General features: G+C 43.9%; 5 protein-coding genes and 1 long non-coding RNA gene across 8 annotated transcripts in view; 4 read left to right on the forward strand and 2 right to left on the reverse strand.

Moving 5' to 3' along the window:
• The first annotated feature begins 20,805 nt into the window (after positions 1–20,805).
• On the forward strand, positions 20,806–24,464 carry LOC135550564 (NF-kappa-B inhibitor alpha-like). Its single transcript, XM_064981495.1, has 6 exons — positions 20,806–21,694; positions 21,784–21,901; positions 22,126–22,327; positions 22,472–22,560; positions 22,735–22,965; positions 23,154–24,464. Exons 1-6 carry the CDS (start codon positions 21,216–21,218, stop codon positions 23,193–23,195), a joined length of 1,161 nt encoding a protein of 386 aa, XP_064837567.1. The 5' UTR covers positions 20,806–21,215; the 3' UTR covers positions 23,196–24,464.
• An 82-nt stretch (positions 24,465–24,546) lies between these two features.
• LOC135550568 (uncharacterized) lies at positions 24,547–27,704 on the reverse strand. Its single transcript, XR_010457121.1, has 3 exons — positions 27,616–27,704; positions 26,737–27,279; positions 24,547–26,627 (listed from the first exon to the last, which is right to left on the reverse strand). It is a non-coding gene; the product is annotated as an uncharacterized LOC135550568 (long non-coding RNA).
• A 60-nt stretch (positions 27,705–27,764) lies between these two features.
• LOC135550562 (zinc finger and SCAN domain-containing protein 21-like) lies at positions 27,765–34,264 on the forward strand. Of its 2 annotated transcripts, none has more exons than XM_064981493.1 (3): positions 27,765–27,853; positions 28,098–28,777; positions 28,959–34,264. In XM_064981493.1, exons 2-3 carry the CDS (start codon positions 28,113–28,115, stop codon positions 29,839–29,841), a joined length of 1,548 nt encoding a protein of 515 aa, XP_064837565.1. In that variant the 5' UTR covers positions 27,765–27,853; positions 28,098–28,112; the 3' UTR covers positions 29,842–34,264. The 2 variants fall into 2 exon arrangements, with proteins under 2 accessions (XP_064837565.1, XP_064837566.1); XM_064981494.1 differs by having other exon boundaries at positions 29,058–34,264.
• LOC135550561 (tripartite motif-containing protein 16-like) lies at positions 33,913–37,082 on the reverse strand. Its single transcript, XM_064981492.1, has 7 exons — positions 36,425–37,082; positions 36,183–36,278; positions 35,704–35,937; positions 35,340–35,496; positions 35,183–35,239; positions 35,019–35,072; positions 33,913–34,932 (listed from the first exon to the last, which is right to left on the reverse strand). Exons 1-7 carry the CDS (start codon positions 36,983–36,985, stop codon positions 34,382–34,384), a joined length of 1,710 nt encoding a protein of 569 aa, XP_064837564.1. The 5' UTR covers positions 36,986–37,082; the 3' UTR covers positions 33,913–34,381.
• A 3,005-nt stretch (positions 37,083–40,087) lies between these two features.
• Positions 40,088–43,865, forward strand: LOC135550567 (tubulin polymerization-promoting protein family member 3-like). 2 transcript variants are annotated; one of them, XM_064981499.1, is made up of 4 exons: positions 40,088–40,215; positions 41,859–42,055; positions 42,160–42,313; positions 42,473–43,865. In XM_064981499.1, the coding sequence occupies exons 2-4, from the start codon at positions 41,865–41,867 to the stop codon at positions 42,662–42,664; spliced, it is 537 nt and encodes a 178-aa protein (XP_064837571.1). In that variant the 5' UTR covers positions 40,088–40,215; positions 41,859–41,864; the 3' UTR covers positions 42,665–43,865. The 2 variants fall into 2 exon arrangements, with proteins under 2 accessions (XP_064837571.1, XP_064837572.1); XM_064981500.1 differs by having other exon boundaries at positions 41,864–42,055.
• A 22,007-nt stretch (positions 43,866–65,872) lies between these two features.
• LOC135550566 (transgelin-2-like) overlaps positions 65,873–70,815 on the forward strand; it is an 11,659-nt gene continuing 6,716 nt past the window's right edge. Inside the window, exon 1 of the mRNA XM_064981498.1 lies at positions 65,873–66,060. The gene's annotated coding sequence lies outside the window, so the exon portion shown is untranslated. The remainder of the gene's footprint in view (positions 66,061–70,815) is intronic.

Raw genomic sequence — 70,815 nt, forward strand, 5'->3', positions numbered from 1 at the left:
CCCTCGACCAGCACAAAAACATCCTGTGGCGGACTGCAATAGCATCGAACAGTCCCCGCGATATGCAACTGTTCAGGGAAGTCCGGAACCAATACACGCAGTCAGTCAGGAAAGCTAAGGCCAGCTTCTTCAGGCAGAAGTTTGCATCCTGTAGCTCCAACTCCAAAAAGTTCTGGGACACTGTGAAGTCCATGGAGAACAAGAGCACCTCCTCCCAGCTGCCCACTGCACTGAGGCTAGGGAACACGGTCACCACCGACAAATCCATGATTATTGAAAACTTCAACAAGCATTTCTCAACGGCTGGCCATGCCTTCCGCCTGGCTACTCCAACCTCGACCAACAGCTCCGGCCCCCCGCAGCTCCTCGCCCAAGCCTCTCCAGGTTCTCCTTTACCCAAATCCAGATAGCAGATGTTCTGAAAGAGCTGCAAAACCTGGACCCGTATAAATCAGCTGGGCTTGACAATCTGGACCCTCTATTTCTGAAACTATCCGCCGCCATTGTCGCAACCCCTATTACCAGCCTGTTCAACCTCTCTTTCATATCGTCTGAGATCCCCAAGGATTGGAAAGCTGCCGCAGTCATCCCCCTCTTCAAAGGGGGAGACACCCTGGACCCAAACTGTTACAGACCTATATCCATTCTGCCTTGCCTATCTAAGGTCTTCGAAAGCCAAGTCAACAAACAGGTCACTGACCATCTCGAATCCCACCGTACCTTCTCCGCTATGCAATCTGGTTTCCGAGCCGGTCACGGGTGCACCTCAGCCACACTCAAGGTACTAAACGACATCATAACCGCCATCGATAAAAGACAGTACTGTGCAGCCGTCTTCATCGACCTTGCCAAGGCTTTCGACTCTGTCAATCACCATATTCTTATCGGCAGACTGAGTAGCCTCGGTTTTTCGGATGACTGCCTTGCCTGGTTCACCAATTACTTTGCAGACAGAGTTCAGTGTGTCAAATCAGAGGGCATGCTGTCTGGTCCTCTGGCAGTCTCTATGGGGGTGCCACAGGGTTCAATTCTCGGGCCGACTCTTTTCTCTGTATATATCAATGATGTTGCTCTTGCTGCGGGCGATTCCCTGATCCACCTCTACGCAGACGACACCATTCTATATACTTTCGGCCCGTCATTGGACACTGTGCTATCTAACCTCCAAACGAGCTTCAATGCCATACAACACTCCTTCCGTGGCCTCCAACTGCTCTTAAACGCTAGTAAAACCAAATGCATGCTTTTCAACCGATCGCTGCCTGCACCCGCTTGCCCGACTAGCATCACCACACTGGATGGTTCCGACCTTGAATATGTGGACACCTATAAGTACCTAGGTGTCTGGCTAGACTGCAAACTCTCCTTCCAGACCCATATCAAACATCTCCAATCGAAAATCAAATCAAGAGTCGGCTTTCTATTCCGTAACAAAGCCTCCTTCACTCACGCTGCCAAGCTTACCCTAGTAAAACTGACTATCCTACCGATCCTCGACTTCGGCGATGTCATCTACAAAATTGCTTCCAACACTCTTCTCAGCAAACTGGATGCAGTTTATCACAGTGCCATCCGTTTTGTCACTAAAGCACCTTATACTACCCACCACTGCGACTTGTATGCTCTAGTCGGCTGGCCCTCGCTACATATTCGTCGCAAGACCCACTGGCTCCAGGTCGTCTACAAGGCCATGTTAGGTAAAGCTCTGCCTTATCTCAGTTCACTGGTCACGATGGCAACACCCATCCGTAGCACGCGCTCCAGCAGGTGTATCTCACTGATCATCCCTAAAGCCAACACCTCATTCGGCCGCCTTTCGTTCCAGTAATCTGCTGCCTGTGACTGGAACGAATTGCAAAAATCGCTGAAGTTGGAGACCTTTATCTCCCTCACCAACTTCAAACATCAGCTATCTGAGCTGCTAACCGATCGCTGCAGCTGTACATAATCTATTGGAAAATAGCCCACCCATTTTCACCTACCTCATCCCCACAGTTTTTATTTATTTACTTTTCTGCTCTTTTGCACACCAATATCTCTACCTGTACATGATCATTTATCAATCCAGTGTTAATCTGCAATATTGTAATTATTCGCCTACCTCCTCATGCCTTTTGCACACATTGTATATAGACTCCCCTTTTTTTTCTACTGTGTTATTGACTTGTTTATTGTTTACTCCATGTGTAACTCTGTGTTGTCTGTTCACACTGCTATGCTTTATCTCGGCCAGGTCGCAGTTGTAAATGAGAACTTGTTCTCAACTAGCCTACCTGGTTAAATAAAGGTGGAAAAAAAAACCACACACACACACACACACACACACACACAAATACATACACAACAAACACATAACAGTGTACCTTAGACATCCATATTACTACTAGCTTAATCATGCATTAAAGCATGTAAGTCAATTATTTATCCCGGTGTGCAGCCAATCACAGGAGCGAGCGGTTTGGGCTCTGTGTGTTTATGCAACTGAAATGAAGGGAGGTAAATCAAAAGAGGGAAATGACAGGGAAGCCGCCTCAGCCAGGGAAATGACAGGGAAGCCGCCTCAGCCAGGGAAATGACAGGGAAGCCGCCTCAGCCAGGGAGATGACAGGGAAGCCGCCTCAGCCAGGGAGATGACAGGGAAGCCGCCTCAGCCAGGGAGATGACAGGGAAGCTGCCTCAGCCAGGGAGATGAAAACTTTGTTCATGTTCATGAGGTAGCTCTTGACTTTCATCAATCAGAAGATCAATAAAGGGAGAGCAGATGACAAATATGTAATGTATTTTCTGTGACTGTAATCTCGGAATGCTTCACAGTCTATGGAATAACTAATTAAATCACTTTCAGCCATTGTTATCCCTTCTTGGTAAGGGTGCTATCGTGTTACAAAGAGACGGGCTTTGGGGTCTCGATTTTCCAGTTCAAGTTTAAGTGTCAGGACAATCTAATCATATTTTTACACTCATGAAATTACAGTACAAAATTAACATTGTGTCTGGGGTATTGGCAGGAAATGGGATACCTAGTCAGTTGCACACCTGAACGCATTCAACCGAAATGTCTCTGAATCAGAGAGGTGCGGTGGGCTGCCTTAATCCATGTCCATGTCATCGGCACCCGAGGAGCAGTTGTTGTGAGGGTAAACTGCCTTGCTCAAGGGCAGAACAGCTGATTTTTTCACCTTGTCGGCTCACAGATTCAAACAAGCAACCTTCGGTCCCTAGCCAACACTTTTGGCACTAGTGATCCCTTGAGGGGAGGAGCAGAAGTAAAGAAGAAGTAAAGTGGGAGGAGGCAAGAACAAACACATCAGAAGAGGAGAGGAAACGGACAGAGTGCTGGAGGAGGGAGAAACAAAGCAGCAGAGCAGACGGTCTGTTTAACTGCTCATGTTGCCTCCACATGAGAAGCAGCAGCTCAGCCCAGAGAGAGTAGGCTATAGGTCAGTCTGTGTCTTACACTACATTACTACAGGTCAGTCTGTGTCTTACACTACATTACTACAGGTCAGTTTGTGTCTTACACTACATTACTATAGGTCAGTCTATGTCTTACACTACATTACTACAGGTCAGTCTGTGTCTTACACTACATTACTACAGGTCAGTCTGTGTCTTACACTACATTACTACAGGTCAGTCTGTGTCTTACACTACATTAATACAGGTCAGTCTGTGTCTTACACTACATTACTACAGGTCAGTCGGTGTCTTACACTACATTACTATAGGTCAGTCTGTGTCTTACACTACATTACTACAGGTCAATCTGTGTCTTACACTACATTACTAAAGGTCAGTCTGTGTCTTACACTACATTACTACAGGTCAATCTGTCTTACACTACATTACTACAGGTCAGTCTGTGTCTTACACTATATTACTAAAGGTCAGTCTGTGTCTTACACTACATTACTACAGGTCAGTCTGTGTCTTACACTACATTACTACAGGTCAGTATGTGTCTTACACTATATTACTAAAGGTCAGCCTGTGTCTTACACTATATTACTAAAGGTCAGTCTGTGTCTTACACTACATTACTACAGGTCAGTCTGTGTCTTACACTACATTACTACAGGTCAGTCTGTGTCTTACACTACATTACGACAGGTCAGTCTGTGTCTTACACTATATTACTAAAGGTCAGTCTGTGTTTTACACTACATTACTGCAGGTCAGTCTGTGTCTTACACTACATTACTACAGGTCAGTCTGTGTCTTACACTACATTACTACAGGTCAGTCTGTGGCTTACACTACATTACTACAGGTCAGTCTGTGTTCTACACTACATTACTACAGGTCAGTCTGTGTCTTACACTACATTAATACAGGTCAGTCTGTGTCTTACACTACATTACTACAGGTCAGTCGGTGTCTTACACTACATTACTACAGGTCACTCTGTGTCTTACACTACATTACTACAGGTCAGTCTGTGTCTTACACTACATTAATACAGGTCAGTCTGTGTCTTACACTACATTACTACAGGTCAGTCTGTGTCTTACACTACATTACTACAGGTCAGTCTGTGTCTTACACTACATTACTACAGGTCAGGCTGTGTCTTACACTACATTACTACAGGTCAGTCTGTGTCTTACACTACATTACTACAGGTCAGTCTGTGTCTTACACTACATTACTACAGGTCAGTCTGTGTCTTACACTACATTAATACAGGTCAGTCTGTGTCTTACACTACATAACTACAGGTCAGTCTGTGTCTTACACTACATTACTACAGGTCAGTCTGTGTCACACACTCATTACATTACTTGCTACAGGTCAGCCATAGAGTCTGTAATGTTGCACACTATAGATCTACAATCAAATGGCATTTGGCATCAGTGGAGGGTCCTCAGAGAAGGAAGGGGAGGAAAATCCTCCTCAGTGAATTTCATTTCATTTTTAAATAGTGAAACATTAAAAATGTATCCTTTTGGGTGAAACTATACTAAATATATTCCCATGTCACCAAATAATTGATTAAAATACATTGTTTTGCAATTAAGGTCTACATTAGCGTGAAAAGCACTCTGTAGGATAACATCATGGTGTAGCCGGAGGACAGCTAGTTTCCGTTCTCCTCTGCGTACATTGACTTCAATACAAACCCTTGGTGGCTCATTGTTCTCACCACGGTCCATAGACTTACAGAGTAATTATGACTTCCGGAGGACATCCTCCAACCTATCAGAGCTCTTGTAGCATGAACTGACATGTTGTCCACCCAATCAAAGCATCAAAGAATGAATCTAGTACTGAAAGCATAAGCTACATCTAGCTAGCACTGTGGTGCATAAAGTATGGTGAGTAGTTGGCTCAAAGAGCAAGACAATAGTTGAACAGTTTTGAACATATTCATATCTTTAAAAATTAAGGATGAGCAAGAGAGAGAAAAAGAGAGAGAAAGAGAGAGCGAGAGCTTGCTAGTATATATATATTTTTACTTTCACTTTTACTTAGCTAGTGAATGCAGCTACTCAAACACCCGGCTCAAACAGAGAGGGATGCTAGGTTAGCTAGCTGGCTATGGTATCCAACACTAGAATTCTTTCAAGTCAAGGTAAGCTTTCATTTATTGCCACCGGGGACCCGCTGGTGTAACTGCTAAACTGCTTGCTGACTTTACACTCTACTGCATGATTGTAGTGGGTTTGGTAACACGTTAGTTCTAGGAGCTATGCTGACTATGACGTTAGCTATTATAGTGACAACGATGTAGGCTGGGTGTAGCCGTTAGCGGTTATGATATGAAGGTTTGGCTTAGAAAGTTATTTTCTGGTCACAGACAGCTGATTTGTTGTGCACTGAAGTCCACACGCGATGGGGAAAGGTGAGAGGAGGAAAGCACGTAGTTGCGAGAAGGAATTATGTGATCATGCTGTTTGTACATGGCTGCTATGAAAGTGAACTGTGTTTGCATGTGTACAGGACCTTGGGACTAAACACCTCCCTCTGCAACTCCATCTGCGACGCTGATCCTCAACATGGGGGCCATTCAGGGGTGCATGCTTAGTCCCTCCTGTATTCCCTGTTCACCCACGACTGCGTGGCCAAGCACGACTCCAACAGCATCATTAAGTTTGCTGACGACACAACGTGGTAGGCCTGCTCACCGACAACAATGAGACAGCCTATAAGGAGGAGGTCAGAGACCTGGCAGTGTAGTGCCAGGACAAGAACCTCTCCCTCAAAGTGAGCAAGATAAAGGAGCTGATCATGGACTACAGGAAAAGGAGGGCTGAACATGCCCCCATTAACATCCTCAGGGTTGTAAGTGGAGCGGATCGAGAGCTTCAAGTTCCTTGGTGTCTACATCACCAACAAACTATCATGGTCCAAACACACCAAGCGAGTCGTGAAGAGGGCACGACAATGCCTATTCCCTCTCAGGAGACTGAAAATATTTGGCATGGGTCCCCAGATCCTCAAAACGTTCTACAGCTGCAACATCAAGAGCATCCTGACTGATTGCATCACCGCCTGGTATGGTACTGCTCGGCATCTGACCATAAGGTGCTATAGAGGGTAATGTGTACGGCCCAGTTCATCATTAGGGCCAAGCTTCCTGCCATCGAGGACCTCTATACTAGGCGGTGTCAGAGGAAGGGCCCAATGTTTTTTACAGACTTCAGCCACCCAAGTCATAAACTGTTCTTTCTGCTACAGCACGGCAACTGGTACCCGAGTACCAAGTCTAGGTCCAAAAGGCTCCTTAACAGCTTCTACCGAAAGCCATAAGACTGCAAATAGTTAAATGTCTCCCCGGACTATTTGCATTGACCGCCCTCCCCCCTTTTTTCTGTTACTGCTACTCGCTGTTTATTATCTACGCATAGTCACTTTACCCCTACCTACATGTACATATTGCTTCAATTACCTCGACTAACCTGTACCCCCGCACATTGACTTGGTACCGGTACCCCTGTATATAGCCTCGTTATTGTTATTTTATCTTGTTACTTTTATTCTTTCCTTTATTTTGGAAATATTTTATTAACTTTTATTTTTCTTAAAACTGTTTGGTTAAGGGCTTGTAAGTAAGGATTTCACAGTATGAGATAAATAATATTGAATTTGATATTCATTCCTCTGTTTCTGTTGAAAAAAAAATCTTAAACGGAAGCAAACGGGGATAAACATACCTGAATTTGTCCAACAGAAACTCTTGTTCACAACTGTTGGACTAATGATTACACCCATTGGGCTCCCGAGTGGCGTAGCAGTCCAAGGCACTGGATCTCAGTGCTTGAGGCCTCACAACAGACACCCTGGTTCGAATCAAGGCTGTATCACAACTGGCTGTGATTGGGAGTCCCATAGGGCAGCGTACAATTGGCCCAGCGGTGTCCGGTGTAGGCTGTCATTGTAAATAAGAATTGGTTCTTAACTGACTTGCCTAGTTAAATAAAGGTTTCACTGTTACTTTTTTAAACAGCAAGATGCAGGAAAGAGTGTGCATGGCGGTATTGAATGTGTCACTGTCACCAAATTTTCTCTCGATCCTGTGCACCTACTTTGTAAACTTTCATTCATAGGCTAGGTTCTAGCAACCTCGTGATAGGTATAGGGAAAATTCAAGTATCATATAGTAGCCTAAACCTATTGATGCTACATTGAACTGGGTGAATGGAATATGAATGACAGTCATCTAATGTGCTGTGATAGAAATAAGGCCATAATCATAAAAAAGGATCATCCTCCCTCATAGGGCTGTGGTGGTCACAAACTTTCTTCAGCCGGTGATTATCAAGCAAATAACTGTCGTTCTTACGGTAATTTACCGTTAATTAACATAAACACATTTAGCACCTCCACATATAGCCTACAAGACACTGATGCAGACCTTTGGAACATCTACATTTTAAAAAGTCTAATAAATCCGTGTAATATAGCCTACACTTTCACAATAAATCCATTATTTATTTTAGACGGGTCTAAAGAAGCATGATATGAAGAAAATGTAGTCTATTTCAGAAGAACAGAAGAACATACTCTGCTACACTAGTTCATTTAGCAGACAAGATTTGCTTAGAATTCCGTGACATTATTTTATAGTATGAAGAATACAAATGAACGAAGCTGAATAAAATAGAAAGGATATTTTCTCTAAAAGATTTGAGGGAGTGAGCACATGGGGCTCTTCTTTGTTGAGCAGTTAATAAAGGAATAGGTACTCCTATATGCTTAATTTAGAGTTATTAATGTAACTAAAAAAATCAGCTTGAAAAGCATGAGCTCTGCTTTGTTTTTTTGTGCAGGATGTACACACTACATCAGTCTCTCATTCAGAATTCGACAATCCCTTAAACTTCAATTTCACGCTGGCATCCCCTTTGTGTGGCCGTAATGCACCCCCCAAAAAATCCATGCCTTTTGTGGCCAGTGGCCACTGTGTCTTTGGCCCGGAATGCTGCATTGTGCCCTTTTCCCTGAGTGCTGCGCGCTCCGTAGCATGGACCATTATCTTGCACCTGTCTCAAAACAGGGTCAGGGGAATAAATACATGTCATCTCTGCACTTCAATAGCAAATGGAGGACGCTTTTCCCGTGGTTCATTTTCATGCCAGCCAGGTAGGCTGTACTCCTGTTGTAAAGATAAGCAATGTGCTTAATATTAGTTGAGAAATAAATATAGTAGGTCTGTTATTATCTATGCATAGCCACTTTAATAACCCTACCTGCATGTACATGATTACCTGTATATAGCTTCGCTATTGTTAGTTACTGCTGCTCCTAAATTATTCGTTTTTCTTATCTCTTACTTTTTTAGGTATTTTATTCAAACTGCTTTGTGGTTTAAGGGCTTGTATGTAAGCATTTCACTGTAAGGTCGACACCTGTTGTATTTGACGCATGTGACAAATAACATTTGATTTGATTTGTTTGAGTCAATGCCAAAAAAATGACACATTACATATTTTAATGTATCATTAATAACATAATTATTTACATATTGTAACAAAGTGGTAACTATCCCAACATTGGGATTTGCATAGGTTTTTAAGGAACTCTTACATATTTGTAAACTTCATTAAAGCTACTAAACTGTCAGTGTTCCACCTTAACATAAACCGGCTGTATTTCTGTATTCTGAAAGGTACATATCTTGAACACTTGATTGCTGACAAACTAAACATTTTGGGACATTTTGGGACTATCAACTACTTTTTGGATGGAATTTTCCTTTAACAATATAACAGAACAGATGAACCACAATGACATTTACTCTCATGGTTAGCCAAAAATAACAATCTGAATGCCACGCCCCTACTTTAGCCACACTCCCAGTCTTCTGTTCTGAACTGCTGGGTCATATCTCAATAACTCAGCATTAATAACCCAGCCTCAACAACCAAACCATTCTCTTTTTAAAGAAAACAACCCAACTACTGTAAGTGATCCAACGCCTGCAACCCACCAGCTGGGTCATCAAAACAAGCCAGCATGTTTTGGGGTGTATCCAACTATAAGGATATTGGGAAGCCATTTTACTTGACTTGAACATGGAATATGAAATCTGATTTACAGTGAACGGATTACACAAAAAAAAAACACACACCATCTTGCCTTGCAAAGTCTCCATTATGAAACAGGCTGGCGCACGGCATGCTGTCTGATAGAATATGCATGGGCAGGCGATGGAGAAATACAACTGAGGAACCATATGTTGGCTTCAGCTCAGATGATTTCCACTGGGGTGGATTACTTAGTGGAGACCTTTATTAGCTCCAAGAGGCCATAGGAGGGCACACACACCACCACCACCACCACCACCACCACCACCACCACCACCACCATTGTCCACAATCAACAGAAATGAATACTGACTCACTGTTCACTGCTCCATACAGTGTTTCCTGCTGCACTGATACAGATGACAATGTTTCAAAGTCTTCATTAGGTTTAGTGCTGACCGCAGATACCTGTGTACATGGAATACATACAGTACATGCAATGTAGCCCACATTTCATCAGTGCTTTGTACAAGAGTACAGGTGCGATGGCATTGACTGATTGCAGAATTCCATTCCTGTTAGGAAATTAAATGTATGCCATAACTTCTTAAAGAAAATAAGCATCGTATGTTTTCACACAACTGAGTGCACCATACCATGTACATCACACCATGACTTACCATTTTTTATAGACCGTTTACGAGGACTAATAAGTCACAAATAACAGACAATACAATATTCAAAACCAAACATACCAAGACAAAACAACTAAAGATACTCAGACATAGTCACAGGTTGTTTAATTACCAGGGTTGGGGTAAACACAAGACAGGACAGGAAGGAACAGGACAGGACCGGACTAAACAAGACTGGTGGATAAGCTGCTGGTTAGCATAGGGCTGTGAACTAGGTAGGAGGTGCCATACTTGACGTTGTCTGGGGTTTCTGAGAGCAATGTAGGATAGGAATGTTTCCCAGATTGGGTTAAAGTCCTTCAGTTTGTTAGCTGAAGGTAGATCTCTCCAGGGAGGCCAGGTTCAGACAGTAGGTTAAGCCAGTGTTTGGTTGAAACATTCAATCTGCTTTTCCAGTTTAGCCTAATCACTTTTTTTTACAGATTGGGAAATATAAGGCACGTCTTAAGTGGTTTTAGATAGGAATCTTCTATTTGAGACATTTGGCTATGGTAGTAATTTGAAAGGTCAAATAATATTTTTGAAATCTGGTGCTCCTTCAACCTTTGAGTTTACCGTGTTGCAATTTCGAAAGTTTAATCCTGGCCTTTTCCTGTCTCCAATAAAATCTTGAGATAGAACGGTTAATGGTATCAAACCATTTCTGTGGTTCAAATGCTAATTTAACCATGATCATCTTATCTAATCATCGGTTTTAGGGCGTGGTCCTAATAAAGGGATATTTTATAACATCCCCCACGGTGTCCATATTCTATTACCCCATTAAGTGGACATCCTTATGTCAGAGAGAATGTAGAAAGAGTGATGGTCGGGGTTGTCATTCATATTTTAGAGTAGACCATGAAGTGTTATTATTAGCCAAGATGTGTGACATTTTAAATTAGTAACGTTTGATATCTGAAATGGTACTTCTTCACAAGAGGATCAGTCAGCTTTTGCTCAACTTGGAGGATAATTGGACTATAAAGTCAGCCAAAGATTGCATATGAAACATTAAAATCTAGTGAGAGAATGAGAGAGAGGGAGATTGAGAGAAAAATCAAATGAAAGACAGAAAAGAAAACTGTATTGTCAGGTTTATAAGGAACGTGGGTTGGATGGAGACAGCCAGGGCAAATTGAGAAGCTGGTGGAGACACAAGGTGTTTGAGGGGCAAGAGAGAGAGAGTGAGAGAAGAAGGCAGTGGGGGGGAGTGAAAGAGGCAGAGAGAGTGAGAGAAGAAGGCAGGGAGAGGGAGAGAAAGAGGCAGAGAGAGAGTGAGAGAAGAAGGCAGTGGGGGGAGTGAAAGAGGCAGAGAGAGAGGAAGAGAAGAAGGCAGTGGGGGGGTGAAAGAGGCAGAGAGAGAGTGAGAGAAGAAGGCAGTGGGGGGAGTGAAAGAGGCAGAGAGAGAGGAAGAGAAGAAGGCAGTGGGGGGTGAAAGAGGCAGAGAGAGAGTGAGAGAAGAAGGCAGTGGAAGAGGAAGGCAGTGAAAGAGGCAGAGAGAGAGGAGAAGAAGGCAGGGGGGGAGTGAAAGAGGCAGAGAGAGAGGAGAGAAAGAAGGCAGAGAGAGGAGAGAAGAAGGCAGTGGGGGGGAGTGAAAGAGGCAGAGAGAGAGGAAGAGAAGAAGGCAGTGGGGGGGTGAAAGAGGCAGAGAGAGGAAGAGAAGAAGGCAGTGGGCGGGTGAAAGAGGCAGAGAGAGAGTGAGAGAAGAAGGTAGGGAGAGGGAGAGAAAGAGGCAGAGAGAGAGTGAGAGAAGAAGACAGTGGGGGGGAGTGAAAGAGGCAGAGAGAGAGGAAGAGAAGAAGGCAGGGAGAGGGAAAGAAAGAGGCAGAGAGAGGAAGAGAAGAAGGCAGGGAGAGGGAGAGAAAGAGGGAGTGTTACAGTGAATGGCAGAGAGTGCCAGGGGTGTGCTTTGACATTCATCACAGTGATGGTCTGGAGAAGAAGGGTTAATCTTTGTCACATTGCCCTGACATCTCTGACATCACTACATGACTTCACGTCACAGGGAATCCAGGACAAACATGGAGGAGCTGCACATGCTAACTGCACATCTGTATACCACCAGCCGTGTGTTCATTAGTGGCTTCAATGACACAAAACATACAGTGAGACAGGTCAGCGCCCCTTAATACAGTCATTGATGGTCAGCTCATAAAATGAAGACATCCGGCTTTAAAAATGCATTGATTGCTACACCCCCCCCCCCCACACACACACACACACACACCTTCTTCCTTAATGAGTCTAGTTTTAATGACTCTAGTTAATTAGGTGAACATAATCTTCTGGTGAAAGCCCAATACAGCCTTTACAGCGAATAAATAAATTGCCCGTGTATTTAATACTGACGGGCTATGTGCAGCCTACACAGAACAGTCTCCCTTATTACTTTGTGCTTAGAGATTGACTACTAACTTGATGATCAGAGCAGTCATGGCTCGTTTCTGCTGATTCTTCGTTTTTCAAAACTGCTTGGGTGTGCATTCTATTATCGAATGATACACTGGTACCCTTATGTATTAAAGATGTGAACACCATTTTCCTGTCACCATATGCCAACAGCTATACAGAGCTTGGATTAACCGTTGAATTCCTGGACTGCCTCCTATTGCATGTGGAAGACATCTATCTCAGTGCCTTGATAATATAAATATTGTAGAGTCCATGGATTACATTTCTATACCCTTGACCCAGGTCTACTCTCTGATCTGTGTGTCTAGCAGATGCAGAGAGCTGCACACCCCCCCCCAGGCAGTCCATCTCCCAGGGCTATGATATAGAGCCAAAGGAAAGAGCCATTGGCAGGTTTAAAACACTCTGTTACCAGGCCAGCGTCCCAAGTAAACAGATAACACAGCTTGGCAGCTATTCAATAAGACACTACAGCTGTAATTCTCATAGATCCCCCCCCTCCTGTTTTACAGGTACCGTCCTGATTCCCTAAATAACCTGCTGTCTCCCTTCCTCCATGCTTGATTTAAGGAACATCTGGAGAGTTGTAGTGCCTAAATGAATCAAAACACAGAAGGTCTGAGCAGCGGAGAGTCAGTTACAGTAGGAGCATATATAGTACCAGGCAAAAGTTTGGACACACCTACTCGTTCAAGAGTTTTAGTGAAGAATAATAGTGAAGACATCAAAACTATGAAACAACACATACGGAATCATGTAGTAACCAAAAATGTTTTAAACAAATCAAAATATATTTTATATTTGAGATTCTTCAAAGTAGCTAACCTTTGACAGCTTTGCACACTCTTGGCATTCTCTCAACCAGCTTCATGAGGTAGTTACCTGGAATGCATTTCAATTAACAGGTGTGCCTTCTTAAAAGTTAATTTGTGGAATTTCTTTCCTTCTTAATGCATTTGAGCCAATCACATTTGGTAAAAGACCAAGTCCACATTATGGCGAGAACAGCTCAATTAAGCAAAGAGAAACGACAGTCCATCATTACTTTAAGACACGAAGGTCAGTCAATGCGAAAAATGTCAAGAACTTTGAAGGTGCTGTCGCAAAAGCCATCAAGCGTTATGATGAAACTGGCTCTCATGAGGACCGCCACAGGAAAGGAAGACCCAGAGTTCCCTCTGCTGCAGGGGATAACTTAATTAGAGTTACCAGCCTCAGAAATTGCAGCCCAAATAAATGCTTCACAGAGTTCAAGTAACAGACACATCTCAACATCAACTGTTCAGAAGAGACTGTGTTAATCAGGCCTTCATGGTCGAATTGCTGCAAAGAAACCACTACTAAAAGACACCAATAATAAGAAGAGACTTGCAAGGGCCAAGAAACATGAGCGATGGACATTAGATCAGTGGAAATCTGTCCTTTGGTCTGATTAGTCAAAATTTCTGATTTTTGGTTCCAACCGCCGTGTCTTTGTGAGACGCAGCATAGGTGAACAGGTGATCTCCGCATTGTGTTCTTCCCACCGTGAAGCACGGAGGAGGAGTTGTGATGGTTTCGGGGTGCTTTGCTGATGACACTGTCTGTGATTTATTTAGAATTCAAGGCATACTTAACCAGCATGGCTACCACAGCATTATGTAGCAATACGCCATCCCATCTGGTTTGCACTTTTTAAAATGTATTTATTTGACCTTTATTTAACCAGATAGGCTAGTTGAGAACAAGTTCTCAATTGCAACTGCGACCTGGTCAAGATAAAGCAAAGCAGTTTGACACATACAACAACACAGAATTACACATGGAATAAACAAACATACGATCAATAGAAAAATCTATATACAGCATGTGCAAATGAGGTAGGATAAGAGAGGTAAGGCAATAAATAGGCCATGGTGGCGGAGTAATTACAATATAGCAATTAAACACACTGGAATGATAGGATGTGCAGAAGATGAATGTGCAAGTAGAGATACTAGGGTGCAAAGGAGCAAGATAAATAAATTAATAAATACAGCATGGGGATGAGGTAGATTGTATGGGCTATTTACAGATAAACTATGCACAGGTGTAGTGATCTGTGAGCTGCTCTGACTGCATAGTGTGTCTATCATTTGTTTTCAACAGGACAATGACCCAACACACCTCCAGGCTGTGTAAGGGCTATTTGACCAAGATGGAGAGTGATGGAGTGCTGCATCAGCTGACCTGGCCTCCACAATCACCCGACCTCAACCTAATTGAGATGGTTTGGGATGAGTTGGACCGCAGAGTGAAGGAAAAGCCACCATTAAGTGCTCAGCATATGTGGGAACTCCTTCAAGACATTCCAGGTGAAGCTGTTTGAGAAAATGCCAAGGGTGTGCAAAGCTGTCATCAAGGCAAAGGGTGGCTAATTTGAAGAATCTAAAATCTAAAATATATTTTAATTTGTGTAAGACTTTTTTGGTTACTACATGATTCCATATGTGTTATTTCATAGCTCATAGTTTTTATCTTCACTATTATTCTACAATGTAGAAAGAAAAACCCTTGAATGAGTAGATGTGGCCAAAGTCTGTTTGTACATCTGTTAAGATAGGCAGAAAGCTTACTTAACCTCACAATTTTTCCTCTAAGATCACCCAATGACTGTATATGAGATTACCACTCTGACCTGGGAAAGGGAAATTGAGGTGGGATGGAGAAGGGGTGAATGGACGAGGGGATTCTTGTGCTGCTGCCAGCATTGAAAAATGTCCACAGAAGAGCGCAGGTCAGCACTTTTCAGAGAGCTGCTGCAGACCCGGCACCAGAATAAAGTGACTTAGGGGGGCAGTTGAAATCGATGAAGGGGCACAATTTTGGGGCGGTTCTTGCATTGGAATTATATTGAATTCTGCGTATATACCACAATAAACATAAAGTTCAAATGCTGAGACTCTGAGACCATTGAATGCTTGCTTTTGAAGTGACAGGTTGACACGGAATCTGTAGCCTATCTCTGCTGTGCTGCATCAGCACATTGGACAGCATCCTACACACTAAAGCACATGGAAACTATGTGTTTGATGCAATTGATACCATTCCACTCATTCAGCTCCAGCCATTACCACAAGCCCGTCCTCCCCAAATAAGGTGACACCAACCTCCTGTGCAAACAGCCTATCTGAATGCAGCCGTACACACAACTGTCTTACCAAACTAAATGCTGAAAGTAGTAGCCTAGTTATTCATGCATGCAAACAAAAACACTGAACAACAGTTTGGCTTAGAATACCGACACAACTGCGAATGTGAACGAATTAATGTGAACAGAACAAAACAGTGGCACCAAGTAGGCAGAGTAAACAAAATATCAAATGGATAAAGGCATGACACAATCTATTTTTACGCTATTTACATTTACAGTAATCTAACAGTTGGAGATGGAAATAACTAAAACATATCCTACAACCTCATACAGTGAGATGCAGCCATGCACAGGCCTGCTTCAAACATGGACAATCAAGCCGCTCATGGCTTCAGTAACTTCTGTGGATCAAATTCGACCCACATAATCATTTAAGCAACGCCAGCCTACCATGAACACGTTTCTAATACGTACAGTTCCATTTACAACAACTCAAACCAATAGGCTACCAAGAAAACAATAGTAGAATGTATCTATTTCTATGATGAAACACACCCATATGTAGCTTTACCCAGGGGCGCCATTTGGGTTCTTACATTGGAATTATATTGAATTCTACTTATATCATTCTATACCACAATAAAGCAGAGACCATTGAGTGCTTTTGACAAAGAAGTGACAGGTTGGTTCGAAATCTCCGCTGCACTCTATCAGCACCATGGACAGCGCCCTACACACTACGCTTCCACCAAATCGGTTTTGCTTAGATCCAGCGGTGGTTTCCCCTTTTTAACATCTAGAAATTAATGGCTCTCTGGCTCAAGGGCACACAGGGCCTCCACCAGTTGGCTGTTGTGTTCTCTGAATCGTTCTGACATTTCAACAATGACAGCATCCAAGAACAATCTTTTACACTCAGTTTCTTCTCCTCTGTCCTCCTGGCCTACTGTACTGTCCACCACATACTAGAACCTCACAATACTGTCACAACTTTTAACATCCACTGACACCAGTAACTAGGTGTCCTCTTCTCCTTTGGCTTTGTTTGGGTACTTTGGCGAAGCCAATTTATGTTATCCATTGTTAGGTCCGAGCTAGCTAAATAGGCTAATAAAGCTAATGGTTTTTACAGTTAGCTAAGAAACTAATTAAACACTGTAGTGGTGAGGCATGTTGAGTGAAGCTGCTACAATGGTAAACTTGACTCCACCCTTATAAATCAAAATCAAATATTAAAGACAGAGGCATATCACGTTATTAATTTAGCATACCACAGATGATACTTCTTTTGTAAAAAATGTATGGAAACCCAAAGGAGTCAAACCTAAGCTTTCCAAAGCCCCCCTACACACACCAGGCACACACTGCTGTCCTGTCACTCTGCTTTTTTTAATATAGGGGCATAAAACTAGAGGGGACACAAGTTTCCTTTTGCCACCTTGTGGATCCGGGCCCGAGCTGCTGTAGTGTAGAGTGGTGATCTCTCCACCTCCTCTACCTCCTCCCACCCTCTTCCTCCCCCATCAGCCCAGAATCCTGAGCCTCCCCTAGGAGTGCCTCCTCTCCCCTCCTCACATAGTGTACAGAGCAGGACCCCCAGACTGAGCTCAGCTCCCATGCGAATCATCCACATGTTCATCTGCAGCAGCACATCTTTGGCACAGCCACATGCTACTCTGCTGTGCTGAACTAATGGTGGGGTTTACGCTAGTTACATCCCGACACAGTACATACTTTTCCATGGGCCACTAGCTTGCTGAAATGAATGTACTTGGCCAGGTGTTTTACTAACCCCTTCCCTCCCATCTCTAACTCCATACCACCACACAAGCACATCCACCTTCCAAATCAATACATGGATGGATGCTGACCATGTTTTCTCTCTCTCTCTATTTCGCTTCTTTTGGCTGGTGATACTGGAGGAGAGAGTGTGGTAAGGTATTATAATTAAGTGCCTCCCTCTCACACACGCATGCAAGCACGCGCGCACACACACACACACACATACACACCTCACCTTCAAACAACCCTCTTAATTCTCTGACACTTAGTTATTCCTGTTCAGTTTCTTTGAATATCCTTTTCACACAAAAGCATGACATGTTGTGTAGCCTCTTTCATCGCTCCATTTCCTTTTGACTTTTTCAGAAATGTATTTTACTTCTCTGAAATGTTTTAGCCTATCTTTGGAACGTCTCATACCATTACTTCATGCAGCGAATTAGTTGCTAATGAATCCTATCAAATAGAGCTCCGTTTGTCCTTGATAACCTTTGTTAATGTTCCTTTTGCTTACAGATGACAAAGAGGAAAACAAAACATGGTTTTCGTATAGGTCTCTGGCGCCACCCTGTGTATCCTCATAAAATGCATATTTGACTTCAAGTGCTATTTTCTACTGCAAATTATCTTTGTTCGTTGAGTGATTATTACAGGGAATGTCATCAAACGAATTGATGGTGATATCAAGGATCAATACCATTTTGATAATTGTGCTCTTCAAAAGACAGACACCTATGCAACATGAAGCAGGCTTTCCGAGCAAACCCAGCAATCGTTATGTAAAGTAAGTCATGTATTGATTGAGATGAATGATGCCCAAATTTGTATTAATAATGCATTATCTGCAGTGGAGAGGGGCAAAAGCTTTAAGTTCCTCTGCGTGCACATCACTGATGATATGAAATGGTCCCTTCACACTGACAGCACATTGAAGAAAGCCAAACAGAGCCTCTTCAACCTCAGGAGGCTGAAGAAATGTGTCCTGGCCCTTCACAAACTTCTACAGATGCACCATCAAGAGCATCCTGTCAGGCTGTATTACCTCATGTTACAGCAAGTGCACCGCCCGCAACCCGAGGGATATCCAGAGAGTAGTGCGGTCAGCCCAACGCATCATCGGGGGCACACTGCCTGCCCTCCAGGACATCTACAGCACCCGGTGTCACAGGAAGGCCAAGAAGATCATCAAGGACCTCAGCCACCCGAGCCATGGCCTGTTCACCCTACTACTGTCTAAAAGGTGGAGACAGTACAGGTGCATCAAAGCTGAGACCGAGAGACTGATAAACAGCTTCTCCAGGCCATCAGTAGTGGTGCGTGGGTCAAATCCCTGGGGAAGCCAAGCCCTTTCATTCATGGGCAATGTTAGCTAGTTAACATTAGCCTTCTACATCTAGCTACATATTGAACTTCCATCCTGTCAGGCCAGGGGCACAACAATGTATGAATTAATGGTTGGATCAGAATCGCCGTTATAATCATTGGCCAGTATGGAGAATTAAGTAAAACCAGAAGTCCAAATCCCTATCTCCATCCATGGATAATTTAGGAAAGGCCCAACACAGCGAGATGCAACAATTCAAGATTTTTCTGTCAATGACATATGCTCTCAATGGGATTTGATAGGAGTGACGCCAAATCCAAACAGTCTTCCCTTAATTATTTTTTGGGGTGTATATATATCTGGTAAAAGATAATACAAAGAAAAAAACAACCGTTCTTTTGTATTATTTTTTGTACCACCATCTTTGAAATGCAAGAGAAAGGCCACAATGTATTATTCCAGCCCAGGTACAATATACATTTTGGCCACTAGATGGCAGCAATGTATGTGCAAAGTTTTAGAGTGATCCAATGAACCATTGCATTTCTGTCACTTTTTTTTAATCAATACTGCCCAAATATGCTTAATTTGTTTATTAATAACTTTTTATGTTCAAAATTGTGCACTCTCCTCAAACAATAGCATGGTATTATTTCACTGTAATTGCTACTGTAAATTGGACAGTGCAGTTAGATCAACAAGAATTTAAGCTTTCTGCCAATGTTCTTGTTACTTACAACCTCATGCTAATCGCATTAGCCTGCGTTAGCTCAACCGTCCCATGGAAGGGACACTGAACCCGAAGAAGTTTTAAATAGTACCCGCAAAACACCTGTCTCAACATCAACAGTGAAGAAATGACTCCGGGATGCTGGCCTTCTAGGCAGAGTTCCTCTGTCCAGTGTCTGTGTTCTTTTGCCCATCTTAATCTTTTCTTTTTACTGGCCATTCCGAGATATGGCTTTTTCTTTGCAACTCTGCCTAGAAGGCCAGCATCCCGGAGTCACCTCTTCACTGTTGACATTGAGACTGGTGTTTTGCGGGTACTATTTAATGAAGCTGCCAGCTGAGGACTTGTGAGGCGTCTGTTTCTCAAACTAGACACTCTAATGTACTTGTCCTCTTGCTCAGTTGTGCACCAGGGCCTCCCATTCCTCGTTCTATTCTGGTTAGAGCCCGTTTGCAATGTTCTGTGAAGGGAGTAGTACACAGCGTTGTATGAGATCATTAGTTTCTTGGCAATTTCACGCATGGAATAGCCTTAATTTCTCAGAACAAGAATAGACTGACGAGTTTCAGAAGAAAGTTCTTTGTTTCTGGCTATTTTGAGCCTATAATTGAAACCACAAATGCTGATGCTCCAGACACTCAACTAGTCTGAAGAAGGCCAGTTTTATTGCTTCTTTAGTCAGAACAACGGTTTTCAGCTGTGCTAGCATAATTGCAAAAGGGTTTTCTACTGATCAATTAGCCTTTTAAAATTATAAGCTTGGATTAGATAACACAACGTGCCATTGGAACACAGGAGTGATGGTTGCTGATAATGGGCCTCTGTACGCCTATGTAGATATTCCATAAAATATTCCATAAAAAATTTCCAGCTACAATAGTCATTGACAACATTAACAATGTCTACACTGTATTTCTGATCAATTTGATGTTATTTTAATGGACAAAAAAATGTGCCTTTCTTTCAAAAACGAGGACATTTCTAAGTGATATTTATATTCCAGACTCTGGTCCAGAAGCAAAGTGACATAGCTCACTAATATATCTACTGCTGTTCATATCATTCTTAGTGTGCGTTGTGTTTTTTAAATGTTTATTATTATTTGTGTACTTGTTTGACATTTTACTGTATTGTTAGGAGCTAGGAACATAAGCATGTCGCTGCACCCGCTGTAACATCTGCTAAACTGTGTACGCGACCAATAAACGTTGATTTGATCTCACTATAACAGCAGTTCAGTCAAATATGTTTTTCTCATTGTTCTGTCCGTGGTACCGTAATAAAGGACCTATCCGATATGCAATTTCACGCATGCGCACAGTACCCACTCCTTCTAACAGACTTGGCTGGAGAGGCTTTGGGAATTCCCCAGGACATCTCCTTTCGCGAGACGACTTGATCTGTAAACAATTTAGCACGGTAACGTTAATATTTATTTTACTCCGTGAAAAACCATCAAAGATGAACTTTGATGATATCAGTTAGAGCTTAGATGCAGCGCCCTGTACTGTTTTCGTAGACTTGGTCCTCTAGCACCTTTAGCGTGCTAGCTAGCTAACTAACTGCTTGGACATCAGTTACCAGCTTGAAAGCACAGCTCGCCTGCTCCATTGCTTTCGCAAACTGGTTACTAAAATCAATCGATTTTAACCAGCTGTTGCAAAATAGTCTATTATAAAAAACGAATAGCTAGCTAGCAACAGTATTCGTAATGGCTGGTATTCAGCCCAGGTGCGATTTTGGAAAGCAGCATGCACGGCCTATGCTTGACGAACACGAAACTCTGGGTACTTCTGCACCGGATGATTGGTGCGACAGTGGGCTAGAATGTCTGAGTGGAACAGCGCTGAGCCTGGATGACTCCTTCAGCAATGAGACATCCAAAACCTGGCCCAGGTCCCCTCCTCACACGGCCTCCTACCCCTCACTGGATGACACTGACAAGCACCCTATGGACTTTAGTTCACTGGGTGGTGGAGAGAGGTTGGACTCGGCTATAGGGGACTCAATTACAGATGAGACGGTGGGGAGTATATCACAGGGGCTGGGGACCATGCACCTGAATGAACCAGTTATCAGTTACACAGTCGACGACCGTGGGAGGCAAGCAGCACCGAGCCTGGAGGAGGAAAGACAAAGGAGAGACGAGATGCTCAACACACTGAACTTTGTGTCTGAGGATGGAGACACGTGAGTAGGCTCTCGTTACTATTCACATGATGAACAGCAGTTTGTTGGCTATTTGTCATTGTTATCTCAAACATCTCCTTTGTTCATAGGGCTCTTCACTTGGCTCTTATCCACGAGCACTGGGCCTTCGTACAATACTTACTGGGGGTGATCGCTCTGGACAGGAGCTGGGTGCCTTACCTGGACATCCAGAACCACTTGGGACAGGTAAGCACAGGGGCACACTGCTCTTCTGAGCTGAGATCAGCCACACCAGCATAGTGAGTTTCCCAATGGGGGGTTTATTAATGTGTCCACTTTCATTTTATTGGTCTCCTCACTCTTCATTTGGCCCTCTCAAATCTCCTACTTTGGGGACTTTTTGTCTCTATTTTGTTTTCCTCTATTTTCAATATCCTTCTTTTCTTCCTCCTCCTTACTTCCTCTGTCAGACTGCCCTCCACCTGGCTGTCATAGTGGACCAGTCCCAGTGTGTGCGGGGGCTGCTGTGGGGCGGTGCGAGTGCTGAGCTCCAGGAGAGAGGAGGGAACACACCGCTGCACTTGGCTGTCAGGGAGCTGAGGCAGGACTGTGTACGAGAGATCACCTCCAACTGCCAGAGCACCGACTATCTACATGTCACCAACTACTCGGGTACACAGATCGCCCAGACGACGTGTAGCCTGTCGTTGTACCGTTAGAAACTTTACATACCGTAACTTTAACATCCCTGTTTTACCTTTTAGGTTTCTCTATTTGTAATGTCACCCTCCCTCTCGCTTTCTTTCCCTCCTTTAGGAGTGAGTGCACTGCATTTGGCAGTACAGAGGGGCAAGGAGGACATAATCAGCATGCTGATTGAGGCAGGAGCTGATGTTAACCAGAGGGTGAGTAGACTGATATAGACAGGGTGGGTCCTCCATGCCTGCTGGGTTCCAACATGCCTCAGCACTTCATTCATTAAAGTCATTAAAGGTCACCTCACCTGCTGAGCAAGATACTTACACTTAAAGGTTATGATGATCCACTCACTGCCTCTCTCTCCCTTCCTGCACCCCCAGGACCCAGGCTCAGGCCGTTCCCCTCTCCATTGGGCCGTGGAGTCCCAGAGCCCCAGGGTGGTGCAGTTGCTGCTGCAGAGGGGAGCCAATGTAGACCAGCCTTCCTATGCAGGCCACACAGCCCTCTACTGCTCCCTGCACAGGCCCAACAAGGAGGTACAGGCCCTGCTCAAGGCTGGAGGGGCCTCTGACGCACAGGCCCAGGACGAAGAGGAGAGGGAGAGTGAAGAGGTGAGGGTGGTCTGGGGGAGTTAGTTGGCACTGCAGATATGAACTTCTTTATTTGTCTGTCATAGATCTATTGACATTTCAGAAGTCACAGTGTCCATCATGGCTGTAAGTGTTACTATTGGGTTTATATGACTCCATGACACTGGAGTCATATTAACTCTGCTGTTCTCTGCGTTTGCCTCCTGTAGGAGTTTGATGACGTTGTTATCAATGGACAACGAGTGCACTAACCATGAACATGGAACCTGAGCCACATGGAGTCATGGCGCTGCTGTTGGGCTAAGCGATTGATGTGCATCATGAGCATTTGTGTGTGTGTGTGGTTCGTGTATGTATGTGTGCCTGTAAATTGTATATAGCAAGGCTGCAGAGTAGGTCCAGTTCTCAACCCAGTCCGGACTTAAGTCATTCGATTTAATTGATCAGTTGTTCCTGTGTCAATTTATTTCCTTTACATTGTGCAGGGGGTAAGCTAATGTTAGTTGGGTCTCATGGTTTTAGTGTTTGTCTGGAGCTAAGCTTGCCAAGACTAGTGTTGCCTACCTTACGTATGGGAGAATGATCCAAACAAAAGCTGTGTTCTGTCAAACTAGTTGCCAGTTTCACCACTACAGATTCCAACTTTAAAGCTGGAGTCCTTCATGGTAAAACTGCCACACCCGTTTGCGATATGACAACAACAAAGAAGTTACTGCAAACAATGAACTGTGTTTTTCTCTCTAACATGATTGGACGCGAGATAGAACAGCAGTGTATATAGTGCATTTATTTTTACCATGAGACCCAACGCTCCCCAGCTCTGCTTCGTCAACAAAACAAAAACAGCCGTGGCGCAGTTTCCCCTACTGCGGATTCTATCTTTAAGGCTATAGATGAGAGATGTGGGTTTGTGACTAAAGCAGTTAGAAGGATCTGAGATGTTACCATTATTAACAAGGCAGGGTTAGGGGAAGATGTGAATGTACATAAGGTAGAGGTTTATGCATGCCAAGGGAAGTAGTTAACAAGGGATGGAAGGAGAAAAGAGAGGGGCAAACTCAACACATTGCTAAATCATCTTTGCCTCAAGTTGAAATAAATGATTGTTTAACGGCATTTGGGAACCTCTGCAAGTCTATATGAGTTGAGATCTTTTGACCTATCACATGGGTAGAGGGTAATGTGATGTGACCATTTCAGTAATGAATCAGTCCCTGAATATGAGTGCTCTAACCAGGGCCTGACGACTATCCCTGGAATACCCTGGAGTGATGTCATTCAGTTCATTTGATGTATATTTCACAAATGAAAGACGGAGCTACAAGAAGCAGACATGGAGACCCTCCAGAAGGGTTTAATCTGGTGTATATTCGCTTTCTGTATTTTTGACTTATTTTTGTATTCTTTTGAAAAAGGATTGACTGATGATTTGACAGGCTAGGATGCCTCTGTATTTGCTCGTCAGCAGGAGCATGATGTCTATATGATTATTGTAATAAAACTGTAAAATGTATAGAGTATTAAGAGGATATGCAGTGTCTGCTGTTTATTTTCCCTGAACACTCATTAGTATGGATTCTGTATCAAAGTTGTAGCCAAGCTTTACTTCCATGCACAGCTTCGATACAGTTACAGCATCCGGGAGCCGAGGCTACAATTATACTGAACAAAAATATTAACGCCAAATGCAACAATTTCAAAGATTTTACTGAGTTACAGTTCATATGAGGAAATAAGTCTCTTATGGTAGAGAAATTAACATTAAAATTATCTTGACAACAGCTCTGGTGGACATTCTTACAGTCAACATGCCAATTGCAGGCTCCCTCAACTTGAGACATGTGGCATTGTGTTGTGGGACAAAACTTCATTTTAGAGTGGCCTTTTATTGTCCCCAGCATAAGGGGTACCTGTGTAATGATCATGCTGTTTAATATCAGAGGGGTGTGGGGGACTGCCTTAATCGTCATCCATGGCACCCGGGGAACAGAATAGCTCAGGGATTTGATCCAGCAACCTTTGGGTTACTGGCCCAAAGCTCTAACCACTAGGCTACCTGCCACCCGTTACAATCATAGTACCTGCACTCATTGGTCACACTTGCCAGGGACTCAGTCTGTAGATCCAAAATAGTCTTTGTGCTTCTTTAAATGTTCGTCATGGGGAAACTGGTGTAGTAACTTAAATGTTGCTAGATTAATGTGGATAATAAATTATGTCCACTAAAGCTGATGTTAAATGTTTATTGTTGAACATATGGAATAATTTAGTTAGCTGGTTTGGGACTAAAGCAGTTGAAAGGATCTGAGATGTAAGCATTATTAACAAGGTTTCACGGGATTCTTCTGTTGAAGGAAAGGCGGACCAAAATGCGGCGTGGTTTGTGTTCATCTTGATATTTAATTAAAGAAAGTACTGAACACTGAATACAAAAAACAAATAACGACCGTGAAGCTAAATGAGAACTGTGATGACACAAGCAATCAACATAGACAATCACCCACAAACAAACAGTGCAACCCAGGCTACCTAAGTATGATTCTCAATGATAGACAACTAATGACACCTGCCTCTGATTGAGAACCATACTAGGCCGAAACATACAAACAGACTGCCCACCCAACTCACGCCCTGACCATACTAAATAAATACAAAACAAAGGAAATAAAGGTCAGAACGTGACACAAGGCAGGGTTAGGGGAAGATGCCCTTCCGCTGTACCACATCCAAGGGAACATGCTTTCATCGTGCACCGTCCTCAGATGCCTCAGCATCTTGTCATTGAGGTTAAAGCTCTTTCCACAGCGGGTACAGAGGAAGGGCTTTGCCTGGGAGTGAAGAAGCTTGTGTTTTGTCAGGTTGTGGCTGTGATGGAAGCCCTCCCACACACACTGCAGCAGAATGGCCTTTTCCTGTGTAGATGTTGCTGTTTCTCCTGTAGCCCTTTCAGCTGAAAACAGACGTCCCCGCAGTCTATACATGTATAAGTGGTCTCACCTGTGTGTGTCCTCGTAAGATTTCTGATTATACTTGTCCCTGAACTGCTTTCCACACTCAGGGCAGCCCACTACCGTATTATTGATTCTGGGGTGGTGGGTCAGGCATGTCTGAGAAGTAAAGGTTTGGTCACAGTCAGTGGAATTTAGGGAAGGCACTGCAACTGTGTTTACTGACAAAGTCTGCCTGTTTGTAGTTCTTACCACAGTCAGGACAGCAGTGGCTTGGTCTATGGGAGGGATCTTTTGTTTTTACGTTTCAGGTAGGAGAGGGTCTCTCTCAGCGGTGTTAGGGCTGGACGAGGAGATGATGGGTAGATACACATCTCTTGGCCCTCCCAGAGACAGGCATCTGATTTGCTATGTTTCTTAGCTGACCCCTCTCAACCTTCTCAGTATTTCTTGCCATGTCAACAGACTGTCCCATCTCAGAGGCTGACCCGATCTCAACCTTTACTTCAGACTGGCTATTGTATTTTATCTCCTCCTTAACCCAGCCCTCATGTTCAGCAAAATCATCTTCCCCATCAAGTCTCCTATCCTCACTGTAAATGTCATCCAGATGTCTGGCATCTATATTGAAACTAAAGTACAGGCAGACTCGACACATCTATCCTCTTCAGAAACAACCCTGGGCACAGTCCTGTGACTTTAATCTTCTCACAGTTAACTTAAGGTTCTGCATGTCTGAAAATAAATTGAAATAAACATATCAACAAATGCATTCCAATAAACCCACAATATTTGTAGGCAACATATGAGTGTAAGAAATAGGCAAAACATGATCTGTCCATACCCTGCTGTTTCTTCTCTCTGTTGGTCTACAGAGTACCCCTCTCCATCAGAGTGGTTGTCCATCTCACTGCTCTACTCCCCAGGTGTGTTGTTCAGGTACTCCTTAGCCATGCAGATAGTTTCCTCCATCTCCTGGGGGGACTGCTTCAGCACTCAGTCTCCAACGTCTTTGGGAAGAAGGGATACAGAACTCTGCAGGGCCACACACCTCACCACATCCACAGCTGTCCTCCTCGGAGCCAGTAATGGGCAGCACTCTCCAGCCCTTTCCCCAGCTCCCTGGGCGGTCTCTCTGGGTCGTACCTTATAGAGCTGAAGCCCTGCTGCTGTAGTCTCTGTTCTGCCCTGACTGGGCTCAGGCTTGATCCTCCACTTCCTCCAGCTTCACATTGGGCTACATTCTCCTGAGCATCTCCTTCTCCAGTAACTGTACCATAGAATCTGGATCTCTCCCTGTACAGTCAGGGCTTGTAGCTGCTGTCTGTGCACTGCTAGTAGGTCTGTAAATAGCCGCACCACTTCCATGGTTCCACTCTTGGAGTCTCTATGATTATAAACATTTGGTAATGATTGGGCAATGACGATAACTTGGGTGTAACTTTATAATACATTCTGTGAAAATAAAATGTTGATAACCTCCTAAGCCTTGATTGGCTATGTTTCTAACACGTGATCTAAGAGGTTGTGAAAGTTTAAAAGGCTGTACATCTGGCTAGCTAACTCTTTAAATGTATCTCTGGATGAGGGATAACGTTAGCTAACTGGCCTAGCTAACCAGCTAACGTTAGCGCAGTTCAGTAGGCTAGCTAAGTTAACGTTAGCTGACCAGACAGGCTATCAAGCTGATCAAAACCACAGGTAGAAAAATAACGTTACTGACCGTGAGCCTAAGGCTTCTTTTGGTATTTTACTCGTATTGTATTTCGTGCAAGTTAGTCTACAGTTAGCTAGCTAACGTTACGTAAACAGTTTTCTATTGTTTCCGGGGGTACCATTTGATTGTGACGACGCCTGTGTGGTGTAACATTGTAAACATTCCTCTCGTCCATTGTTGTCAAAATATTATTTGTAGCTAGCAAGCTACTGAAACGTCCACGGCGAGTAATTAACAATCACAGGTAAATTATATTACTTTGAGTTATGTTCTATTCTGTGTCATACCTTTTCAGATATCATTTTGCTGTCGTTTAAAAATAAAAATAAACGTTTAAATCTCCCACTTAACGTTGTCCACCTTGCTAACTAGTTATGTTGCAGTGAAGCTACTGGAAATTTGACTCTAATAATTAGCTAGCAATGATTTTGGGGTAATATATGCCTTTGTGATCTAGTAGTCCATTTATTTGACTGCTCTCACCATAGGCACCTGCAATCAATATGAATGTAGTTGAGTTCCTGGTGTCCCTGCTGGATGTGCATAAACAACAGCTGAAAGCGCTGACCAGACAGGGGGAGATCCAGGAAAAGGTCCTCAGCCAGCTGGTCAAGGATGGTTTAACCAAAACCCTTGACCGGTCTTCACCGCAGGATGAAGAGGAACAGAGAAGGCCTGGGATGACAACAGGGAGAGATAAAGATCCAGAGGACTGGGTTGCTAGGCTGGCTGGGCTGCTGCAAGAGGAGAAACAGAAGAAGAGTCAACCGATCAGACCCCAGGGGTTGACTAATGCCTCCCAGACCAGGGTACAGGGACAGATGTGGACTGTGGAGGACAAGAGCAGGCAGGACTTCCTGTCCCTGAGGTACAACACCCAGAAGGGAGCCAGAGAGCTGGGGCAGAGGCTTGACTCGGCTGCTAAGCACTGGCTTAGGCCTGACCTAAGGACTGCTGCACAAGTAGAGCAGTGTGTTGCTATGGAGCAGTTTCTGTCCCTATTGCCAAGGGAGGCTGGTGCCTGGGTGCAGAAGCAGCAGCCCAGGGATATGGAGGAAGCAATCAGCATGGCTGAGCAGCAGCTTGGGTCTGGGGTCTTCACCGTCTCCTCGCCTGCCCCTACACAGACAGACACAGCACAGAGCTCAAAAGAGGCACATGAACAAGGGTAGGTCAATATGTGGCTGCTATTGAGCTTATTGTATCTTCAGTTATTCTATCATCCTCAGTGTTTTTACGTTTTTAATTGTTTAGTCACATTCAGATCACAACAATGATTCACTATGATTAACCTTTTATCTCTTAAAATGTAAGTGCCCTTGATTGTATTTCATTTTTTGAATTTAAAGGAGTGTCAAGATGCAGAGCACCAGTGATCAGCCAGATGCTTTGACCAAGTCATTTCTCAACCAGCTGGAGACGGTTAAACTGGAGTCTGTCCATTTCAGCCTGGAGATTCCTGACGTGGGGATGACCAGCTATCAGGAGGAGCAGGACGAGCATAAGAGGGTCCCAGAAGAAGGGTCCATCTTTGTGTGTAAGCAGGAAGTGGAAGATCCTGGCTGGCATCAGGAGAGTGCTCCTCCAGAGCCCATCCAAATGTCTGTGAGAACAACAGAACATGAAAGCATGTCTGTGAACACACCTTACATCTTCCTTCCCAGAAACAACCCTCTCTCCTCCACCATGTACACGCATCCAACACCCACAGTGTCCAGTCAGATCCCCTCCCCACAGTCACCCCCACCCCTAGCTCCTGACGCCTATCATCCACATGTCCAGGACAGCCCAGTGATAGCCGGACTGCGGAGTAATGCTTCCAGTGACGAGACTGAGCTTACTGCCAGGTACACAAGGCTAATCTCTGAAGATGGACAGTTGACCTGGGGGACCCTCTCGGGTGTTCCTTCACCCTCCTTCCACACTCGCCAGTCATCACCCTCGCCCTCCCATCAGTGCCCAGACTGTGGCTGCTGCTTCGCCCAGCAGAGGAACCTGGAGGAGCACAGGAACATTCACACGGGAGCGAGGCCCTTCGTCTGTGGGGTGTGTGGGAAGGCCTTCTGCCACCGCCGCACCCTCAACAAACACACACGCATCCACTCCTGGGAGAGACCCTTTCAATGTACTGACTGTGGACAGACCTTCAAACTCAAAGACACCATGAAGAGGCACCAGGTTTCCCACAGCAAGCCAGGGCCAGGGGCACGTCACCTCTCTCACTCACGCTGATACTCTAACTATCAGCACTTCACCTGGCTGGGAGGAGGCCTCGTGAGAATTGACACACAACAAGGACTTGAAGTAGGACTGGTCAGGTGGCTTTCTCTGTAAATGTCCTACGTAGGCAGATGTATTTGTGAGAAAACTACCAGTGTTTTCTGTTGGCGTGTTCCATAAACAGTGGACACTGCTTTGGGTTTCACAGGTGAACTGGTTGGTGGAACATCGCTCCCATGTTTCCATGTAAACAAGCTCAAATTACTTGTTCTTTATTTATTCTTTTTTTGAAAGATGCCCTTGATCCAAGATAGAGGTATTTCATGCATTTTGATGTTGTGATAGTTAATCTTTAATTATTTGTTTGTGATCATGGTAGTACTTATTTTCAGAACAGAGATCAGAAAACATTGTGTGACAGTGTACTGTATTTATTTTTAGAATCAATATGTTTTATGCATGATGTATGTACAGTACCAGTCAAAAGCTTGGACACCTTCATTCAAGGGTTTTTCTTTATTTGACTATTTTCTACATATTAGAATAATAGAAGACATAAAATCTATGAAATAACACATGGAATCATGTATTAACCAAAAGTGTTAAGTAAATCAAAATATATTGGAGATTTTTCAAAGTAGCCACCCTTTGCCTTGATGACAGCTTTGCACACACTTGGTATTCTCTCAACCAGCTTCACCTGGAATGCTTTTCCAACAGTCTTGAAGGAGTTCCCACATATGCTGAGCACTTGTTGGCTGCTTTTCCTTTATTCTGCAGTCCAACTCATCCCAAACCATCTGAATTGGGTTGAGGTTGGGTGATTGTGGAGGCCAGATCATCTGATGCAGCACTCCTTCACTCTCCTCCTTGGTCAAATAGCCCTTACACAGCCTGGAGGTGTGTTTGGTCATTGTCCTGTTGAAAACAAATGATAGTCCAACTAAGAGCAAACTAGATGGGATGGCATAACGCTGCAGAATACATTGGTAGCCATGCTGGTTAAGTGGGCCTTGAATTCTGAATAAATCACAGTGTCACCAACAGAGCACCATCACACCTCCTCCATGCTTCACAGTGGGAACCACACATGTGGAGATCATTGGTTCACCTCCTCTGCGTCTCACAAAGACAGCTGTTGGGGTAAAAAAATCAAACATTTGGACTCGTCAGACCAAAGGACAGATTTCCACCCGCCTAATGTCCATTGTCGTGTTTCTCGGCCCAAGCAAGTCTCTTCTTGTTATTGGTGTCCTTTAGTAGTAGTTTCTTTGCAGCAATTCGACCATGAAGGCCTGATTTTCATGCAGTTTCCTCTGAAAAGTTGATGTTGAGATGTCTGTTACTTGAACTCTGAAGCATTTATTTGGGTTGCAATTTCTGAGGTTGGTAACTCTAATGAACTTATCCTCTGCAGCAGAGGGAACTCTGGGTCTTCCTTTTCTGTGGCGGTCCTCATGAGATCGTTTCATCATAGCGCTTGATTGTTTTTGTGATTGCACTTGAAGACACTTTCAAAGTTCTTGATATTTTCCCTATTGATTGACCTTCATGTCTTAAAGTAGTGTTGGACTGTCGTTTCTCTTTGCTTATTTGAGCTGTTCTTGCCATAATATGGACTTGGTCTTTTACCAAATAGGACTGTATTCTGTATACCACCGCTACCCTGTAACACAACTGATTGGCTCAAACACAATAAGATGGAAAGAAATTCCACAAAATAACTTCTTTGGGATAGGGGGCAGCATTTTCACTTTTGGATGAATAGCATACCCAGAGTAAACTGCCTCCTATTCAGTCCCAGATGCTAATATATGCATATTATTATTAGTAATGGATAGAAAACACTGAAGTTTCTAAAACTGTTTGAATGATGTCTGTGAGTATAACAGAACTCATATGGCAGGCAAAATCCCCTATCGAATACACAGTGGGATATGGGTTATTTTCCACTAGATGTCAACAGTCTTTTGAACGTTGTTTCAGGCTTTTACAGTGAAGGGGGGCCGGATGAGAGCTGTTTGACTAAGGGGTCTGCCAGCAGCCTCGTTCTCAGTCACGCGCATTTCACATGAGAGGTAGCTCTCGTTCTATTGCTTTTCTACAGACAATGGAATTCTCCGGTTGGAACATTATTGAACATTTATGATAAAAACATCCTAAAGATTGATTCTATACTTAGTCTATACTAAGTTTATACTTAGTTTTTTTCAACCTGTAATATAACTTTTTGAACTTTTCGTCCGACTGGACCTGAACACACAATTGGCCTAGAGTCGTCCGGGTTAGGGAGGGTTTGGCCAGAAGGGATATCCTTGTCTCATCGCGCACTAGCGACTCCTGTGGCGGGCCAGGCGCAGTGCACGCTAACCAGGTCGCCAGGTGCACGGTGTTTCCTCCGACACATTAGTGCGGCTGGCTTCCGGGTTGGATGCGCGCTGTGTTAAGAAGCAGTGCGGCCTGGTTGGGTTGTGTTTCGGAGGACGCATGGCTTTTCGACCTTTGTCTCTCTCCAGCCCATATGGGAGTTGTAGCAATGAGACAAGATAGTAGCTACTAACAATTGGATACCACAAAATTGGGGAGAAAAGGGGGTAAAAAATGTTTGGTTTTAAATGGTGCCTAATACTTGTATGTTTGAGAAATTTGATTTATGGGATTTCTGTTGATTTGTATTTGCCGCCCTGCAATTTCATTGGCTGTTGGCGAGGAACCCCAGTCCTAGACAGGTTAACTTTAAACCAAGCACACCTGTTAACTGAAATGCATTCCAGGTGACTACCTCATGAAGCTGGTTGAGAGAATGTCAAGAGTGTGCAAAGCTGTCATCAAGGCAAAGGGTGGCTACTTTGAAGAATCTCAAATATAAACTATATTTTGATTTGTTTAAAACTCTTTTGGTTACTACATGATTCCATGTGTTATTTCATAGTTTTGATGTCTTCACTATTATTCTACAATGTAGAAAATAGTACAAATAAAGAAAAACCCTTGAATTAGTCGGTGTTTTCAAACTTTTGACTGGTTACTGTAAGTATTCAGACCCTTTACTTTGTTGATGCACCTTTGGCAGCGATTGCAGCCTTGAGTCTTCTTTGGCATGACGCTATAAGCTTGGCACACCTTTATTTGGGGAGTTTCTCCCATTCTTCTCTGCAGATCCTCTTAAGCTCTTTCAGAGACTTGTTCCTGAAGCCACTCCTGCGTTGTCTTGGCTGTGTGCTTAGGGTCGTTGTCCTGTTGGAAGGTGAACACTCGCCCCAGTCTAAGGTCCTGAGCCCTCTGGAGCAGGTTTTCATCAAGGATCTCTCTGTACTTTGCTCCGTTCATCTTTCCCTCGATCTTGACTAGTCTCCCAGTCCTTGCCGCTGAAAAGCATCCCCGCAGCATGATGATGCTGCCACCACGCTTCACCTTCGGGATGGTGCCAGGTTTCCTCCATATGTGACACTTGGCATTCAGGCCAAAGACTTCAATCTTGGTTTCATTAGACAAGAGAATCTTGTTTCTCATGGTCTGAGAATACTTTAGCTGCCTTTTGGAAAACTCCAAGCGGGCTATTATATGCCTTTTACAAATGGGTGGCTTCCGTCTGGCCACTCTACCATAAAGGCCCGATTGATGGAATGCTTCTTCCTTCTAGAAGGTTCTCCCATATCCACAGATGAACTCTGGAGCTCTGTCAGTGACCATCAGGTTCTTGGTCACCTCCCTGACCTATCTCCCCCGATTGCTCAGTTTGGCCAGCCAGTGAGCTAGCTCTAGGAAGAGTCTTGTTGATTCCAAACTTATTTCATTTAAAAATGATGGAGGCCACTGTGTTCTTGGGGACCTTCAATGCTGCAGTAATTCTTTGGTACTCTTGCCCAGACATTTACCTTCAACACAATTCTGTCTCGGAGCTCTACAGACATTTCCTTCGACCTCATGGCTTGGTTTTTGCTCTGACATGCACTGTCAACTGTGGGACCTTAAATAGACAGGTGTGTGCCTTTCCAAACCATGTCCAATCAATTGAATTTAACACAGGTGGACTCCAATCAAGTTGTAGAAACATCTAAAAAATGATCAATGGAAACAGGATGCACCTGAGCTAAATTTCTTTTTTTATTTGTATTAAATTTGCAAAAATGTCAACCTGTTTTCACTTTGTCATTATGGGGTATTGTGTGTAGAATGATGAGATTTTTTAAAATCCACTTTAGAATAAGGCTATATTGTAACAAGATGTGGGAAAAGGGGAGGAGTCTGAATACTTTCTGAATACTTTCCGAATACACTGTATACACATTTGTATCAGATACTGTAGCTGGAGGATGTTCATAATTATTTACTTGCACAGTTTGTAAAGAGAACCATTGATATATTTCCAATTTAGGAATATTCTTTGACTAAGATTACATGTCACAGTAATAAAGTCAAAGGAATGATTTGATTATAGTTTCTGTTATTGAAATGTGTTAAATTTAAATGTTTCGTAATGTGTGCAACATTAGCAATGTGTAGTTTACATAGTCGTATTTTCACTGAGAAGATGCCCTTCAGTCTGTTATCACTGTGCTCGGTAAAGTTGGAGGTTCTCCTTTAGTTGGCAGAGGGACACAGAAGAACCCACTCCAAAGCCTGCATACAGGGGCTCAGAGAACTGGGCCTTGAATTTGTGGATCAGCTCCATGGCCTCTGACACAGAGTAGAAGGCCACCGTGTTGGCAGTGTAGTCCAAGTACACTCCAACCCGTGTGGCCCTCGGGGCCTCTGGCAGGTCTTTGTCCATCTTGTTGTGCCATGCGGAGTAGCCCGAGTCAGAGCAGAGCAGACTCCAGGACTTGTCGTTGTAGCCCAGCAGACTGTGAGAGTTCTTACTCTTGCGGCTGATGCTCTTGTAGGCCACTCCGATGGAGAACTCCCCACTCCACTCTGCTTCCCAGTAGTACCTGAAACCACCTAGTGACTCCCTGCATAGAACCTGGGAGAAGCCATCGAATCGCTCGGGGTGGTCCGGGTAAAACTGGACTGTCTTTTTCCGCATCACTTTGTGGTTCCCCTCAAACAGAACCAGTTCTTTGTAGGCTGTGTTGGGGTCAAAGGTGAGCGGACAGGAATCTGATGGAAAAGTAATATTTATTGGCGTTATCAGAAAAGGATATGATTGAGTTGGTATGAAGAACAGACAAGAACAGACCACTCACATCTCAAGAAGTCTGCCCTAGTTTTGGGTTCCTGAAAATCTGCCCTGGAGGGTGCTGTATTAGTGCCGGAACAAATTATGGATTATATCATCAGAGATAGTCAGATTGAAAAACATTATAATTTTCACAGATAATAAATCAATGTAAACTTCATAAATATATACCTTTGAATTGATTGTCTCCACCTCTTGGTGAAAGTATGTAAACAGGGGTATCACTTACTGTAAATGTAAAATTACAGTTGGTTATCACAATGTAATGCTATATTCTTGCTGTATAAAGGCTGTGTTATAGGCGTCTAAGTCACATTAATATACTAACCTAGCTTGGAGATTTTGCTCAGCTCCTTCTTACAGATGTCATCTAGATGCTCCTTCATGTCGGTGGCAGTCTTCGTGATCTCTCCGAAGGAGAACTGGGGGTTGATTAGTACTTTGGGCACCGTGGGCTCAGGAGGAACACACAGCGTGGGGAAATTCTACGTAGTGCAGAAGTAAGATATGAAATACTGTTTCAGTGAGTCATTTTTTATTAAATAGACACAAGGAGAATAACATACAGTATTTGAATTGAATAGACTTGCTTTTCATTGTAATGCCAATGCTACAGTCATAATATTTTCTTGAATATTGTACTGATCCTTGTTCCGACAGCCCAGTGTCCCCCCCTCCCTCTAGTGCACTACCTGTAGGAAGTGGATGTTATCCTCTGTGTCCAGGATCTGGCGCAGCTCATCATCTTTGCGCTGCAGCTCCAGGATCTCCTGCTCCAGCCGCTCCACGTATCCCTCAGCTTGTGACATGGCCACCTGCATGTTGGCCTTAGTCAGCTGGCTCACCTCAGCGTGCCATCGCTCCACTGCCTGCAACATCTCACTGAAGATCTTATCACTGTCCGATATCACCCGCTGGGCATTGCTCTGACGTTAGGGGAGGGAGATACTGTATATTACACAAATATCATTGTGTTGTTTTATATGTATGTATATATATAAAATTAAAAACAAAACATTGCAAACTCACATTGTTTTAATTCATATACTATGTCATAGTAATGATTTTGTGCCTCCAAGACAAAAGTTTATGATCAAACAAATATACCATTTAATGAAGGGATGTAGTCTCATAAAAAGTACCATAAATTGACCTAGGAAATGGACCTAACCTTGAGAACGTTAACATTGTGTCTCAACTCCTGTAGTTCCTTCATCCGCTCCTGAATGATGTGCTGGACCTCAGACTGGGTCACTGACAGGTTTTTCTGTTAAAGGAGAAGAAGAGGAAGAGGAACCATAAGTCCATTTTGGCTTCAGAAGTTTCAAATGAGTTTCAGCCATAGCATTGCAGTTGTCATGTACTGGTAGAGCGGTGAGGGTAGGTTGTTCCAGTGTGTAAGAGCAGTCTTGCCTGTTTCTCAGCGCGCTCCTCCTCAGCAGAGATGATGTTATGGCTGCGGTGCTCCCTGACTGTACACAGCACACAGATACACATCTGGTCAGAGCGACAGAACAGCTCCAGGCCCTTCTGGTGCTGCGGACAGATTTTCCTGTCCAGGTGACCCGTCTCATCCACCAGCTTGTGCCTCTTGAAGGTGGCCGACTCGTAGTGAGGCTTGACGTGTGTCTCGCAGTAGTAGGCCAGGCACATCAGGCAGGACTTGACAGCCTTGCTGCGGCGGCCTACACAGAAGTCACACAGTGAATCCCTCTGGAGGTAGGGGAAGGGCTGCAGCTCGAGCTCCTGGGTCACGTTGGGCACATTGCGTCTCAGCACGGGGCGAGGGCTGAAAGTGGCCCGGCACTGTGGGCAGCTGTACACCCCCAGGTGGTCGTACTGGTCCCAGTAGATCTTGATGCACTCCAGACAGTAGGTGTCTCCACAGGAGATGGTGACGGGGTCTCGCAGCATGTCTGCACACAGAAGACATGTGAAGCCATCTGGAGGCAGGGGGAAGTTAGACTCAGCCATGGTCCTGCTGGGTCAGACTGTCTGAGACATGTAAATAACTTGTTAGGAGAAAATAACTGACTGATCACAGAATGATTCTCCACTGACCTGTGTTTAAAGAGAGTAAAGCCAGAGCCCAGTCCCCCTCCACAGGTATTTAAAGGTGAGGCTGTGTTTTAGTGTAAACAGAGAATACATGAAAAGACACTCAGATTTTTTTGTTGACACAACAGCAGTGACAGTTTAATGGTGGCTGACAACATCCACGGTCAAAACAATCTGTCCTGCTTCTTCTCTGTAAAAGAAATCTAGGACAGTGGTTCTCAAACCTCTCCTCTGGGACCCCCAGATGTTTCCCAATGTTGTTGTAGCCCTGAACTAACTCACCTGATTCACCTAATCAAGGGCTTGATGATTAATTAGTTGACAATTTGAATCAGGTGTGCTAGCTGTGGAATAGTTAAAATACATGGACCGTCTGGGAGTTTGAGGTTTGAGAACCCTAAATCTAGGACACAGCACCATCATGTTTATACGTACACAACACAGTTACAGTAAACATAGCCTAAAGGACAAGGTCAAATCTCTGCCTGTCCCATCTGGGTCAACATGCCCTCTGAATCACACAGTTTAATAATCTACAGTTGAAGTCGGAAGTTTACATACACCTTAGCCAAATACATTTAAACTCAGTTTTTCACAATTCCTGAGATTTAATCCTAGTAAAATTCCCTGACTTAGTTCAGTTAGTATCACCACTTTATTTTAAGAATGTGAAATGTCAGAACAATAGTAGAGAGAATGATTTATTTCAGCTTTAATTTCTTTCATCACATTCCCAGTGGGTCAGAAGTTTACAAACACTCAATTAGTATTTGGTAGCATTGCCTTCAAATGGTTTAACTTGGGTCAAACGTTTTGGGTAGCCTTCCACAAGCTTCCCACAATAAGTTGGGTGAATGTTGTCCCATTCCTCCTGTGTAACTGAGTCAGGTTTGTAGGCATCCTTGCTCACACACACTTTTTCAGTTCTGCCCACACATTTTCTATAGGATTGAGGTCAGGGCTTTTTGATGGCCACTCCAATACCTTGACTTTGTTGACCTTAAGCCATTTGGCCACAAGTTTGGAAGTATGATTGGGGTCATTGTTCATTTGGAAGACCCATTTGCAACCAAGCTTTAACTTCCTGACTGATGTCTTGAGATGTTGCTTCACTATATCCACATAATTTTCCTACCTCATGATGCCATCTATTTTGTGAAGTGCACCTAGTCCCTCCTGCAGCAAAGCACCGCACAACATGATTCTGCCACCCCCATGCTTCACGGTTGGGATGGTGTTCGTTGGCTTGTAAGCCTCCACTTTTTCCTCCAAACATAATGATGGTCATTATGGCCAAACAGTTATATTTTTGTTTCATCAGACCAGAGGATATTTCTCCAAAAAGTACAAACTTTGTCCCCAAGTGCAGTTGCAAACCGTAGTCTGGCTTTTTTTATGGCGGTTTTGGAGCAGTGGCTTCTTCCTTGCTGAGCGGCCTTTCAGGTTATGTTGATATAGGACTCGTTTTACTGTGGATATAGATACTTTTGTACCTGTTTCCTCCAGCATCTTCACAAGGTCCTTTGCTGTTGTTATGGGATTGATTTGCACTTTTCACACCAAAGTACGTTCATCTCTAGGAGACAGAACGCGTCTCCTTCCTGAGCGGTATGACGGCTGCGTGGTCCCATGGTGTTTATACTTGCGTACTATTGTTTGTACAGATGAACGTGGTACTTTCAAGCTCCCAAGGATGAACCAGACTTGTGGAGGTTTACAATTATTTTTGGGGGGTCTTGGCTGATTTCTTTAGATTTCCCCATGATGTCAAACAAAGAGGCACTGAGTTTGAAGGTAGGCCTTGAAATACATCCACAGGTACACCTCCAATTGACTCAAATTATATCAATTAGCCTATCGGAAGCTTCTAAAGCCATGATGTAATTTTCTGTAGTTTTTCAAGCTGTTTAAAGGCACAGTCAATTTAGTGTATGTAAACTTCTGACCCACTGGAATTGTGATACAGTGAATTCTAAGTGAAATAATCTGTCTGTAAACAATTTTTGGACAAATGACAAAGTAGATGTCCTAACCGATTTACTAAAACTATAGTTTGTTAACAAGAAATTTGTGGAGTGGTTGAAAAACGAGTGTTAATGACTCCAACCTAAGTGTATGTAAACTTCCGACTTCAACTGTATGTGTATCTTGTAAACAGAACATTATTCTAGATTATTCCCACTCTCTAGAACGGAACAGAACATTATCCACACGATAGTTGTGGTGCCAGTACCAGATTAGCCACTAGAGGGTGGGGTTTCATCCTACATCTGTTCTCATTAAACGAATGGGTTTCACTGTTCAATTGTAATGACCACGTGTTAAATATGTGTCAAACATGGGGTGAGGGTTATGATTGAGTCAGTGTTAAAAAAAACGAATATGCTTCATAGACAGAGCGAAAGGCAGTGAATAGAAACAAATAAACAGAATTTCTGCGTATGGATTTGTGTATCATGTTAGTTTAAATAAGGCGCAGGGGTCAAAGACACTGTATCTCAGTGCAAGAGGCATCACTGGTTTGAATCCAGGCTGCATCACGTCCGGCGGTGATTGGGAGTCCCATCGGGCGGCGCACAATTAATTAGTCCAGCGTCGTCCAGGGTAGTCGTTGTAAATAAGAATTTGTTCTCATCTGACTTGCCTAGTTGAATAAAGGTTAAATAAATAAATACAAGTATTAGATGTTTACTGTTCATGTACAGATTAGTGCTATCCTCATTTTATAGGCTGTTCTTCATGTTTGTCAAAACAAAGGCCCTCTTTGTTGCTCTGGACAGGCAGACAGCGAACAGACATAGGACAGGGCGTGGTTGCACCAGTTGTGAGCCAAATCATAAAGGACAGAGAGGGGAGGGGCAAGGAGCCCGGGAGGGGGAGAAAGGGAGGGGGTAAGGTTGAGAGAAAGAGGGAGTGAACGAGCAAACGCATGCGCCCAAGAGTGACAGGCAGCATATGATGTCATGGCTTGTGCTGGTCTGTGCTCTCTCTCTCTCTCCCCACCCTCTGTTCTTCATCTCCCTCCCCTCTCTCTCCACCTCTCTCATCATTGTGAAGGTGGTGTGAGTGGCAGGGCTAGGAGGAGGACACACAGCATTAGCACGGGCATCCCCAGCATCATCCCTCAGCATCCCTTCACCTAAAAGGTAAACATGTCTATATTTATAGTTATCCTGTACCGAGTCTATGGACCAGAAATGAAGAGGTTCAAACACAATGCATGACAGAAAATCATAGAAATGAGAAGCCATTTGTTTGACATCATTTAATGTGCTCACCGTCCTCTTTTCGGTTTACTTTTATTTTGTGCTTTCAGGCATCTTTACTAGACTCCGTTGTCATACTTCATTTGAAATGAACATACGTGTAGACATACATACACTGAGTGGACAAAACATTAGGAACACCTGCTCTTTCCATGACATCAACTGACCAGGTGGATCCAGGCCAAAGCTATGATCCCTTATTGATGTCACTTGTAAAATCGACTTTAATCAGTGTAGATGAAGGGGAGCAAACAGGTTAAAGAAGGATTTTTAAGCCTTGAGACAATTGAGACATGGATTGTGTGTATGTGTGCCATTCAGAGGGTGAATGGGCGAGACTAAAGAGTTAAGTGCCTTTGAACGGGGTATGGTAATAGGTGCCAGGTGCACTGGTTTGAGTGTGTCAAGAACTGCAACGCTGCTGGGTTTTTCACACTCAACAGTTTCCTGTGTGTATCAAGAATGGTCCACCCCCAAAGGACTTCCAGCCAACTTGACACAATTGTGGGAAGCATTGGAGTCAAAAATAATTGAGATATTTTCCCCAACAACAGGCTGCGCTCCAGTTATGATACATAATGGAACGTTATTTAATTAAGTAGCTGCCAGAGAGTAGCTGAAACAACAGTAACAGTTTAAGATGGGTGTGTGTGTGGATATGGGTGTGTGTGTGTGGATATGGGTGTGGATATGGGTGTGGGTGGATGTGGGTGTGTGTGTGTGTGTGTGGGTGTGTGGGTGTGTGGGTGTGGATATGGGTGTGTGTATGTTTTCACCATAAGTCAGCGACCACAGCAGCCATTTCATGGAGGGGCAGGGAATCAATCCGGCTAATGGATTTATTACAAACAAGTGAGCTTGTGAGTAATGCCCAGAAGACATGGTGTGCTGAATGTCTTGCCTTAACGACCAAATCTCTCCCAATAGTTAATACCTCATTTCCTGTTCGTGGACACACCGTGTCCTCCCAATGTTATTTCAATATTATGGCAGGGAACCTGGTCTTTGTGTGAGAAACAACAACCCTCTTAACTGTATGCCTTTCTCGTACATCCCATCCTTAATGTTGTACCTCTCCCTCTCATCATCTCTCTCTTTCATCATCTGCTTCCATCTCTCTCTCATCACCCCCCTCTCTCATCACGCCCACTCTCTCTCTCTCATCATCCCCCCTCTCCCTCATCATCTCTACCCCTCTCTCTCTCATCATCCCCCCTCTCCCTCATCATCTCTACCCCTCTCTTTCTCATCATCCGCCTCTCTCTCATCATCCCCCCCCTCTCTCTCTCTCTCTCTCTCTCTTTTTCATCATCCGCCTCTCTCTCATCAACCCCCCTCTCTCTCACCCCCTCTCTCTCATCATCTCTTTTGCTCTCATCATCCACCTCTCTCTCATCATCCCCCCTCTCTCATCATCCCTCTCGCTCTCTCATCCTCTCTCTCTCTCTCCCTCTCATCCCTTTTTCATCCCTCTCTCATCCTTCTCTCACATCATCCCCCTCTCTCCCTCCCTTTCTGTATAGGACAGAATGGCAGAGGGCTCAGTATCAGAAGCAGAGTTAGAGACGGCCTTCAAGAAGTTTGCCATTCATGGGGACACCAAGGCTACTGGGAAGGAGATGAACGGCAAGAACTTTGCCAAACTCTGCAAGGACTGCCGGGTTATTGACGGCAAGAACGTCACCGCCACCGACGTGGACATCGTCTTCACTAAAGTCAAGTGAGAAACTCCGTCCAGTTTCAAATCTCCACACTGAAAGATCCACAGTCATCTTTCTAGTGAGAGGGAAAACGATCACAACATTTTGTGTCTATGTATTTTAGGGCGAAGACAGCTCGTGTGATCACCTTTGAGCAATTCAGCCAGGCCCTATCAGAGTTGGCCCCGAAACGTTTCAAAGGGAAGGGCCAGGAGGAGACGCTGCAGCAGCTCTATGGCCTCATAGCAGGGAAGGAGCCCTCCAACGCGGGCGTCACCGTGAGTGTCTACCTGTCAGCAGCACACTGCCTGATAATACTGGTCCCAGAGAGAGCAAGAGTGTGTGTGTGTTTGCATATGTGTAAGGGGTGGGTAAGTTCTTGCTTTGTATGCTCATCTCTCATTCTCTCTTTCCTTCTCTCTTTTTCCTGCTCATAGAAAGTGGCCAAGGCAGCGGCGGTGGACAGACTGACAGACACCACCAAATTCACGGGGGCACACAAGGAGCGTTTTGACGAGACTGGCAAAGGGAAGGGCAAGGCTGGGCGAGAGGAGATCCCAGATGCCAGTGGCTATGTGGGGGCCTACAAGGGCAAGGGCACCTATGAGGATAAGGTCAAGGAAGCATAGGGAGGATAGAGGAAACAGAGAGAGAGCTACTCAGACCCTACCATTTACCCCAAAGACCCCCTAAATACTGGATTTTCAATTAGAACTGAGAACTGAACAGGTACAGGAGGATGGACTGTTCAGTCACTGGATGCCATAGAATCAGGGGAGGCCGCCATTGTCAATAATCATTTCTTCTTAACGGACTTGTCTAGTTAAATAAAGGTTCCATTTAAAAAATATAAATATATCCTCAGAGTTACAGGGTGGGGTTGGGGTGGTAGGATGGAGAGGGCAGGTGTAACGCCTCCAGTGGGGAGTAAACCTGAATATGAAACATTACCTGTATTAGTTGATAAAGAATAATGATTTCATAGGGAGAAAATGTACTTAAATAATCTATATAGTCCCCCTTCGTAAATGCTCCAGCCCAACCCCTGACCCCATCCCTCCCAGCTTTACTAAACACCTCAGTCAGCACACTTATTACTACAGGAAGTAACTCAGCTCCCTACTACTACAGAAAGTAACTCAGCTCCCTACTACTACAGACAATAACTCAGCTTCCTACTACTACATGAAGTAACTCAGCTTCCTACTACTACAGGAAGTAACTCAGCTTCCTACTACTACAGAAAGTAACTCAGCTTCCTACTACTACAGAAAGTAACTCAGCTCCCTACTACTACAGGAAGTAACTCAGCTCCCTACTACTACAGGAAGTAACTCAGCTTCCTACTACTACAGGAAGTAACTCAGCTTCCTACTACTATACACATTGTGCCTTATCATTGAGGTTGCTTCTAACATTAATGCCCTGGTATTATGCACTTCCTTCACCCACATCCTTCTCAACTGATGTACATAGCTTTATCTGCTCTGCTATAATAACTGTATATTGGAAATGTAAATGGATGAATTAATAAATACATTATTAGATGAAGTAATAGATTAATGAATGGTGAATACATTCAAATATATATCAAGTGTATCTGGACATTATAGTCATTTGCTTGTGCTGTAGATTGGACACATGGAATAATCCTCTCCTCCTCTGAGAAGATGAGAACACTGTCTGTTGAAGGACTGGGAGCCTCCTGACTGCACTGCATTGTTGTTCTGTCCTTCCTGATCACTGTCCAGTCTAGCTGTGTCTCCCTCTGTTCTGAAGAGCTGGAAAATACTATGGAAACGCTCAAATAAATCACTGAGCAGCAAATCAGACCATGTGAAAGAGTTATTTTTTTCTCTTTCTCTCTGTCACACACACACACACACACACACACACACACACACACACACACACACACACACACACACACACACACACACACACACACACACACACACACACACACACACACACACACACACACACACACACACACACACACACACACACACCTCTATCAATTCATGTCAAAGTCACAGGGATTAGTACTATTCCTTTGGGTACTGCACACCCCAAAACACAGTATCTGTCCCTAATACCTTTACAAAGCCATTATGCTTCCTCTGTTATTAAGTCCCATACTGGTGCAACAAGGCAACAAAGTGAATGAGGACCTCCCCAAGACATAGTCACCCCCTGTCTATCTGAGACCTGTGCTGAGCTGAAAGATGTGAGGTGAGACACATGGAATGGTGTTTATGGTAGTTGACTGTCCTCTGTAGTATGTTGCTATGGGTGGAACATCCCTCTGGGGTAGGTGATGAATGATGCTCTGCTTGCATGTGACATTCTATGTCATGTTCAGTGGGAGTGTGCTTTGGTGAATGTTCAGATCAGTTCAGCATAGTTCAATCCACTACTGTGTTATGAATGTACTTTAAAAGAAATGCCTTGTGTGTGAGGGTGTGTCTGTGTCGGGTTCTGTCCTCTCTCCCCGGTATCGTGCTGCTGTGTGTTTTGTAGACAGGATCTACTCCTGGAACAGCCTGGGACAACACTGTGAGAGACAAAGAACACAGAGGAAGTGTCTATACTGTATATAAGTGTTTATAATAGTCTGGTTTGAGTCTCAATGAGGATGTGTGTTAGTGTGTATAGATTGTTAGTGTGTTAGTGTGTACAGATTGTTAGTGTGTTAGTGTGTACAGAGTGTTAGTGTGTTAGTGTGTACAGATTGTTAGTGTGTTAGTGTGTACAGTGTGTTAGTGTGTACAGATTGTTAGTGTGTTAGTGTGTACAGTGTGTTAGTGTGTTAGTGTGTACAGAATGTTAGTGTGTTAGTGTGTACAGAGCGTTAGTGTGTTAGTGTGTACAGATTGTTAGTGTGTTAGTGTGTACAGATTGTTAGTGTGTTAGTATGTACAGAATGTTAGTGTGTTAGTGTGTAGAGAGCGTTAGTGTGTTAGTGTGTACAGATTGTTAGTGTGTTAGTGTGTACAGATTGTTAGTGTGTACAGAGTGTTAGTATGTTAGTGTGTACAGATTGTTAGTGTGTTAGTGTGTACATTGTGTTAGTGTGTACAGTGTGTTAGTGTGTACAGACTGTTAGTGTGTACAGACTGTTAGTGTGTACAGATTGTTAGTGTGTTAGTGTGTACAGAGTGTTAGTATGTACAGATTGTTAGTGTGCTAGTGTGTACAGTGTGTTAGTGTGTACAGAGTGTTAGTGTGTACAGATTGTTAGTGTGTTAGTGTGTACAGTGTGTTAGTGTGTACAGAGTGTTAGTGTGTACAGTGTTAGTGTGTACAGAGTGTTAGTGTGTACAGATTGTTAGTGTGTTAGTGTGTACAGTGTTAGTGTGTACAGAGTGTTAGTGTGTACAGATTGTTAGTGTGTTAGTGTGTACAGAGTGTTAGTATGTTAGTGTGTAAAGATTGTTAGTGTGTTAGTGTGTACAGATTGTTAGTGTGTTAGTGTGTACAGAGTGTTAGTATGTACAGATTGTTAGTGTGCTAGTGTGTACAGTGTGTTAGTGTGTACAGAGTGTTAGTGTGTACAGATTGTTAGTGTGTTAGTGTGTACAGTGTGTTAGTGTGTACAGAGTGTTAGTGTGTACAGATTGTTAGTGTGTTAGTGTGTACAGAGTGTTAGTATGTTAGTGTGTAAAGATTGTTAGTGTGTTAGTGTGTACAGTGTGTTAGTGTGTACAGTGTGTTAGTGTGTACAGAGTGTTAGTGTATACAGATTGTTAGTGTGTTAGTGTGTACAGAGTGTTAGTGTGTTAGTGTGTACAGATTGTTAGTATGTTAGTGTGTACAGATTGTTAGTGTGTTAGTGTGTACAAGTTGTTAGTGTGTACAGATTGTTAGTGTGTTAGTGTGTACAGAGTGTTAGTGTGTTAGTGTGTACAGAGTGTTAGTGTGTTAGTGTGTACAGATTGTTAGTGTGTTAGTGTGTACAGAGTGTTAGTGTGTACAGATTGTTAGTGTGTTAGTGTGTACAGATTGTTCGTGTGTACAGATTGTTAGTGTGTACAGATTGTTAGTGTATACAGATTGTTAGTGTGTTAGTGTGTACAGATTGTTAGTATGTTAGTGTGTACAGATTGTTAGTGTGTTAGTGTGTACAGGTTGTTAGTGTGTACAGATTGTTAGTGTGTTAGTGTGTACAGAGTGTTAGTGTGTTAGTGTGTACAGAGTGTTAGTGTGTTAGTGTGTACAGATTGTTAGTGTGTTAGTGTGTACAGAGTGTTATTGTGTTAGTGTGTACAGTGTTAGTGTGTTAGTGTGTACAGCTTGTTAGTGTGTACAGTGTGTTAGTGTGTACAGATTGTTGGTGTGTTAGTGTGTACAGATTGTTAGTGTATACAGATTGTTAGTGTGTTAGTGTGTACAGAGTGTTAGTGTGTACAGATTGTTAGTGTGTTAGTGTGTACAGAGTGTTAGTGTGTACAGATTGTTAGTGTGTTAGTGTGTACAGATTGTTCGTGTGTACAGATTGTTAGTGTGTACAGATTGTTAGTGTGTTAGTGTATACAGATTGTTAGTGTGTACAGATTGTTAGTGTGTTAGTGTGTACAGATTGTTGGTGTGTTAGTGTGTACAGATTGTCAAATCAAATCAAATCAAATTTTATTTGTCACATACACATGGTTAGCAGATGTTAATGCGAGTGTAGCGAAATGCTTGTGCTTCTAGTTCCGACAATGCAGTAATAACCAACAAGTAATCTAACTAACAATTCCAAAACTACTGTCTTATACACAAGTGTAAGGGGATAAAGAATATGTACATAACGATATATGAATGAGTGATGGTACAGAGCAGCATAGGAAAGATACAGTAGATGGTATCGAGTACAGTATATACATATGAGATGAGTATGTAAACAAAGTGGCATAGTTAAAGTGGCTAGTGATACATGTATTACATAAAGATGCAGTGGATGATATAGAGTACAGTATATACGTATACATATGAGATGAATAATGTAGGGTATGTAAACATTATATTAGGTAGCATTGTTTAAAGTGGCTAGTGATATATTTTACATAATTTCCCATCAATTCCCATTATTAAAGTGGCTGGAGTTGAGTCAGTGTGTTGGCAGCAGCCACTCAATGTTAGTGGTTGCTGTTTAACAGTCTGATGGCTTTGAGATAGAAGCTGTTTTTCAGTCTCTCGGTCCCAGCTTTGATGCACCTGTACTGACCTCGCCTTCTGGATGATAGCGGGGTGAACAGGCAGTGGCTCGGGTGGTTGTTGTCCTTGATGATCTTTATGGCCTTCCTGTAACATCGGGTGGTGTAGGTGTCCTGGAGGGCAGGTAGTTTGCCCCCGGTGATGCGTTGTGCAGACCTCACTACCCTCTGGAGAGCCTTACGGTTGTGGGCGGAGCAGTTGCCGTACCAGGCGGTGATACCGCCCGCCAGGATGCTCTCGATTGTGCATCTGTAGAAGTTTGTGAGTGCTTTTGGTGACAAGCCGAATTTCTTCAGCCTCCTAAGGTTGAAGAGGCGCTGCTGCGCCTTCTTCACGATGCTGTCTGTGTGGGTGGACCAATTCAGTTTGTCTGTGATGTGTATGCCGAGGAACTTAAAACTTACTACCCTCTCCACTACTGTTCCATCGATGTGGATAGGGGGGTGTTCCCTCTGCTGTTTCCTGAAGTCCACAATCATCTCCTTAGTTTTGTTGACGTTGTGTGTGAGGTTATTTTCCTGACACCACACTCCGAGGGCCCTCACCTCCTCCCTGTAGGCCGTCTCGTCGTTGTTGGTAATCAAGCCTACCACTGTAGTGTCGTCCGCAAACTTTATGATTGAGTTGGAGGCGTGCGTGGCCACGCAGTCGTGGGTGAACAGGGAGTACAGGAGAGGGCTCAGAACGCACCCTTGTGGGGCCCCAGTGTTGAGGATCAGCGGGGTGGAGATGTTGTTGCCTACCCTCACCACCTGGGGGCGGCCCGTCAGGAAGTCCAGTACCCAGTTGCACAGGGCGGGGTCGAGATGCAGGGTCTTGAGCTTGATGACGAGCTTGGAGGGTACTATGGTGTTAAATGCCGAGCTGTAGTCGATGAACAGCATTCTCACATAGGTATTCCTCTTGTCCAGATGGGTTAGGGCAATGTGCAGTGTGGTTGAGATTGCATCGTCTGTGGACCTATTTTGGCGGTAAGCAAATTGGAGTGGGTCTAGGGTGTCAGGTAGGGTGGAGGTGATATGGTCCTTGACTAGTCTCTCAAAGCACTCCATGATGACGGAAGTGAGTGCTACGGGGCGGTAGTCGTTTAGCTCAGTTACCTTAGCTTTCTTGGGAACAGGAACAATGGTGGCCCTCTTGAAGCATGTGGGAACAGCAGACTGAGATAGGGATTGATTGAATATGTCCGTAAACACACCAGCCAGCTGGTCTGCGCATGCTCTGAGGGCGCGGCTGGGGATGCCGTCTGGGCATGCAGCCTTGCGAGGGTTAACACGTTTAAATGTTTTACTCACCTCGGCTGCAGTGAAGGAGAGTCCACATGTTTTGGTTGCAGGCCGTGTCAGTGGCACTGTATTGTCCTCAAAGCGGGCAAAAACGTTAGTTAGTCTGCCTGGGAGCAAGACATCCTGGTCCGTGACTGGGCTGGTTTTCTTTTTGTAGTCCGTGATTGACTGTAGACCCTACCACATACCTCTTGTGTCTGAGCCGTTGAATTGAGATTCTACTTTGTCTCTATACTGACGCTTAGCTTGTTTGATAGCCTTGCGGAGGGAATAGCTGCACTGTTTGTATTCGGTCATGTTACCAGTCACCTTGCCCTGATTAAAAGCAGTGGTTCGCGCTTTCAGTTTCACGCGAATGCTGCCATCAATCCACGGTTTCTGGTTTGGGAATGTTTTAATCGTTGCTATGGGAACGACATCTTCAACGCACGTTCTAATGAACTCGAACACCGAATCAGCGTATTCGTCAATGTTGTCGTCTGACGCAATACGAAACATATCCCAGTCCACGTGATGGAAGCAGTCTTGGAGTGTGGAATCAGCTTGGTCGGACCAGCGTTGGACAGACCTCAGCGTGGGAGCTTCTTGTTTTAGTTTCTGTCTGTAGGCAGGGATCAACAAAATGGAGTCGTGGTCAGCTTTCCCGAAAGGAGGGCGGGGCAGGGCCTTATACGCGTCGCGGAAGTTAGAATAACAATGATCCAAGGTTTGTTAGTATGTTAGTGTGTACAGTGTGTTAGTGTGTACAGATTGTTAGTGTGTACAGATTGTTAGTGTGTTAGTGTGTACAGATTGTTAGTGTGTTAGTGTGTACAGAGTGTTAGTGTGTACAGATTGTTAGTGTGTACAGATTGTTAGTGTGTACAGATTGTTAGTGTGTACAGAGTGTTAGTGTGTACAGAGTGTTAGTGTGTACAGATTGTTAGTGTGTACAGATTGTTAGTGTGCTAGTGTGTACAGATTGTTAGTGTGTTAGTGTGTACAGTGTGTTAGTGTGTACAGAGTGGTAGTGTGTACAGAGTGTTAGTGTGTACAGATTGTTAGTGTGTACAGATTGTTAGTGTGTACAGATTGTTAGTGTGTACAGAGTGTTAGTGTGTACAGATTGTTAGTGTGTACAGATTGTTAGTGTGTACAGATTGTTAGTGTGCTAGTGTGTACAGATTGTTAGTGTGTTAGTGTGTACAGTGTGTTAGTGTGTACAGAGTGGTAGTGTGTACTGAGTGTTAGTGTGTACAAATTGTTAGTGTGTTAGTGTGTACAGTGTTAGTGTGTACAGAGTGTTCGTGTGTACAGATTGTTAGTGTGTTAGTTTGTACAGTTTGTTAGTGTGTTAGTGTGTACAGAGTGTTAGTGTGTACAGAGTGTTCGTGTGTTAGTGTGTACAGATTGTTAGTGTGTTAGTGTGTACGGAGTGTTAGTGTGTTAGTGTGTACAGAGTGTTAGTGTGTACAGAGTGTTAGTGTGTACAGATTGTTAGTGTGTACAGATTGTTAGTGTGTACAGATTGTTAGTGTGCTAGTGTGTACAGATTGTTAGTGTGTTAGTGTGTACAGTGTGTTAGTGTGTACAGAGTGGTAGTGTGTACAGAGTGTTAGTGTGCACAAATTGTTAGTGTGTTAGTGTGTACAGAGTGTTCGTGTGTACAGATTGTTAGTGTGTTAGTTTGTACAGTTTGTTAGTGTGTTAGTGTGTACAGAGTGTTAGTGTGTACAGAGTGTTCGTGTGTTAGTGTGTACAGATTGTTAGTGTGTTAGTGTGTACGGAGTGTTAGTGTGTTAGTGTGTACAGAGTGTTAGTGTGTTAGTGTGTACAGAGTGTTAGTGTGTACAGAGTGTTAGTGTGTTAGTGTGTACAGAGTGTTAGTGTGTTAGTGTGTACAGAGTGTTAGTGTGTACAGAGTGTTAGTGTGTTAGTGTGTACAGAGTGTTAGTGTGTACAGAGTGTTAGTGTGTACAGAGTGTTAGTGTGTTAGTGTGTACATAGTGTTAGTGTGTACAGAGTGTTAGTGTGTACAGAGTGTTAGTGTGTTAGTGTGTACAGAGTGTTAGTGTGTACAGAGTGTTAGTGTGTTAGTGTGTACAGAGTGTTAGTGTGTACAGAGTGTTAGTGTGTACAGAGTGTTAGTGTGTACAGAGTGTTAGTGTGTTAGTGTGTACAGAGTGTTAGTGTGTACAGAGTGTTAGTGTGTACAGAGTGTTAGTGTGTACAGAGTGTTAGTGTGTACAGAGTGTTAGTGTGTTAGTGTGTACAGAGTGTTAGTGTGTACAGAGTGTTAGTGTGTACAGAGTGTTAGTGTGTACAGAGTGTTAGTGTGTTAGTGTGTACAGAGTGTTAGTGTGTACAGAGTGTTAGTGTGTACAGATTGTTAGTGTGTACAGAGTGTTAGTGTGTACAGATTGTTAGTGTGTACAGATTGTTAGTGTGTACAGATTGTTAGTGTGCTAGTGTGTACAGATTGTTAGTGTGTTAGTGTGTACAGTGTGTTAGTGTGTACAGAGTGGTAGTGTGTACAGAGTGTTAGTGTGTACAAATTGTTAGTGTGTTAGTGTGTACAGAGTGTTAGTGTGTACAGAGTGTTCGTGTGTACAGATTGTTAGTGTGTTAGTTTGTACAGTTTGTTAGTGTGTTAGTGTGTACAGAGTGTTAGTGTGTACAGAGTGTTCGTGTGTTAGTGTGTACAGATTGTTAGTGTGTTAGTGTGTACGGAGTGTTAGTGTGTTAGTGTGTACAGAGTGTTAGTGTGTACAGAGTGTTAGTGTGTTAGTGTGTACAGAGTGTTAGTGTGTTAGTGTGTACAGAGTGTTAGTGTGTACAGAGTGTTAGTGTGTTAGTGTGTACAGAGTGTTAGTGTGTACAGAGTGTTAGTGTGTACAGAGTGTTAGTGTGTTAGTGTGTACATAGTGTTAGTGTGTACAGAGTGTTAGTGTGTACAGAGTGTTAGTGTGTTAGTGTGTACAGAGTGTTAGTGTGTACAGAGTGTTAGTGTGTTAGTGTGTACAGAGTGTTAGTGTGTACAGAGTGTTAGTGTGTACAGAGTGTTAGTGTGTACAGAGTGTTAGTGTGTTAGTGTGTACAGAGTGTTAGTGTGTACAGAGTGTTAGTGTGTACAGAGTGTTAGTGTGTACAGAGTGTTAGTGTGTTAGTGTGTACAGAGTGTTAGTGTGTACAGAGTGTTAGTGTGTTAGTGTGTACATAGTGTTAGTGTGTACAGAGTTTGACAGACCCAGCATCCTACGGTGTGATGCAGAGACAGGTGGGGCAGCTGCAGAACTATTACAACACTACTCTGACCCAACTAGAGACACACCTGGAGACAGACTGCACTAGCTGACATTAAGAGAGTCTTATCTATGCCTGCATATCTGTGTGTTTTACAATCAGATTATTAACCACCCATGTGTTGCCTGGCGAAGGTAAACCCAGCACAGGACACAAAACTCCATTGGTGTTGTTTTTTCTGTCAAAGCTTGAGTTTAAAATAGGATCATGTACTGTCGGAGGGAAGTCACCATAAAGTAAAGTACAATCGAAATCAATGAATTGAAATACACATTAGTGAAGTGTACATACACATTATGTCAGAGTCGTGTGTATAGGTGGCAGGGAAGTCAGGCGCAGGAGAGTCAAACGGAGTGTAAATGGAGTCTTTTAATAAATGTCAACAGAACATGCTCCAAACACTAATATGTACATACATAAATAAATAAATAAATATGGGTACGAGGACCTGTCGCGTACCTATACTACATAAAACAACACTTGACATAAAACAATCTCTGACAAGGACATGAGGGGAAACAGAGGGTTAAATACACAACAGGTAATGAATGGGATTGAAAACAGGTGTGTGGGAAGACAAGACAAAACCAATGGAAAATGAAAAATGGATCAATGATGGCTAGAAGGCCGGTGACGTCGACCGCCGAGCACCGCCCGAGCAAGGAGAGGCAACGACTTCGGTAGAAGTCGTGACACATTAGTGAAGTGCATAAAAACACTCCTCTTCATGAGTAGTCTTTGTCTCTATCCTTCCTTCTCTAACTTTGTTCTTGTCCCAGATTCTGCTCTTATTAGCACTATCACCTGCTCAACAAGCCCTGTGGGATAAAACACATTGTTAATGGCATATTACTCTAATAAATGTTTTACCAGACTTGGGGTTTCAACTAATCAATGTTAAAATATATTAAATGGAAATGGTTTGGAATTCTAACATGTATGAACACAACCCTTTGACCCACGGTGTAGAGGTACATGATACAGGTGGCTGGCTGAAGAGAAAAGTAGATGCCATGAACCCGGCAGTGTTGGGGAGTAGTGAACTTCATGTAGTTCAACTAGTAATTAAACTACATTTTGCAGTAGCTTGGTGGTAGTTGTACTAAATGCAAATGCTGTTAGTGTTTTCAGTAGTTAATCATTTTTTGCCATTTAGCAGTGAAGCTAACTACTGAAACTTTGCACTACTTTTTTGCTAAATTAAATATGGGTGGTAGGCACGTAGGCAAGAATTGTATTCTTGTTTTCAGCATCAGACCTGCCTAATTCTCACTTCAAACATAGTTTTTGTGTTTAGAAGGCTAAATTACAAATTATGTTAGCATCACAAAGTAGTTTGGATGTAGTGAACTACTTTTCTAAAGAAACTTTAGTTAATCAGTGTCCCCCCCACGGGATGGTTGAGCTAACGTGTGCCAATGTGATTAGCATATGATGTTGTAAGTAACAAACAAAATTCACAGGACATAGACATGTCTTATATAGGCAGAAAGCTTACATTATTGTTCATCTAACTGCACTGTCCCAATTTACGGTAGTTATTACAGTGAAAAAAGACCATGCTATTGTTTGAGGAGAGTGCACAACCACAAAACACTTTTACCACAACAACTGGTTTGATACATTCACCTCTGAAGGTAAATAATTCAGTAATCTTGCTGTGATTTGTCATCCTGAGAATCCCAGAGATAACATGTAGCATAGTTTGGTTTGATCAAATTCATTTTTATATTCAAACGTAGGAACTGGGTTCTACAGTTTAAACCCTTGCTGTGTGTGCCGACTCACCCACATTGGAATTGTGTTGCCATGGTTTCAACTTTCCAACAATAAATTGCAGTGATGAGAAATATCAGACTGATTGCACCATTATTGTCTCTGTTTCACTTACAAACACTCATAATGGCACAACCATCAATCAAATTCAAATGCATTTATAAAGCCCTTCTTACATCAGCTGATGTCACAATGGCCAGACTGATTCATTATTATTTATAAAATGTCAGCATCAACAGTGTCAAAAATGTGTGTTTATTTCAGACAGATGTCAATGATAAGCTTTTTATATTTGTCAGGATTTGGCCAGGGTTGTTCCGGTTTTTGGTCACTAGATGCCCCCATTGTGCTTTTTGACCTTTTGCTTTCCCTTGATCCCCATTATTATTTGCACCTGTGCCTCGTTTCCCCTGATTGTATTTAAACCCTTTGTTTCCCTCAGTTCTTTGCTCTGTGTTTGTATGTTAGCACCCAGCCCTAGTGTTCTGTGTGCTCTTGTTGATCCCGGTGGACGCTCTTGTGGAATTCTGTTTTTTGTTCTTGTTTATTTATTTTTGAGTATCTTTTGAGGCTTTTTGTGCTATACCTACCACCTTGTGGATTTGCCTTTTTGTCTTGGAGGATTACCTTGTGGATTGCCTTGTTCTTGTGGAATTCCTTTTGAGCTTGTGGAGTTACATGTTTTCCTGAAGGACTTCACGTTTTACTTTATTAAATACACCGTCTCAAGTACTGCTGTGTCTGCCTCATCTTCTGGGTTCTGCTGACTATTCGTGGCTCAGTTGGTTAAGTGACTGTTTCTTACTCCGGAGACCGGGTTCGTAACCGGGTCCTGACAGAAACACAGAGCCAAAGATGAACCCAGAGGCAGCCAGTTCCCAGGACCTTGTTGCCATGCTGTCCCACCACCAGGAGACTGTCCAACGCCACGAAGCCGCCCTGGTTCAGCAAGAGGCCTTAATGGCTAGACATTCTCATCTTCTGTCGGAGATGCTGACTTCCATAAAGCAGATATCTGATCGACTTACCCCGGCAACAGTTCCCGTCCCAGTACCTCACGTACCCATGGCAGTTAACCCCCTGGCTGAACCTCGTCTTCCACCTCCCCAACGGTTCTCAGGTGATCCAAGTGCTTGTAAAGGATTTCTCACCCAATGTTCTCTCTCCTTCGAGCTGCAACCCTCGTCGTTTCCCACCGACCGGTCTAAGATCGCATATATCATCACCCTGCTGTCGGAAAAAGCCCTGGCCTGGGCTACTGCTGTGTGGGATGCCCATAGTTCCTGCTGTGCCAGCTACTCTGCCTTCGCTGAGGAATTCAAACGAGTGTTTCAAGGCCCAAGCAGTGGTCCTGACTCAGCCAAACAGCTCCTGACTCTCCACCAAGGTCGGCGCAGCGTGACGGACTATGCCATCCAGTTCCGCACGGTGGCAGCAACGAGTGGCTGGAACAACGAGGCGCTCACGGTGTGCTTTCTGACAGGCCTTTCCGACACTATCCAAGATGAACTGGCCACTCGGGAACCACCGGACAATCTCGAGTCCCTGATCAAGTTGGCCTCACGCATTGACCAGCGTCTGAGAGAGAGAGAACTCAACCGTAGACCTCTAGCCCCTATCAGTCCCAGCTCCAAGTCCCCACCTTTATCCTCGCTGGCTCCACCGGAACCCATGCAGATTGGACGCATCTCCCAGGCTGAGAGAGACCGCCGGATGAGGGAGCGACGCTGTCTATATTGCGGCAAACCGGGCCATTTCCGTTCCACGTGTCCCAGGCTCCAGGGAAACGCTCTGTCCCGTACAGACCGGGGGGAACTGTAACGGGAAACATAACCTCCTCCCATCCGTCCAACTCCCGTCTGCTCATTCCAGTCACCCTTTGCTGGGACACCCACAAGCTTCACCTTCAAGCCTTGGTAGACTCTGGAGCCGCAGGTAACTTCATGGATGGTGTCTGGGCGAAGGAGAATGGCGTTCCCTCTGAACCTCTAAGTGACCCCATGAGGGTTACTACATTGGATGGAAGCCCTTTGGGATCTGGACTTGTCACTCATGTCACTACCTCCTTGCGACTTTCAGTTTCACAACACCAGGAATTGATGAACTTTCATTTGATCTCCTGTTCCGAGTTCCCTCTCGTCCTTGGATACCCCTGGCTTCACAGCCATAACCCTCACATCGACTGGTCTGTGGGCACTATCAAGCAGTGGGGTCCTACGTGCCAAGCTACTTGTATTTTCCCGAATTCCCCGAGTTCTACTCCCGAGTCTTTAGAATCCATCGACCTGACCCGAGTTCCCGAGTGTTACCATGACCTCAAACTGGTGTTTAGCAAACAGAGGGCCACCATGCTACCACCCCATAGACCTTATGATTGCCCCATCGACCTGTTTCCGGGCACTTGCCCCCCCCCAGGGGTCGGATCTTTTCCCTATCTCCACCTGAACGAGCTGCTATGGATACCTACATCAAGGACGCTCTGGAAGCAGGCCTCATGCGTCCATCCACCTCCCGGCGGGAGCAGGGTTTTTCTTTGTGGCCAAGAAAGACGGTGGATTACGCCCTGCATCGACTACCGGGGACTCAATGCCATAACCGTCCGTAACCGTTACCCGCTACCCCTTATGGCCACAGCCTTCGAGCTGCTCCAGGAAGCAGTTTTCACTAAGCTTGACCTGCGGAACGCATACCATCTTGTGCGGATCAGACCTGGTGACGAGTGGAAGACCGCTTTCAACACGCCTACTGGTCACTATGAATACTTGGTGATGCCCTTCGGCCTGACCAATGCCCCAGCGGTGTTCCAAGCGCTCATAAACGATGTGCTTAGGGATATGCTTAACATATTTGTTTTCGTTTACTTGGATGACATTCTCATCTTTTCGAGCTCCCTTCAAGAACACACAAAGCATGTCAGACAAGTACTCAAACGCCTCCTAGACAGCCATCTGTACGTTAAGCCGGAAAAATGTGAATTCCATTCATCCCGAGTACAATTCCTGGGATTTGTAGTGGAACCCGGTCGAGTCCAAATGGACCCCAGGAAGGTAGGGGCGGTAGCGGATTGGCCCACTCCCAAATCCGTTAAGGAAGTTCAGCGTTTCCTGGGCTTCACAAACTTTACCGCAAGTTCATCAAGAACTTCAGCTTGGTGGCAGCCCCTCTCTCAGCTTTAACTAAGGGTGGCAATGCAAGGTTTTTGTGGGGGAGAGAAGCTGAGACGGCCTTCCAAGGACTCAAGCAGCGCGTCCTCTCTGCTCCCATCCTGATACTACCGACTACGGATGAACCGTTTGTGGTGGAGGTAGACGCATCAGAGGTTGGTGTTGGAGCTGTCCTGTCTCAGAGAGGTGAAGACAAGAAGCTTCATCCGTGCGCTTTCTTCTCACACCGGCTTACCCCGGCTGAGAGGAACTACGATGTGGGGGATCGTGAACTCCTAGCGGTTAAGATGGCATTGAAGGAATGGAGACACTGGCTCGAGGGGGCTTCTCACCCTTTTCAAGTGCTTACGGACCACAAAAATCTGGAGTATATCCAGCAGGCGAAGCGGTTGAACTCTAGACAAGCTAGATGGTCTCTCTACTTCAATCGATTCCAGTTTATCCTCACCTATCGGCCCGGGTCGAAGAATCTCAAACCGGATGCCCTGTCCCGAGTCTACGCTCCTGCCATTCGAGATGACACGGACATGCCTGTCCTTCCTGCTGCTAAGATCGTGGCTCCGATCTCGTGGCAAGTTGAGGATACCGTGAGACGAGCTCAAGCTATCGAACCGGACCCGAAAGGAGGTCCTGCCAATCGGTTGTTTGTCCCCAAGGCAGTGAGGACTCAGGTCCTTCTGTGGGGGCACTCCTCTCGCCTCACCTGTCACCCGGGCGTAGGTCGCACCTTGGAGTTCATCCAGCGTAAGTTCTGGTGGCCTACCATAAGAGAAGACATGCCACTTTCGTCAATGCCTGCCCCGTGTGCTGCCAGGGCAAATCTTCTCACCTCCGCCCTCAAGGACTCCTTCACCCTTTACCTGTTCCCCACAGACCCTGGTCCCATATCTCATTGGACTTTATTACTGGCCTTCCTCCATCCCATGGCAATACTACTATCCTAGTCATAATCGACAGGTTTTCAAAGGCGGCCAGGTTCGTCCCTCTGACTAAGTTACCTTCTGCCAAGGAAACGGCTGAGTTGGTAATTAATCATGTGTTTCGAGTCTTCGGCATTCCTCAAGATATGGTTTCTGACAGAGGTCCCCAGTTCGCCTCAAGGTTTTGGAAGGCCTTCTGCCAACTCATGGGGGCTTCTGCCAGTCTATCTTCAGGGTACCATCCGGAGTCCAACGGCCAAACAGAGAGGATGAATCAAGAGCTGGAAACCACCCTCCGATGTATGACTCGTAACAACCCGTCCACATGGTCGTCCTTTATTGTTTGGGCCGAATACGCGCACAACACCTTGCGCTCCTCCTCCACTGGTATGTCCCCGCACGAGTGTCAGTTTGGCTATGCCCCTCCATTGTTCCCGGACCAGGAGGCAGGAGTCAGAGTGCCTTCAGCCTTGAAGTTCGTCAGACGCTGTCGGCTTATGTGGAGGAAGACCCGTCTTAATCTTATGCGTTCCTCACAGAGGTACCAACAACAAGCCAACAGACGTCGCCGTCCCGGGCCTACCCTGCGCCCCAGCCAGAGAGTCTGGCTCTCCACAAGAGACTCACCACTACGGGTGGAGTCTCGCAAGCTGTCCCAAAGATACATCGGTCCCTTTAAGGTTGCCAGGAGAGTTAACCCAGTTTCTTATCGCCTACACTTACCCAGATCCCTTAAGATTAATCCCACGTTTCACATTTCCTTATTAAAACCTGTTGTTTTTCTCCCCTTGTCCCGGCAGACAGACCTCCCCTCCGCCTCGTGTCATTGGAGGCCAGCCGGCTTATACCGTCCATCGGATACTGGATTCCCGCCGGGTGCAGCGGTCCTGGCAGTATCTGGTGGACTGGGAAGGCTACGGTCCCGAGGAGCGCTCCTGGGTTCCTGCCAAAGACATCCTGGACCCTGACCTCATTCGTCAGTTCAGGGCCCTCCACCCCGAGAGAGCTGGTAGGAACGTCAGGAGCCGTTCCTAGGGGGGGGATTCTGTCAGGATTTGGCCAAGGTTGTTCCGGTTTTTGCTCACTAGATGCCCCCATTGTGCTTTTTGACCTTTTGTTTTCCCTTGATCCCCATTATTATTTGCACATGTGCCTCGTTTCCCCTGATTGTATTTAAACCCTTTATTTCCCTCAGTTCTTTGCTCTGTGTTTGTATGTTAGCACCCAGCCCTAGTGTTCTGTGTGCTCTTGTTGATCCCGGTGGACGCTCTTGTGGAAATCTGTTTTTTGTTCTTGTTTATTTATTTTTGAGTATCTTTTGAGGCTTTTTGTGCTATACCTACCACCTTGTGGATTTGCCTTTTTGTCTTGGAGGATTACCTTGTGGATTGCCTTGTTCTTGTGGAATTCCTTTTGAGCTTGTGGAGTTACATGTTTTCCTGAAGGACTTCACTTTTTACTTTATTAAATACACCGTCTCAAGTACTGCTGTGTCTGCCTCATCTTCTGGGTTCTGCTGACTATTTGTGGCTCAGTTGGTTAAGTGACTGTTTCTCACTCCGGAGACCCGGGTTCGTAACCGGGTCCTGACAATATTGTTCTGGGAATATGATTCAATCATGAAATACCAAGTGTTAACCACGTATTTATACCTAAGACACCTGAAACCAGGCACAATATCCTAAAATTGAACCCTGAGGTATGAACCAGAACTTTCAGCTCCATCTTAGATGAAGCTGATATCAACTTGTGTTGGAGCTTTTTATCTGGGGGTTATAAAATACATCATTAGTTAAATGGATGACCGCACAGCAGGAGGACAATGGAGGAAGGAATATTTATAAATGATCAGATTTATCAACAGTTTAGTTCCAACAGTTAACCACCCAGTTACCTACAGTACCAGACTAAAGTTTGGACACACCTACACATTCAAGGGTTTCTCTTTATTTGAACTATTTTCTACACTATAGAATAATAAGTGAAGACGTCAAATCTATGAAATAACAGAAATGGAATCATGTAATAAACAAATCCAAATATATTTTATATTTGAGATTCTTCTAAGTAGCCACCCTTCGCCTTGATGACAGCTTTGCACACTCTTGGCATTCTCTTGGCATAGTTTTGATGTCTTCTCTATTGTTCTACAATGTACAACATAGTAAAATAATGAAAAACCCTTGAATGAGTAGGTATGTCCTAACTTTAGTCTGGTACTGTATGTGAGCATGGATGTCTGTATTTTCTTCATACGTGTAATTAATGTACACTCTTCTAAAATGGATGAGTTTAGTCAGCAGACAATCCACCAGAATAGCAGCACTTTGCACAGTGATCATATTACATGGGAGTGTAACTCCTCTACTTCCTCCTCTCTCTCTAATATGGTTATTATGAGAGGTAGTGACTGAGGTGATGAGTGAAGTTAATAACAGTTCCTCAGGTCCATCAACTCCTCTCTCTGTCCTGTGTTCTCGGGGAGAGGTAAGGGGCTTATAGCACAGCGAGCTTGGTGTCCATAACTTTATCTTTCCCCCAGAAATCTTCATTCAAGCGCAGCCTGTGCCAGCTTTCAGAAGATCCTAATCTCAGAACAATGTGCCCCTCAGAACCATTTTGATGTGAATTGGATGTGACGACACTGATCACGACAGTGAGCTAGGATAAGATGTCAATAGATAGATTACCTGCCAGCGTGTTATTCACACAAACCATGACACCTTCACTGTCAGATTCACTACTTATGTCACCACACGAATGAACCCTGGGAATGAGTGAGTAGGACAGGAAAGGGGGAAGGACAATCTCCTAAACTAGGCCCCCTTTGATCAGGCATTACCAGTGTCCTACTGAAACCCAAGAACACTGGGACTGAGACAAAACCAGGAGGAACACACTCACAGATCATAATCAACAACCTCACTGATGCTATCAGTCCACCTGCCACCAGTGACCTAATAATAATAATAATAATACACACAGACAGCTACAGTAACTGTACACATTACACACTGCCTGATAACCCTGCAGGTTCCTGCCTTCACACCTTGTTTGGGTGTCCTGTCCAGGGACCTGGGATTGGAAGTGTGTGTGGAAAGGGATTTAGGGGATTGTGCTGGCAGTGGGGTGTGTCAGAAAGGAAAATAACTTGTTTTGGTGTCCTGTCCAGGGACCTGGGATTGGACGTGTGTGTGGAAAGGGATTTAGGGGATTGTGCTGGCAGTGGGGTGTGTCAGAAAGGAAAATAACTTGTTTTGGTGTCCTGTCCAGGGACCTGGGATTGGACGTGTGTGTGGAAAGGGATTTAGGGGATTGTGCTGGCAGTGGGGTGTGTCAGAAAGGAAAATAACTTGTTTGGGTGTCCTGTCCAGGGACCTGGGATTGGAAGTGTGTGTGGAAAGGGATTTCGGGGATTGTGCTGGCAGTGGGGTGTGTCAGAAAGGAAAATAACTTGCATTACTGTTTTTGCTGTGTTGTGCATGTTAAATGGATGCTGTGTTTGTAGATTTTCTACTCTATATTATAAGCAAGATAACATTGTATTTTAGGGCTATAAAATGATATTTCTCCCCACATTTTCCAGTGCTGTCTGTGTCCTTTGGGTCTCAGATGAGTGTCCACTCTGTTCCTCTTGGGGGCGCTGAGTCTCAACGTGAGAGTCCAGACCTTCCTGAAGGAAGCAGCAGGTAAAGCATTCATCATCATCATGCCTATGAAAGTTTATGAACTCTGGGACTTTATACTCTGTAAAACAGTACTAAAATCCCTGTACATGTTTACAAAACATTACAAATCAACACGTGTTAAAGTAGCTACTTGCATCATCCAACATCAGTTACAGTAGGCTACATTAATGTCTCAACCCTCCTCTCTCCCTCCGTCTCTTCTCTCTCTGCTGTGGCATGGGAGGGTTCTTGGTCACCTCCCTGATCAAGTCCCTTCTCCCCTGATTGCTCAGTTTGGCCAGGGCGGCCAGCTCTAGGAAGAGCCTTGGTGGTTCCAAACTTATTCCATTTAAGAACGATGGAGGCCACAGTGTTCTTGAGGACCTTCAATGCTGCAGATATTTGTTGGTACCCTTCCCCAGATTTGTGCCTCGACACAATCCTGTCTTGGAGCTCTACGGACAATTCCTTTGACCTCATGGCTTGGTTTTTGCTCTGACATGCACTGTTAACTGTGGGACTTTATATAGACAGCCTTTCCAAATCATGTCCAATAAATTGAATTTACCACAGGTGGACTCCAATTAAGTTGTAGAAACATCTCAAGGAAGATCAACGCAAACAGGATGCACCTGAGCTCAATTTCAAGTCTCATAGCAAAGGGTCTGAATACTTATGTAAATAAGGTGCTTCTGTTTTCGCTTTGTCATTATGAAGTATTGTGTGTAGATTTTTTATTTATTTAATACATTTTACAATAAGGCTGTAACGTAACAAAATATGGAAAAAGTCAAGGGGTCTGAATAATTTCCGAAGGCGCTGTAAGTGCAGTGGAAAAGTCTAGGAGCAACGACGGCCCAGCCGTGAAGTGGTAAAAGCCACAAAAGATCACAGAATGGGACCACCGAGTGCTGAAGTGTATAACATGTAAAAATTGCCTGTCCTTGGTTGCAACACTCACTACCGAGTTCCAAACTGCGTCTGGAAGCAACTTCTGCACAAGAATTGTTCGTCGGAAGCTTCATGTGATGAGTTTCCATGGCCAAGCAGCCGCACACAAGCTTAAGATCACCATGTACAATGCCAAAGGTCGGCTGGAGTGGTGTAAAGCTCGCCGCCATTGGACTCTGGAGCCGTTGAAATGCATTCTCTGGAGTGATGAATCATGCTTCACCATCTGGCAGTCCAACAGACAAATCTGGGTTTGGTGGATGCCAGGAAAAGCTACATGCCCTAATATATAGTGCCAACTGTAAAGTTTGGTGGAAGAAGAAGAATGGTCTGGGGCTGTTTTTCATGGTTCAGACTAGGCCCCTTAGTTCCAGTGGACAATCTTAACACTAAAGCATACAGTGACATTCTAGACAAGTCTGTGCTTCCAACTTTGTGGCAACAGTGTGGGGAAGGCCCTTTCCTGTTTCAGCATGACAGCGAGGTCTATACAGATATAGTTTGTCGGGATCGGTGTGGAAGAACTTGACTGGCCTGCACAGAGCCCTGACCTCATCTCCAACGAACACCTTTGGAATGAATTGGAACGCAGACTGTGAGCCAGGGCTAATCACCCAACATCAGTGCCTGACCTCATTAATACTCTTGTGTCTGAATGGAATGGAAGCAAGTCCCCTCAGCAATATTCCAACATCTAGTGGAAAAGCCTTCCCAGAAGAGTGGAGGCTGTTAAAGTAGAAGGGGGGGGGGCAACTCCATATTAGTGCCCATGATTTTGGAATGATGTTCAACGAGCAGGGGTCCACATACTTTTGGTCATGTAGTGTACACTCCCACATACAACAGTACTTCACAGTCAATACCAACACGTAAATTGCAGTTGACTGATCATACTCCTTAAAAAAACGCTTTCTATGTATTATTTAGAAAAATAAAATAAAAATTCTTACTGATGCAGAACCCAGCTGTTAATTTTGTTTAATTTCACATCACCAAAGCAACTGCTACACGGTTGCTGTGATTTAGCATGATGTACAGTGTAAAACGGAAATCATTAAACGTAGTCATTAACTTTAGCTCCAGTGCTGCTGGTTCCTAAACGTATCGACGGTCATGAATAAATGCTAAAACAGCAGAAGAACTCTTCTACCACCAGCTCAAGGACTCAGGTCTCATATACACGTGGTATTTCTCATCGGTGTGCACTGGGACCATTCACAGGTTGGCTGGCCATGTTCACACACACTGTTTGCTTATCTTTCCTCTACCTTTGCATTTTCCCCCTTCCCCTCAATCTGTCTGTCCGTCATTTTCCCCCTTCCCCTCAACATGTCTGTCCGTCATTTTCCCCCTTCCCCTCAACCTGTCTGTCCGTCATTTTCCCCCTTTCCCTCAACCTGTCTGTCCGTCATTTTCCCCCTTCCCCTCAATCTGTTTGTCCGTCATTTTCCCCCTTCCCCTCAATCTGTCTGTCTGTCATCCTCTGCCTTATATATGATAATTTCAATCAATCAATCAAATGTATTTATGAAGCCCTTTTTACACCAGCAGATGTCACAAAGTGCTATATAGAAACCCAGCCTAAAACCCCAAACAGAAAGCAATGCAGATGTAGAAGCAGGGTGGCTAGGAAAAAATCTCCCGGAAGGCAGGATGCTAGGAAGAAACCTAAAGAGGAACCATGCTCTGAGGGGTGGCCGTTCCTATTCTGGCTGTGCTGGGTGGAGATTATAACATTATACATGGCCATTTAAGAACAGATTGTTCTTCAAGATGTTCAAACATTCATAGATGACCAGCAGGTCAAATAATGATCACAGTGGTTGTAGAGGGTGTAACAGGTCAGTACCTCAGGATTATGGCTTCCAGAACAATGCATACAAATGCCCATCAGTAACCTTTGTTACAATAAGCTACATTCACAAGACTATGCCCTGAGCCAACCCAGGAAAGCTGGAATATCTAATCAGAATAATTAGGGTCTTCAGGGGACCAATTCAGTTTAGGATGGGGTAAGGACTTCCATTAAACAATTTTGTAGTTTTACTAGCTCAGTAGCCCAAGGCCTGGTGGCTAAAGAGATCTTTTTCAGTCTGGTGCCCTTGAATGGAGAACAATAGGCAATATAGACAAATCACACATGGCACCTCTACACAGAGTAGCCTCATAAAACATTACCCAATAAATTTCCTTGGAATGACCTTCGAGGTCAGACAGTTACTTCATACTAAAGCTGACTCTTCCCAGTGATGCACTCTGTGATGTCAATGTTTAACCTCAATGGCTTCTCAAGCTATAGAATGCCCCACCAAGGCTGTTGAGGGTGTGATTGTGTGATTGTGTGTGTCAAATCAAATTTTATTGGTCACATACACATGGTTAGCAGATGTTAATGCGAGTGTAGGGAAATTCTTGTGCTTCTAGTTCCGACAGTGCAGTAATATCTAATAAGTAATCTAACAAATTCGCAACAACTACCTAATACACACAAATGTAAAGGGAATAATAAGAATATATACATATAATTATATGGATGAGCGATGGCCGAACGGCATAGGCAGTTTGCAGTAGATGGTATAGAATACAGTATACATATATGAGATGAGTAATGTAGGGTATGTTAACATTATATAAATTGGCATTGTTTAAAGTGGCTATTGATACATTTATTACATCCAATTATTCATTATGAAAGTGGCTAGAGATTTGAGTCAGTATGTTGGCAGCAGCCACTCATTATTAGTGACGGCTGTTTAACAGTCTATAGGCCTTGAGATAGAGGCTGTTTTTCAGTCTCTCGGTCCCAGCTTTGATGCTTTCAGTAATTAGAGTGTGTCTGTAATGCTGTCATATACCACTGGCATGGGTGTGTTTATATATGTGATTGGGGTTTATGTTCTTTAGAACCATGGAAACGTTTAAAAAAGGATAAGGAATTTAACTAAACACACAACAAAGCAAATCAAATCAGCAGTATTTGCACTTTGACTGACATTATGGTTCCTCTCATTTGCTCAAGCCCTCACTTAGGTACTTATCGTACTGTACTTCTCTCATGGAACATAAGTACATTCCATGGCTACCAGACATTTTCTTTTACCTTTTATGAAAGATTTCATAAACCACAAATAACAAAATATTAATATAGAGGCAATAAAGTCAACTTCCCCCTAGATGTGCCTCCTTCCTTACGCTCTCTAATTACTGAAAGCATCTCCCTCCCCCTGGTCTCCCTAAACCACCGTACTCTCTACTTTATTCCTCATTCATCCCTCCTTCCCTCTCTCCCTCCCTCTGTCTGTTCTCTAGACAAAGTGGTAGATGGAGATATTTGGAGAATTCCTCAAGCTGACCAAACCAACCCCTTTGGCAGCGGCCCTCTCACTCCCCGTCCTTCTCCCAAATAAGGAGGTACACTTACAGGGGTGAAAAGAGAGAGAAAATAAAAAGATGTGTCATAGAATGAAATAAGAGGACTAGAAGCTCATAGAAAAATCTAGAGAAAAAAAGTCCATATCCTTTTAAGGCTGTGGTTTCCTCCTCCCCTTCTGTCCCCTCCTCCCCTCTTTCTCTCTCACTCGCTTTTTCTCTTGAATGTGGTGAAGTCATTTAAGACAAACGTGTTTGTTCTTTTTAAGCCGGCACTCCCTGAGAGCAGACTCTGTACTCTGTTGTAAAGGAGAAGAGAGGAACTATTTTACACCAGCTCACAGAAACACAGGCCCAAAGCCACTTGCACGCATCTGAACAACTAAAGCTGCTCCCAACTGAACACTGTAAGTACATACCTGGCTCCTTCTTAACACATTTGTCTCTTATTCATACTGTTACATTTCCTGGTGTATCAGACATTGTCAAAATGGTGTCTCGTACTTTCTCTAGCATGCTTGATAAGTTGCTACTGACAGCGTTCTATAGTTTTGGACAGTCTATTTTAGGATTACATGGATGAGAGAGAGGGTGAAAAGGCTGTAGACATACTCACATGGGGTACACCTTCATCTTTTTATATTCAGCCTCTAAACACACACACACACACACACACCAGTGGCGGTCGGTGCCGTACTCAAAATAATAATGAGTATGGCCTTATTTCTATTACAGCATATTGGATGACTGTCATTCATATTCCATTCACCCAGCTCAATGTACCATTGATTATTTTAGGGTACTACATGATACTAAACTTTTCCCTAATTTCATCACGAGGTTGCTACAACCTCGCTTATGAATGAAAGTTTACAACATACAACAAGTTGAGAGAAAAATTTGAGGTGACAGACATTGACACATTCAATACTGCCTTGTACACTCTGGCCTGCATCTAGCCATTAGTCCAACAGTTGCAAACAAGAGTTTCTATTGGACAATTTCAGATATGTTTGTCCTCGTTTTTTTCAGTTTGCTTCCATTTAGAAACATTTTTCAACAGAATCAGCGGAATGAATACACCCCTGATCACATGTAAGCACAGATCACTTTCATGGCAGCCACGTTGTATTCCTTCTCACATCTATGTGCGCTCCTCCTCTCACCTTTTCCCCTTCACCTGTGGACTTCAATGAATGTGACCAGGTGAAAAAACCTTTCCAAGACAAACCATCCCATAACCGCTACACACAGCCTTCATCAATGTCACCATTTTAGCTAAAGTAAAATCATAGTCAACATAGCTAATAGAACTAATGAGTTAGTAAACCTACTACAATCAGGCAGTACAGTCGGTAAGCAGTTACACCAGCGGGCCTGATGGTCATAAACTAGTAAAACCAAAAGTTTCCCTTGACTTGGAAGAGTCCCAATGTTGTGTTGGATAGTCATAGCCATTTAGCTAACATAGCATCCCTCTGTTTGAGCCGGGTGTTTGAGTAGGAAAAACTAGCTAGCTGCATGTGCCAGCTAAGTAAGTGAAAGTCTCCTTCATTTTTTTCTGCTTCTCCTTCATTTTTGAAGACATTAAGTAGCTAGCTGTAGCTTATGCTTTCAGTACTAGATTAATTCGCTGATCCTTTGATCGGGTGGACAACATGTCAGTTCATGCTGCAAGAGCTCTGATAGGTTGGAGGACGTCCCCTTGATAATTTCTGTGTAAGTCTATGGAAGGGGTGAGAACCATGAGCCTCCTAGGTTTTGTATTGAAGTCAATGTACCCAGAGGAGGACGGAAGCTAGCTGTCCTCCGGCTACACCACGGTGCTACCCTACAGAGTGCTGTTTTAATCCATTATTTGGTGATGTGAATATATTTAGCATAGTTTTATCGAAAAATTATTATTTTTTAAATGTTTCAATATTATTATTTTTATGAAATTCACTGAGGAAGATGACTCACACACATCCTGCCCTCTCTCATGCCGTCTCTGCATGGCATGTATCTAATTAATGAATTAATTCCACAATAACAGAATGATGCTGTGACTCAGATTTTCACTTTTTTTCACTTTTTATTTCACTTTTAGTACTTATGCAGATGCAAAGTTTGGTAAAATAATGAAGGTTTGTGCTGTTTGCGCCGTCATTCTGTTACCAAACGTTGCATCTGTTCTACAAGTAAATGTGTTTTTGTAAAATTTTCAGTGGAAATTGTTAAAAGAGGCCTTTGTGCATTCAGTTGTATGTTTTGTTTAACTTTGCAAGCATTGGTTTTTGTTTGGCATACATTTTATAGTGAAAAATGTGAGTGTAAGCATCAATTTGTTACCATGGAATTGTCCTCAGTTCATGCGTACAAAAGTCTCTCTTCACTCTGCCCAGAGAGGCTCTATCAGATGGATCCTGTTCACTATCAGATCCTGCATCATTAGATCCTGCTTCTTATCAAGTCCTGCTCTCAGCACTCTCACACACATTCAACTAGCTCGAAGTGTTTAAGGTTCCGAAGTGTTTTCAAAGTGTTTAAGGTTAAGTTTAGGCATTAACTCAGAAATCTTAAGGTGAGGCATTAACTCCGAATGGTTAAGGTAAGCGTGAAGGTTTGAGATAGGCTTAGAACAAAAATCTCAAAACGCCGGATTCAAACTTCCAACCTTTGGAATCAAAAGCAGATGCTGACACCCATCCACCATCCCCTTCCACAACACCCTAGCTCAACCAAAATCTGCTTGAAGGTAACAACGCTCACTGTTGCCCCGAGTGGCCGGTTTCCACGTCATCTCCCAACGTCGAATACTGACTTGTATCACGGGAGACACACTAGCTACACCCCTTTTAAAACGGGCAGCTCCATGCAAGACAAATGGAATGATATAGGGGCTTTCTTTCTCATGATGTATGTACTGTATCTTTGAGATGGAGAAATGGCTATCTATCTATCTCAACATGCGGTCAGAGAGTGTTGTGTAATACATGGTTCCTCTTCATTCCCTGTCTATCTGCCGGTACCAGACTAAATTAGTGTAGCTGTGGTGTGGGAGTCAAACCTTATATGTGAGGGATGTTTAAGTGTATTCCCTGAAAACACTGTGACATGACATTTACAAGTTGCTTTGGAAACATTGAATGATGGATCTTTTGTGCAGTGACCCGAGTAGCTTTCACACTCTGTTTCACATCCCTGTAATAAAGTCACCTGTAACAGCAATGGTTGAGCCATGTTTGAATGAGGACACAGAGCACATATTGGGTAATAGGAGGTACAAATGGCTTTACAGGCTGAGTAAGGGCAGACTGTTGTTTTGAGAAGCCTGGTCTGAGCCTGTAGCAGAGGGCCTTGTCAGGAGCCAACAGCTCTATCCTGCCCCCCTCCTCCCACTCCATGAATATACAATAGAAGACTATGCTAGCAGCCCTCCTCTCCTTCCTCTTTTCCCTTCCTGGGGAAAAGTGCAGTAAACAGATTTATGAACTCTCAATCACACATGGATGTATTCCGGGTCTTTGACGCAGCACACAGGTTTAACCCAAGGCTTTTCACACAGTTTATAGAACCTGTTAGAAACCTTCTATAAGGTTTGAGTGAGGTTTGGGAAGGTTAGGGGTATCTGTAGTAATCTAACTGCCCCTGCCATTAACCCATAACAGTCCTCATCAGCCAATCAAGAGCCTCCATGTTGAGAAGGCCTGATCCAGCCAGTGATGTGTGCCTGTACTAGTGATGCGTCAATCGCAAACAAACGGTTCTTTTTGAATGTCGGGAATCGAATTGCATGAAAAGTCGTTAATTTGGCTCCCTGATTTGCATTCTGTTACTACAGCTTTTTGAGGTCCAGATAACGATTATCTGCAGATAACACATTCTTGTCCAAACACATTTTTGGAGTGTGTAAAAAGAATGTCAGGCCATCTAATAATTTGGTCAGGTAAAAATGTATATGAACTCACGTCACGACCTGACATAATGGCAGGCATCTATGTAGGCTTTACATTTGCAGTTTTTTTCATGGTTTCAGGTACACGTTTAAGTGCTACTGAACGAAACCCGGTTAGGAGCCAAATTACGTCTCTTTTTGAACGGAGACAAATGAGCCGGCTCACTGAAAATACTCGGAATGCCCATCACTACTCTGTACTGAGCTGAAGGCGGATCCTCTCTGGGCATGCTACAACAGTGCTCTGAGGCAGATCATCAGATTGAGAAATAGCCCTTCAGATTTGTTAGAGCAGAATCGGGTATTTATGATGATATTTACAAGAGTTGTTGTCGGGCAATTCCATGGTAAGAGAATGACGTGGAGACTCCGACTTTTCCCTTTCAATGTATGCCAAACAAAAACCATTGATTGCAAAGTTAAACAAACCATACAACTCTATGCAAAAGGACTACTTTTAACAATTTCCACAGAAAATCTACTCGAAGAACAGTGCAGATGTACAGTTTGGTAACAGAGTGACGGTAAAATCTCCCTCAGTTTTTTATGTGATCACATTTTACAAAAACTCTGTTGAATATCTACTCTGAATTAAGATTCAAAGATGTCTGCAGACAGAATTGGGTGTCAGCTATGATATGACACCTTGAATTTGAGAAAAGATCTATTCTGGTTATTGAACTACTGTAGGTGAAGTGGATAAACACCCGTTAACAGAATGACATCATGGGTCCCTGATCTGTACTATACAGAAATGCATAATTATGAATGTCATTGTCTTCATGGGGATGTATCCTGCATCAAATCAAATGTTATTTATCACATGCGCCGAACACAACGGGTGCAGACTGTACCGTGAAATGCTTGATGACGAGCCCTTCCCAACGATGCAGAGTAAAAAATAAATAAATAAGAGGAATACAATACACAGATTGAAGCTATATACAGGGAGTACCAGTACCAGATCAATGTGCAGGGGTACGAGATATTTGAGCTAGATTATGTACATAAAGTCAAGGTAAAGTGACTAGGCATCAGGATAGATAAGAATAAGGTATTTGAGGTAGATATGTACATAAAGGCAGGGTAAAGTGACTAGGCATCAGGATAGATAATAATAAGGTATTTGAGGTAGATATGTACATGAAGGCAGGGTAAAATGACTAGGCATCAGGATAGATAAGAATAAGGTATTTGAGGTAGATATGTACATGAAGGCAGGGTA

The sequence above is a fragment of the Oncorhynchus masou genome, chromosome 12 (genome assembly GCF_036934945.1).
Source record: "Oncorhynchus masou masou isolate Uvic2021 chromosome 12, UVic_Omas_1.1, whole genome shotgun sequence".
NCBI classification, from domain to species: Eukaryota; Metazoa; Chordata; class Actinopteri; order Salmoniformes; family Salmonidae; genus Oncorhynchus; species Oncorhynchus masou.

Coding starts and splice junctions, on each gene's coding strand:
- LOC135550567 (XM_064981499.1), top strand. CDS start 41,865: ATGGCAGAGGGCTCAGTATCAGAAGCAGAGTTAGAGACGGCCTTCAAG. Junction 42,056..42,159: donor ATCGTCTTCACTAAAGTCAA/GTGAGAAACTCC, acceptor TATGTATTTTAG/GGCGAAGACAGCTCGTGTGA. Junction 42,314..42,472: donor CCTCCAACGCGGGCGTCACC/GTGAGTGTCTAC, acceptor TCCTGCTCATAG/AAAGTGGCCAAGGCAGCGGC.
- LOC135550562 (XM_064981493.1), top strand. CDS start 28,113: ATGAATGTAGTTGAGTTCCTGGTGTCCCTGCTGGATGTGCATAAACAA. Junction 28,778..28,958: donor AAAGAGGCACATGAACAAGG/GTAGGTCAATAT, acceptor TTGAATTTAAAG/GAGTGTCAAGATGCAGAGCA.
- LOC135550561 (XM_064981492.1), bottom strand. CDS start 36,985: ATGGCTGAGTCTAACTTCCCCCTGCCTCCAGATGGCTTCACATGTCTT. Junction 36,279..36,424: donor AGGAGCGCGCTGAGAAACAG/GCAAGACTGCTC, acceptor CTCCTTTAACAG/AAAAACCTGTCAGTGACCCA. Junction 35,073..35,182: donor TGGAGACAATCAATTCAAAG/GTATATATTTAT, acceptor GCACTAATACAG/CACCCTCCAGGGCAGATTTT.
- LOC135550564 (XM_064981495.1), top strand. CDS start 21,216: ATGGCTGGTATTCAGCCCAGGTGCGATTTTGGAAAGCAGCATGCACGG. Junction 22,328..22,471: donor ACATGTCACCAACTACTCGG/GTACACAGATCG, acceptor TCCCTCCTTTAG/GAGTGAGTGCACTGCATTTG. Junction 22,966..23,153: donor AGGAGAGGGAGAGTGAAGAG/GTGAGGGTGGTC, acceptor TGCCTCCTGTAG/GAGTTTGATGACGTTGTTAT.